This window comes from Lolium perenne, chromosome 4, assembly GCF_019359855.2.
Source record: "Lolium perenne isolate Kyuss_39 chromosome 4, Kyuss_2.0, whole genome shotgun sequence".
NCBI lineage: Eukaryota > Viridiplantae > Streptophyta > Magnoliopsida > Poales > Poaceae > Lolium > Lolium perenne.
Genome location: NC_067247.2, coordinates 245423710 through 245495798, shown reverse-complemented (window position 1 = coordinate 245495798; position 72089 = coordinate 245423710). Strand labels below are relative to the sequence as shown.

The following is a 72089-nucleotide window of genomic DNA, read 5'->3' as shown; positions in this document are numbered from 1 at the left end:
GGGCCGCTAACTAAAGCCATGATCCATGGTGGAAGTTTCAGTTTTGGACAAACATCCTCAATCTCATATGAGAAAATTAATTGTTGTTGAATGCTTATGCATAAAAGAGGAGTCCATTATCTGTTGTCTATGTTGTCCCGGTATGGATGTCTAAGTTGAGAATAATCAATAGCGAGAAATCCAATGCGAGCTTTCTCCTTAGACCTTTGTACAGGCGGCATAGAGGTACCCCTTTGTGACACTTGGTTAAAACATATGCATTGCGATGATAATCCAGGTAATTCGAGCTAATTAGGACAAGGTGCGGGCACTATTAGTATGCTATACATGAGGCTTGCAACTTGTAGGATATAATTTACATAACACATATGCTTTATTACTACCGTTGACAAAATTGTTTCTTGTTTTCAAAATCAAAGCTCTAGCACAAATATAGCAATCAATGCTTCCCTCTGCGAAGGGCCATTCTTTTACTTTTATTGTTGAGTCAGTTCACCTATTTCTCTCCACCTCAAGAAGCAAACACTTGTGTGAACTGTGCATTGATTCCTACATACTTGCATATTGAACTTGTTATATTACTTTACATTGACAATATCCATGAGATATACATGTTACAAGTTGAAAGCAACCGCTGAAACTTAATCTTCCTTTGTGTTGCTTCAATACCTCTACTATGAATTATTGCTTTATGAGTTAACTCTTATGCAAGAATTATTGATGCTTGTCTTGAAGTACTATTCATGAAAAGTCTTTGCTATATGATTCATTTGTTTACTCATGTCATTTACATTGTTTTGATCGCTGCATTCATTACATATGCTTACAATAGTATGATCAAGGTTATGATGGCATGTCACTCCAGAAATTATCTTTGTTATCGTTTACACTGCTGGACGAGCAGAAACTAAGCTTAGGGATGCTGATACGTCTCCGACGTATCGATAATTTCTTATGTTCCATGCCACATTATTGATGATATCTACATGTTTTATGCATACTTTATGTCATATTTATGCATTTTCCGGCACTAATCTATTAACGAGATGCCGAAGAGCCGATTCTTTGTTTTACTGTTTTGGTTTCAGAAATCCTAGTAAGGAAATATTCTTGGAATTGGACGAAATCAACGCCCAGGGGCCTATTTTCACACGAAGCTTCCAGAAGACCGAAGGGAAGACAAAGTGGGGCCACGGGGCGCCGCCACACTAGGGCGGCGCGGCCCAGGGGGGCCCGCGCGGCCCTAGCGTGTGGGGCCCCCGTGTGGCCCCCTGACCTGCCCTTCCGCCTACATATAGTCTTCGTCGCGAAACCCCCAGTACCAAGAGCCACGATACGAAAAACCTTCCAGAGACGCCGCCGCCGCCAATCCCATCTCGGGGGATTCAGGAGATCGCCTCCGGCACCCTGCCGGAGAGGGGAATCATCTCCCGGAGGACTCTTCACTGCCATGGTCGCCTCCGGAGTGATGAGTGAATAGTTCACCCCTGGACTATGGGTCCATAACAGTAGCTAGATGGTTGTCTTCTCCTCATTATGCTTCATTGTCGGGTCTTGTGAGCTGCCTAACATGATCAAGATCATCTATCTGTAATGCTATATGTTGTGTTTGTTGGGATCCGATGGATAGAGAATACTATGTTATGTTGATTATCAATCTATTACCTATGTGTTGTTTATGATCTTGCATGCTCTCCGTTATTAGTAGAGGCTCTGGCCAAGTTTTTACTCTTAACTCCAAGAGGGAGTATTTATGCTCGATAGTGGGTTCATGCCTCCATTAAATGCAGGACGATGTGAGAAAGTTCTAAGGTTGTGGATGTGCTTTGTTGCCACTAGGGATAAAACATTGATGCTATGTCCGAGGATGTAGTTATTGGTTACATTACGCACCATACTTAATGCAATTGTACATTGTTTGCAACTTAATCTTTGGAAGGGGTTCGGATGATAACCTGAAGGTGGACTTTTTAGGCATAGATGCATGCTGGATAGCGGTCTATGTACTTTGTCGTAATGCCCAATTAAATCTCACAATATTCATCATATCATGTATGTGCATTGTCATGCCCTCTCTATTTGTCAATTGCCCAACTGTAATTTGTTCACCCAACATGCTATTTATCTTATGGGAGAGACACCACTAGTGAACTGTGGACCTCGGTCCATTCTTAACATGGATACAATCTACTGCAATACTTGTTCTACTGTTTTCTGCAAACAATCATCATCCACACTATACATCTAATCCTTTGTTACAGCAAGCCGGTGAGATTGAAAATCTCACTGTTTCGTTGGGGCAAAGTACTTTGGTTGTGTTGTGCAGGTTCCACGTTGGCGCCAGAATCCCTGGTGTTGCGCTGCACTACATCTCGCCGCCATCAACCTTCAACGTGCTTCTTGGCTCCTACTGGTTCGATAAACCTTGGTTTCTTACTGAGGGAAAACTTGCCGCTGTACGCATCACACCTTCCTCTTGGGGTTCCCAACGGACGCGTGCTGTACGCATATCACACCTCGTCACCGCTGTAACATCTAGGGTTGAATCTTGATTGTTTGATAGGGGAAACTCTCCCGGTATCGATTTCTACTTGTTATTGATGCTATTGAGTGAAACCATTGAACCAAGGTTTATGTTCAGATTGTTATTCATCATCATATTACCTCTGATCATGTTCCATATGATGTCTCGTGAGTAGTTCGTTTAGTTCTTGAGGACATGGGTGAAGTCTAAATGTTAGTAGTGAATTATGTTGGGTAATATTCAATGGTTTGATATTTAAGTTGTGGTGTTATTCTTCTAGTGGTGTCATGTGAACGTCGACTACATGATACTTCACCTTTATGGGCCTAGGGGAGTACATCTTATATTCGTTTGCCAATTGTGGGGTTGCCGGAGTGACAGAAACCTGAACCCCCGTTGGTATATCGATGCAGGAGGGATAGCAGGATCTCAGAGTTTAAGGCTGTGGTTAGATTTATCTTAATTACTTTCTTGTATTTGCGGATGCTTGCAAGGGGTATAATCACAAGTATGTATTAGTCCTAGGAAGGGCGGTGCATTAGCATAGGTTCACCCACGCAACACTTATCAAAACAATGAAGATTAATCAGCTATATGAAGCGAAAGCACTAGACTAAATTCCCATGTGTCCTCAAGAACGTTTGGTCATTATAAGTAAACAAACCGGCTTGTCCTTTGTACTAAAAAGGATTGGGCCACTCGCTGCAATTATTTCTCTCGCATTTTACTTACTCGTACTTTATTTATGTGCTATATCAAAACCCCCTGAATACTTATCTGTGAGCATTTACAGTGAATCCTTCATCGAAACTGCTTGTCAACACATTCTGCTCCTCGTTGGGTTCGACACTCTTATTTATCGAAAGTACTACGATACACCCCCTATACTTGTGGGTCATCACCTCTGTACTCCATGGAGTTTTCCTTCTTCCTCTCTTTCGACTACGAGTGTTGTGCTGACCACCTGAGGCGTGACTGCGATGTATAGCAAGAGGGGTTCCTTCTCCTTAGGCGCCACCAAGATTGGTGGTGTCAAAATTGTGCGCTTGAGATCCTCGGAAGCTCTGTCTGCATCTTCGTTCCATTGAAACTTCTCTCCTTGCTTGATCAGAGCATAGAACGGCAACGCATTTTCTCCTAGTCTGGCGACGAATCTGCTTAAAGCTGCGACTCGCCCAGTCAACTGTTGTATTTCTTTCAACTTTGTTGGCTTCCTCATTGTTACGATAGCTTGAATTTTTTCTGGATTAGCTTTGATTCCTCTTGCTGAAACTAAGAACCCGAGAAGTTCTCCCGCGGGGACGCCGAAATAGCACTTTGTCGGGTTCAGCTTGAGGCGGAACTTGTCAAGGTTGTCGAAAGTTTCCTTTAAATCCTCGATCAATGTTGACCCCTTCTTTGTTGTTATGACGACATCGTCAATGTACACTTGTACGTTTTTTCCAATCTGTGTTGCAAGACACTTCTGCATCATCCGCTGATATGTTGCTCCCGCGTTTTTCAAACCAAAAGGCACTGTTTTGTAGCAAAACACGCCAAAGGTGTTATGAACACTGTTTTGACCTCATCATCTTCTTTTAGTCTTATCTGGTTATAACTAGAATATGCGTCCAGGAAGGAAAGACGTTCACATCCTACCGTGGAGTCGATAATTTGATCGATCCTTGGGAGGGGAAAGTGATCCTTTGGACAATGTTTATTGAGACTTGTGAAGTCGACGCACATGCGAAGAACTTTTGTGTTTTTCTTCGGGACCAAGACTGGGTTAGCTACCCATGTGGCCTCTGTATGTAGCTCTTTGATAAAACCAGCTTCTCTGAGTCGATCAATCTCTGACAGCATGGCTTTGCGGTTTGGTTCCGAAAAACGCCGCAAAGGTTGTTTAATTGGTCTCGCTATTGGATCCAAGTTTAGGTGGTGCTCGGCGAGTTCCCTGGGTACTCCTGGCATGTCAGCTGGACACCATGCGAAGATTTTCCAGTGCTCACGGAGGAACTCGACGAGTGCGCTTTCCTATGCGAGGTCCATGTCTGTTGCAATGGACGTCGTTTTCTTGGGATCTGTCGGGTGAATCTGCACTTCCTTAGAATCCTTGGCAGTGTTAAAGGTTGGCTCCCTGAGTGGCCTTCCTACATCTGGCAACACATCATAATCAGTTGTTAGCCTTGACGCCATATATTCTGCTTGCATCCCGAAGGTTTCTGACAGTCGATGAAAATCCTTGTCGCATTTATCAGCTAACACGAAACTGCCTTTGACTGTAATCGGTCCGTTAGGTCCGGGTAACCTCCACAATAGGTACGTGTAGTGTGGTACCGCCATAAACCTGGCATATGCTGGTCGTCCCAACAAGGCGTGATATTGCGACGGGAAATCCACAACTTCGAACTCCAGCCTTTCTATCCTGTAATTTTCTCGGGTTCCAAACTGAACGTCGAGGTTGATCCTCCCCAGCGGATAACTTGGCTTGTCTGGCGTGATACCATGGAAACGTGTGTCGGTTGGTTTTAGGTTTGCCAGGGATATGTTCATCTTCCTTAGTGTATCTGCATACATAAGGTTTAGACTGCTGCCTCCATCTATGAATACTCGAGATACATCGAATCCTGCGATCACCGCTGGTAAGATAAGTGCTGACTGCCCTGGTCGAGGAACTTGCTGCGGTTGATCTGCTGTTGTGAAGCCAATGTCCTGTCCCGACCAATTTAGGTACTCAATCGTTGGTGGAGGCATCTTCTCTGCCATGAACACTTGACGCGAGATTACTTTCTGAGCCCTGTTAGACGGCCTAGATTTCTGAATCATCGAGACCGCTCCGTTGGTGTCGATATAAGGAGGCGGGTTTGGAGCTACCGCTATTTTCAACTCGTGTCGATTTGCATCCGTAATTGTGGGAGGAGGCGGAAGGTGGATCTCACTCCTTGGCCCTTGGGGGTTTCTATTCATTGCTTGCGTGTTAGCTTGCCCTGCAAACCTCAACATTGCTTGAAAATTTCGACAATCCTTCTGCAAATGACCTGACTGCCTTTTTCCATTATTGTCGAGATAAAAATGCATCTGACACGGCCCGTTCATCATATCCTCGGGAGATACATATGGTCTCTGGAACCTTGGTCCACTATTTTGCCTGTTATTCCGGGAGTCATCTCTATTATCGCCTCGCTGCTCGCTACTCCTTTGATATTCATCTTTATTGTTTCCTCCAGTGCTTCCTCGAAAACCAGCCGATATTTGGCCAGGAGCATCATAACTCGAGAACTGCCGAGGAAATTGTCGTCTATTTTGAAAATTTCGACTGCGGTCCTCCTCCGGTGACCTATGTCGCTTGTTGTGAACAGCATCTTCTCCATCTGCCCACCTGTTCGCTATTTCCATTAATGCTGATACTGTCTTTGGGTTGGTTCTCCCCAAGTCTTCGACAAAATCTCCTCGTCGAATTCCTACCACGAACGCATCTATTGCTCTCTCGTCAGATATGTTCTCTGCCGAGTTTTTAATAATGTTCCACCTCTGGATGTACTTTCTCATTGACTCGTCATGCTTTTGCCTACACGACCTCAACTCTTCTAGTGATGCGGGTTTTTTGCAGGTGGATCGGAAATTCTTGACGAAGATGTCCTCAAAACTATCCCAACTGTCGATGGACCCCGGAGGCAACTTCTTTATCCATGATCGTGCGGCACCACTCAAGTGTACTTGGATGCTCTGCATGGCTGTTGCTCTGGTTCCACCTATCAGCTTCACCATCTCGAGATAACCAACTAGCCAATCATCGGGATCTTGCAGGCCATCGAATTTTTTGAAATTATCGGGTAATTTAAACCCTGAAGGAACTCGAGTTTTCCGGACCCTCCTTTTAAAGCACGGTAACCCACACATATCCTCTTCATCTATTTCTGGGGAATGCCGATGTTCCCTTCTATTTTGTCGTGCTCTGTCTACCCGTGCTTGAGTTGTTGTGTCTCTAGCCCCACTTGTTCTCTCGGGACCTGGTGCTACTGCAGTAGGTCGTGGACTATTTTGCCTTGCTGATCCTTCGGGAGGCGAATTCATAAACGCTGTTCCCATGGCTCCAACTCTTGCCATGGCCATATTGTACAATGCTTCTCTTGGATCTCCGGGAGGTGGCTTGGATGCGAGGATGAAGGCTTGCGTCGCCATGTACCCAACTTCTGGTGTCTTAGGGATAATGTTCCCCCTCGTGTCTATCGACATAAAGGACATGTCGAGGTTTTGAACCAGATTCTCCCTATCCGCCTCAGGTATATTTTGCAGCCGAGATCTCGCTCTATTTCGAGCTGCTCTGTGACTATCTCGTGAAGTGCCAGATTGTTGACTCAAGTTTGCTCTTCGCCTGCTTGACGCAGAAGCTGCTTCCTGCCTCCTATCCAGCTCGATTTTATGTTTCTCGAGCTCCCGCCTGGTACGTGCAAGCCTATATTGATACGCTTGTAACTCCTCAGGTGTCGCTGTTATGTTCATCGGCTTTGTACCATCAATAGCTCTTGCGACTCGATCCCATACTGCCTGCGGAAATCGCACCATCTCTCGTGTTCCCGGTTCGATATATTTTGTTCCTAAACCTCGCGTGAGATCTGCAGGATCGACATACGGATTTCCCGCATCGTCGAAGTTCTCTGATGTCTCCTCCTGTGGGCGACTTTGTTCTCCAATTGCATAGATCTGATGATATTTTGGATTCTGAACTTTGTCTGGTTTGGTGACACCATCATAGAGATTGGTGAAGACCTCTCCAACAATAGTGGATCTATCGATGAAATTGAAGTTGTCGATGTTGCTCGAGGCATCGCTTATATCGGAGTCCGCAGATGACTTGAAAGACATGTCGATGAAGATCTTGGCGAGTTTTTCACTTGCCATAGTGCTGATGAAGTGTGGCGGCGAAATCTCCTCGTCGCCTGACTCGATTAACGATGTTGAACCCAAAAAATCGGAGATCGGAATTTCGAGACGATACGATCCTTCCTTCTCGATGCGGAAGTGGAACTTTCCGAATGTCATCTCCATGGGCTCCTCCAGATACGCATATGCATCCAAACGGGAGGGTGGGTGAGGAACAAAATCGACTAGACCAGTTTCGATCTGTTTACCTCTGTTCATCACGTTGCTTGCAGCTGACGAAGTCGACGATCTTGAATGTGCCATCGAGATCAGCTCATTGGCACCTCTAATTCCCACAGACGGCGCCAATTGACAAGGGATTAACTTATCAATGCCTACGTATTGTAGACTAGGGTTTAGTTGGAAGTAGAGGGCAAGTAGATCTCGAAGGTTTCAGCCGAAAAGTACTCGACGATTATGAAAACTAGGGTTGCGTGAAACAATGAGTCGATCCTTTCTTTGTCCCTCGACTCCCCCTTATATAGGAGGCGGAGCCGAGGGATTCGTAAAACACAAGTTACAGAGTCCGGGAGGGTTTCTAACCCGCCCCGTAAAATTACAAGTCTATATTTCCTAATACAACTCTAACTTCCCTTAGTACTAACTTGGGCTTCCAAACTTCATATTCTTCGACTCATGGGCCTTCGGTAAACCCCGGGTACCATCTTTGGCAGGCCCATTGGGGATGCCTATGTCAGTGGGTGAACCTATGCTAATGCACCACCCTTCCTAGGACTAATACATACTTGTGATTAAACCCCTTGCAAGCATCCGCAAATACAAGAAAGTAATTAAGATAAATCTAACCACAGCCTTAAACTCTGAGATCCTGCTATTCCTCATGCATCGATATACCAACGGGGGTTCAGGTTGCTGTCACTCCGGCAACCCCACAATCAGCAAACGAATACAAGATGCATTCCCCTAGGCCCATAAAGGTGAAGTATCATGTAGTCGACGTTCACATGACACCACTAGAAGAATAACACCACAACTTAAATATCAAACCATTAAATATTACTCAACATAGTTCACTACTAACATTTAGACTTCACCCATGTCCTCAAGAACTAAACGAACTACTCACAAGACATCATATGGAACATGATCAGAGGTGATATGATGATGAATAACAATCTGAACATAAACCCTGGTTCAATGGTTTCACTCAATAGCATCAATAACAAGGAGTAATCAACACCGGGAGAGTTTCCCCTATGAAATAATCAAGATTCAACCCTAGATGTTACAGCGGAGACGAGGTGCAGCGGTGGAGATGATGATGTCGGTGGTGGAGATGATGATGATGATGATGATCCCAATGAAGTCCAGCTCAATGACGGTGACGATGGCGACGATTTCCCCCTCAGGGAGGGAATTTCCCCGTAGTATTTCAGCCTGCCGGAGAGCTCTTTTCTCTCTGGTGTTTTCCGCGTCGCAGAGGCGGCTGTGTCTCTTCTCGATGGGATCCCCCGCACCTTAGGGTTTCGGGTAGATGAAGTACTTGAAAGGAAGATGGCCGAGGGGGGTCGTGGGCCCCCTCCCCATGTGGCGGCGCGCCTGGCCTGGTGGCCGCGCTGGCCTATGGGGAGGGCCCATGGCGGCCCTCCTCGGCCTCCCCTTTTGGCTGGCTCCGTCTTCTGGAAAAATAAGAACTTCGGTATATTTTCCGTCAATTGTTGATCTTCAGAAATATTGTATCCTGACGGTGCTTTTTCCAGCAGAATCCTGACTCCGGTGAGTAATTCTCCAATAATCATGAAAAATGCAAAACAGGTGAAATAACATAAGTATCATCTCTAAATATCAAATATATCAATGAATAACAGTAAATTGTGATATAAAATAGTGATGCAAATCAACTCCCCCCAAGCTTAGACCTTGCTTGTCCCCAAGCGAAACTGAACTCAGTAAACAAGACCACATGTTTATGGAGTGAAGAGTCGATAAATGAAATACGGACAAGAAGCATCACATTAATTCACACAAGACATTCTAGTGAACAACTTCCTCATATAACTCAACTTGAAACAAGTAGAGGGAAATCACAAATAAAGGTGCATAGGAAATTGATAAGGGGTGGCCCGATCTTCTCAGTAAACAACTGTGGTGATGATGATCACGGGGTGATGGCAGCGGAGAAACACGAAAATGAAGTGGATGATAACTTGTATGACGCAACGAGATCTCTCGATTGGTCCCTGTCGCCAATGCAACAGCTCTCAACCCTGAAAGATATTCGCAACTCCACACACTTGCGCACGTAGCCGCCGACCACGAAGCGGTAAGTTGCAACCGTCTAATTCCCAATGGAACAGCAGATCACACAAGACTTTTTCAGGATCTACACAATATTCAAGCAATATGGTGTAGGGATTCAATAGTTTTGCTAGAGCAAACTACTAAGAACTAGGGTTTATCTTAAACGTGGTCTAAAGCAGCTAGGGGGGCATCCTGGGCACTTATATAGGCGTCCGGGACGAGTTCTGGTCGAAAAGATACAAAAATAACCGACCTAGAATAGATCTGGTCGAGACAGACTCGGACAAATCCGGTCTGGAATCCGGTCAACCGGTCCAGGGACCGGGTCGGCCGGTCTGGGGTCCGGTCAACTGGGCGGCAACCGGGTCGGCCGGTCTGGGGTCCGGTCAACCGGGCGGCAACCGGATAGTTGCGAGGTTTTCCGGTTTTCATCCGGTACGATAAATCCCGTCTGGTTGGCGCCGGTCGGCCGGTGCCGTGACCGGGTTGGCCGGTGCAGCGGCTGATCGGACCGGGTGCTGGACCGGCCTGGACGTCTTCTTCTCCTTTCGCGCATGCCTCCCACTCCTCCCTCGCGCGTCCATGAGATATCTTCATGTCCAGCTCCATGTCCAGCTTCACGTCCATCTTGACGTCCATCTTCACGTCCAGCTGCTCCTCTCCTCCTCGTGCGATGCTCGTCTCTTCTTGATACCTGATGATACATAAGTAATAGGACTTAGGCAGTATAAAGTTCTCATCAATCAAAGTACCGTTTAGAAACAAGTTCACCTGTTGTTTAAGTAGCTTCACACGAGCCCTTGTAATTGGTCCAATCCGAACTTCATTGGACTTGAGCTTCACAGCAGGTTCATCTTCATTTATCAATGACGGAGGTAATGGTGTAGTAGGGATGTCCTCATCATCTCCCCCCCTTCAAAAGCCGTCGACCCCGACGCTCCAAGGTCTTCTCCGTCATATGGTGTCAAATCAGCAACATTGAAAGAATTACTGACACCAAACTCATCAACTGGAAGATCTATCGAGTATGCATTATCATTGATCTTGGCAAGCACTTTGTAAGGACCAGCACCACGAGGCTTCAACTTAGACTTCCGCAGCTTCGGGAACCTATCCTTGCGAAAATGTACCCAGACCATATCACCAGGCTTGAACAACATCTCTTTGCGCTTCTTATTCATCCTTGCAGCATTGCTCTTGCCTTTCTTTTCTATCAACTCTTTAGTCTTCATATGTATTTTGCGCACAAAATCTGCCCTCTTGGATGCCTCCATATTAACTCTCTCATGTATAGGCAAAGGCAACAAGTCAAGTGGAGTAATGGGTTTAAAACCATACACCACCTCAAAAGGACATAGCTCCGTGGTAGAATGTACCGCCCTGTTGTAAGCAAATTCGACATGCGGCAAACACTCTTCCCACTCCTTCAGGTTCTTCTTGATCATGGATCTCAAGAGTTGTGACAAAGTTCGATTCACCACCTCAGTTTGACCATCAGTTTGGGGATGACAAGTAGTACTGAACAGTAGCTTTGTCCCAAGCTTTCCCCAAAGTGTCTTCCAGAAGTAGCTCATGAACTTCACATCACGATCAGAAACAATAGTCTTCGGGACTCCATGTAGTCGAACAATCTCCCTGAAAAACAGGTTAGCAATATGCGACGCATCGTTGCTTTTGTGGCAGGCAATAAAGTGTGACATTTTAGAAAATCTGTCCACTACCACAAATATAGAATCATGGCCTCTTTTAGTACGCGGCAAACCCAACACAAAATCCATACTAATATCTTCCCAAGGTGTAGTAGGTGCCGGTAATGGAGTATGCAAACCGTGAGGCTTCAGCTTGGACTTGGACTTATTGCAAGTAATGCATCTCTTCACATACCTGTCCACATCCCGCCTCATCTTTGGCCAATAAAAGTGATTAGCAAGCATGAGTAGCGTCTTCTCACGCCCAAAGTGACCCATCAAACCTCCAGCATGTGATTCCTGTAATAAGAGCAAACGCACAGACGATTCTGGAACACATAGTTTGTTAGCTCGAAACAAGAACCCATCATGTATGTGATATTTTTCCCATGTTTTACCAAGAGCACATAAGCGATATGGTTCAGCAAAATCATGATCAGTAGCATATAAATCACACAATACCTCAAAACCAGGAATTTTAACATCAAGTTGAGTTAATAGCATATTCTTCCTAGATAGAGCATCAACAACAATGTTATCTTTTCCCTTCTTATGCTTAATAATGTATGGAAAAGACTCAATGAACTCAACCCACTTAGCAAGACGCCTATGCAAAGTAGATTGGGCTTTCAGATATTTCAAAGCTTCATGATCAGAATGTATGATAAATTCCTTTGCCCACAAATAATGTTGCCAAACCTCAAGAACTCTAATTAAAGCATACAATTCTTTATCATATATTGGATAGTTCAACTTAGCACCAGAAAGTTTCTCAGAAAAATATGCAATTGGGCGACCCTCTTGCATCAACACACCACCAATTCCAATACCACTAGCATCACATTCAATCTCAAATTGCTTATTGAAATCAGGAAGTGCAAGCAACGGTGCAGAAGTTAACAATCGTTTCAGTTCATCAAAAGCATGATCTTGGGCAACGCCCCACTCAAATGCAACACCCTTTTTAGTCAATTCATTCAAAGGTGCAGCAATAGTAGAAAAATTGGGCACAAAACGGCGATAAAACCCAACTAGACCATGAAAACTTCTAACTTGACTCACATTCATGGGAGTAGGCCAATTTTGAATAGCTTCAATTTTAGACACATCTACTTCGACTCCATGCTTAGAGACAACATAACCTAGAAATATGACCTTATCTTTGCAAAATGTGCACTTCTCAAGATTACCATAGAGTTTACTATCACGCAACACTTGCCAAACATGTCGAATATGTATAATATGATCAGATTCAGTGCGGCTGTAAATTAATATATCATCAAAATACACAACCACAAACTTGCCAATAAATTCACGCAAAACATGGTTCATCAGTCTCATGAAAGTGCTAGGTGCATTAGTCAAACCAAAAGGCATTACTAACCACTCGTATAAACCAAATTTTGTTTTAAAGGCGGTTTTCCACTCATCCCCTTCTTTCATCCTAATTTGATGATAACCACCACGCAAATCAATTTTAGAGAAAACAGCAGCAGCACTCAATTCGTCTAGCATATCCTCTAATCGGGGAATAGGGTGACGATATCGAATAGTGATATTGTTTATAGCTCTACAACCTACGCACATACGCCATGTACCATCTTTCTTAGGAACAAGAATAACAGGGACAACACAAGGACTAAGGCTTATGCGGATATAACCTTTGTCGAGTAGCGCTTGTACTTGCTTCTGTATCTCCTTCGTCTCTTCGGGGTTCGTTCTATATGGTGCCCGATTGGGTAGCGAAGCTCCGGGAATCAAGTCGATTTGATGCTCAATACCTCGCAATGGTGGAAGTCCTGCGGGTACCTCATCCGGAAACACGTCGCCAAATTCCTGCAAAACATGAGAAACACCAAGAGGAAGAGGGGTCATGTCGTTAGAAACCAAAACCGTACCCCTGCGGCCAAGTGGAACCCAACCGCGAGGACGATTACCACGTGGCGCATCACGAGCATTGTGTGCGTCATCTTGAAGCTCAGGATCATCGTCATCTTCTTGTTGTTGTTGCACTGTCAAATTCTCAACAGCCAAGCGCAAATCAGCAAGACTGCGTTGTACATCTGTCATTTGATCTTGCATGGTAGTGACGGTCACATGAGTAGCATCTAGCTTTTGGGAGATCTCGTCAATCTTCCCATTAAGCACGTCGTCCTGAGCGCGGAATTCACGTCGCATATCATTACGAAGAGCCTCATACTCCCTCCATGTGATGATATCTGCGGCACTCTTGTTTTCCTGGTTAACAATTTTATGATCACTAGCAGACATCGTTAGTAGATTAGTGCACTAAATCAAGAATATATGGTGGTACTCTCACAACTCACTCAAAACTGATAAGAAAAGGAGATCTTACCGTTCCAAAGTAAATTAGTGTTGCTTACCACTTGTAGTAACAACTAGTGCACGGATGTAGCGAAGCGAATATCAAGGGTATAAGAACAAGTCACACGACAAAGCAGGGTATATGTGGGGCTGTAGGTAGGCTACCTATTTGCACCAATAACAAGCTCTAGCGCTGACCGTAGACAACCAATGATACTCACACAAGGCGATATAATAAGGCAATGCAACTATATGTGGGAAAGGTTGCAATGCACAAGAGAGATGCTAGCAAAGCTCAACGAGACAGGCACAAGATTGCTCAACTACGGGTGCAGTAAAGTAAACGTAGGCCTTCACTTGAATCAACTAGCACTTCACTTTTCTTTTTGGATTTTCTATTTGTATAACACACGCAGCGATGTAGCTCTTTTTGCTTCTTTTCAATTTTCTCTTTTTTTTTGATTTTCTGACACAACTCCTTGATAACACGGCCAACAGCAAAATGCGAAGCACCGATAACCTAATGAGCAGCCTGTCGAGCGGTAAAACTAGTCTCTTCTGGGGAAGTTCCTAGTCACTTGATATCGATAGGCTGTGTCTATGGTTGGGAACAAGCACACTGTACGCTATGTGGACTCGGAGTAACAAAAACTGACACCACAAGATATGGTAACACAAGATGATAGAGTAAACTCAAACCCTAAAAGACTAGATGGAAAGAAAAGATACGCAAAAACAACTACGAAAAGCAACTAAAACTTGAAATTAGTGCAATCTAAGGCTATGGCAAACCCTAACCCTAATTTTTTTTGATGGCTTTTTCTGGATAGGAAAACACTCACAACTCAACTATGGGGTGGATTGTGGATGGCTTACCGAGGAAAACCAGAAATCTGATACCAAGATGATAAGGGGTGGCCCGATCTTCTCAGTAAACAACGGTGGTGATGATGATCACGGGGTGATGGCAGCGGAGAAACACGAAGATGAAGTGGATGATAACTTGTATGACGCAACGAGATCTCTCGATTGGTCCCTGTCGCCAATGCAACAGCTCTCAACCCTGCAAGATATTCGCAGCTCCACACACTTGCGCACGTAGCCGCCGACCACGAAGCGGTAAGTTGCAACCGTCTAATTCCCAATGGAACAGCAGATCACACAAGACTTTTTTAGGATCTACACAATATTCAAGCAATATGGTGTAGGGATTCAATAGTTTTGCTAGAGCAAACTACTAAGAACTAGGGTTTATCTTAAACGTGGTCTAAAGCAGCTAGGGGGCGTCCTGGGCACTTATATAGGCGTCCGGAACGAGTTCTGGTCGAAAAGATACAAAAATAACCGACCCAGAATAGATCTGGTGGAGACAGACTCGGACAAATCCGGTCTGGAATCCGGTCAACCGGGCCAGGGACCGGGTCGGCCGGTCTGGGGTCCGGTCAACCGGGCGGCAACCGGATAGTTGCGAGGTTTTCCGGTTTTCATCCGGTACGATAAATCCCGTCCGGTTGGCGCCCGGTCGACCGGGTCTGTGGCCAAGGTTGGCGGTCGCGGCCGGTCGGACCGGGTGCTGGACCGGCCTGGACGTCTTCTTCTCCTTTCGCGCATGCCTCCCACTCCTCCCTCGCGCGTCCATGAGATATCTTCATGTCCAGCTCCATGTCCAGCTTCACGTCCATCTTGACGTCCGTCTTCACGTCCAGCTGCTCCTCTCCTCGTGCGATGCTCGTCTCTTCTTGATACCTGATGATACATAAGTAATAGGACTTAGGCAGTATAAAGTTCTCATCAATCAAAGTACCGTTTAGAAACAAGTTCACCTGTTGTTTAAGTAGCTTCGCACGAGCCCTTGTAATTGGTCCAATCCGAACTTCATTGGACTTGAGCTTCACAGCAGGTTCATCTTCATTTATCAATGACGGAGGTAATGGTGTAGTAGGGATGTCCTCATCAGAAATCATAATTGGTGATGGCAAACTTCGTTCTTGGTCAAAGAACAATTAACAGATTGTATTAATCTTTCGAGTAGAGCCTTTATATTAGAGCTTATATGGCAGATATTACATGCTCAATCATAACAATCTCCTCATAATCATTGATAACCTTCAAAGCCATATTCATTCAGATAAAACTTGTACTAAACAAGGAAGAATAAAAGACATGATTAAATAGATCACAATATAAATGGTTGGATCGCAACAACTCAGTTGCTTGCTTAAGATAGAGGGAAATAGGTTTGCTGACTCAACATAAAGTAAAAGACAGGCCCTTCGCAGAGGGAAGCAGGGATTAAATCATGTGCTAGAGCTTTTTAAGTTTTGAAATCATATAGAGAGCATAAAAGTAAAGTTTTGAGAGGTGTTTGTTGTTGTCAACGAATGGTAGTGGGCACTCTAACCCCCTTGCCAAACAGACTTCCAAAGAGCGGCTCCCATGAAGGACGGTATCTCTACCAGCAAGGTAGATCATCCCTCTTCTCTTTTGTTTACACATGTACTTTAGTTTATTTAGGGATGACACTCCTCTTTCACAAGCCATGGCTAACCGAATCCTCGGGTGCCTTCCAACAATTCACATACCATGGAGGAGTGTCTATTTGCAAAATTAAGTTGCTTACTGATGAATCAGGGCAAAACATGTGAAGAGAATTATTAATGAAAGTTAATTAATTGGGGCTGGGAACCCCGTTGCCGGCTCTTTTTGCAAAATTATTGGATAAGCGGATGTGCCACTAGTCCATTGATGAAAGTCTGTCAGGAGTAAATGACAAGGTTGAAAGATAAAACACCACATACTTCCTCATGAGCTATAAAACATTGACACAAATAAGGAGTAATAAAGTTTCGAATTGTTTAAAGGTAGCACATGAAGTATTTACTTGGAATGGCAGAGAAATACCACATAATAGGTAGTTATGGTGGACACACATGGCATAGGTTTGATTTAAGGTTTTGGATGCACGAGAAGTATTCCCTCTCAGTACAGGTCTTTGGCTAGCAAGGTTGGTTAGCAAGCATAAGAGTTGAGGGAAACAAACAAATATACATGTGATAGAAGCAATCATGCATCTTCCTTGTAAGCACAAATAATTTTAACTTCAGAATACTAAGCTCATTAGCTAACAAGAAAGAAAGATAATGAAATAATATATCTATATGTATTTCCCTCTTTTCTACTTAAACCTCAAAGTATTGTTGTTGTTGACCAATGCTAAGTTTGCCAAAACCAAATAGATTTACTTGATGCTCCCAAAGTGATACCAATACTAACAACAAGATCAATCATATAACAGAAATTGCAAACTAAAATAAGGTGTGCAAAATGTAAATGATAAAACTTCTCATTAATATTCCATAACGATAACTCACACCAAGGGATACATAGATAACCAACTAAAAGAGAGATACTTCCACACTGCAAACCATCTTATATGATAACTTCCCTACTCATGATATGACACTACTTGATAGTAAAAAGGTAAAAGATAGTGATGATGTGATACCGCGGCACTCCCCCAAGCTTGGAACAAACCAAGGCAGTGCCAATACCAATGATGAATTACTCCTTCGGTGGTGATGGTGAATTCTTCCCATCATCAGATTTCCAAGGAAGAGGCTCTCCATCAACAAACGACATCTTGGTCTCAGGAATCCTGAAACTGGCAGCATAGCTTATGTGTTTAAACCTATTTTCATACTCACAGTTTTGATTTTGAACATCATAAAGTTGAGCTTGGAGTTTGTTGGTAGTGTTGTGAAGCGAGAGGATATCGTCCCACAGCTTTGCAGTCTCCTTCTTGTGTTCATCAATAAGTTCAGACACAATTTTGTGGAAGATGTCCACTTCACGCTCAGCCATCTTCTTGTAGTTGAAGACCTCTTGTTCTAGTTTCTCCATCCTGTCCTCCAAACTTCCTTCTCCTTTAGGACCCTTGACATCTTCAATCTGCAACTCTCCATCTACGAGCAGCAATTCCTTGGGATGCATCTTCAGCTCGGGTTGACGACGTTCTTAAAGAAGTTGTCCTTCGGAGTTCCCGACGAAGACATGGTGGCTCTAGATCTGAAAACAGTATCTGGCAGAAAATAGCTCGAAACAAAACACGACGAGAAAACGATATACGGACCTCGGGGGGTCCGGGGGATTATATAGCAAAAACATTCACGATAGAAGGAAAGTACCAGGTCGAACCAGAGTGGGAGAGGGACTCCGAGGAGCTGTCCCCATAGGGCGGCGTGGCCAGGGTGGGGCCCACGCCACCACGTGGGGACGTGCCCTCGTGCGTCTCCTCCGCTCCGATTCGATCTCGTAATTTTTCATATTTTCTAAAAATAGCAAAAACATTGTTCGGAAAGTTAAACGCGAACTTTTTGTTACCAGAACTGTTATCTATTCGAAGTCGAACTCTGTAGAACTATCAATTTGATCTTTGATGAAAGCATCCGGAGTCACCACTCGAATAACATCAACATCTTCATTATAAGAATCTCCAGAAATATAATGCTTGAGTCTTTGTCCATTCACCACTTGTGTGGCATCACCTTTCAGAGAACCAATTTTTATTGCCCCTGAACGATACACCTCCACAATGACATATGGTCCTTCCCATTTTGAGAGTAATTTCCCTGCAAAAAATCTGAGACGAGACCGATATAATAGGACTTTATCTCCAACATTAAATTCTCTTTTGATAGTTCTTCTATCATGCCATTTCTTAACTTTCTCCTTAAAAAGTTTAGCATTTTCATAAGCTTCACTTCTCCACTCATCTAGAGAACTCAATTGTAGCAACCTTTTCTTACCGGCAAGTTTAGGATCTTTATTAAGTTCTCTTACAGCCCAATAAGCTTTGTGCTCTAGTTCTAAAGGTAAATGACAAGCTTTTCCATAAACCATTTTATAAGGAGACATACCCATAGGATTTTTATAAGCAGTTCTATAAGCCCATAGTGCTTCCTTTAACTTACTGGCCCAATTTTTTCTAGATTTATTAACAGTCTTTTGCAAGATAGATTTAATTTCTCTATTTGATAGTTCTACTTGCCCACTAGTTTGAGGATGATAAGCGGAAGCAATCCTATGATTAATACCATATTTAGCAAGAGTTTTTCTAAAACCACCATGAATAAAATGAGAACCTCCATCACTCATAAGATATCTAGGTACTCCAAACCTAGGAAAAATAACATCTAAAAGCATTTTTAAAGAGGTCTCACCATCAGCACTTTTTGTGGGTATGGCTTCCACCCATTTAGTAACATAATCAAAAGCGACAAGTATATGAGTGTTACCTTCTGAAGAAGGGAAAGGACTCATGAAGTCAAATCCCCAACAATCAAATGGTTCAATAACAAGAGTATAATTCATAGACTTTTGATTGTGTCTAGAGATATTACCAACCCTTTGACATTCATCACAAGATAAAATAAACTTCTTGCATCTTTAAAGAGAGTTGGCCAATAAAAACCTGACTGTAGAACCTTTTGCGCGGTTCTATCTCCGGCGTGATGTCCTCCATAAACACTACCATGACACTTACTCAATATCTCTTGTTGTTCATATTCGGGGACACATCTTCGCATAATACCATCCACTCCTTCTTTATATAAGTGTGGGTCATCCCAAAAATAATGCCTCAAGTCATAAAAGAATTTCCTCCTTTGCTGAGCTGAAAAGGTTGGAGGCAAGTACTTGGAAACAATAAAGTTAGCATAATCAGCATACCAAGGACTATTTCGTGAGCTCACCTTTATTACAGCCAATTGTTCATTTGGAAAACTATCATTAACAGGAACATGATCATAAGCAATATTTTCCAATCTAGACAAATTATCAGCAACAGGATTATCATCACCTTTCCTATCTACAATATGTAAATCAAATTCTTGCAAAAGAAGCACCCATCTAATAAGCCTTGGCTTGGGATCTTTCTTTTCCATAAGGTACCTAATTGCAGCATGATCAGTATGAATTGTGACTTTTGAATCAACAATATAAGGTCTAAACTTGTCACAAGCAAAAACTACAGCTAATAATTTTTTTTTTCAGTTGTAGCATAATTTCTTTGAGCAGCATCAAGAGTTTTACTAGCATAATGAATAACATTCAATTTTTTATCTACTCGCTGTCCAAGAACAGCACCTACACCAAAATCACTAGCATCACACATAATTTCAAAAGGTAAATTCCAATCAGGAGGTTCAAGTACAGGAGCAGTTGTCAAGGCTTTCTTAAAGTTTCAAAAAATTCCTTACAATCATCATCAAAAACAAAAAGGTACATCTTTTTGAAGAATATTAGTAAGAGGCTTTGAAATCTTAGAGAAATCTTTAATAAATATCCTATAAAACCCAGCATGACCAAGAACACTACGAATACCTTTAACATCCCTAGGATAGGGCATCTTCTCAATTGCTTCAACTTTAGCTCTATCAACTTCAATACCTCTCACAGAAATTTTATGTCCCAATACAATTCCTTCATTAACCATAAAGTGAAATTTCTACCAATTAAGAACAAGGTTAGTTTCTTCACATCTCTGCATAACTTTATCAAGGTTTCGCAAACAATTATCAAAAGAATTCCCATAGACAGAAAAATCATCCATGAATACCTCTACAATCTTTTCACAAAAGCCATGAAAAATAGCAGACATGCATCTTTGAAAAGTAGCAGGAGCATTACATAAACCAAAAGGCATACGCCTATAAGCATAAGTTCCATAGGGACAAGTGAAAGTGGTTTTCTCTTGATCTTTAGTTCTAACAGCAATTTGTGAAAACCCAGAATAACCATCAAGAAAACAGAAATGAGTATTTTTGGATAACCTTTCTAGCATTTGATCAATAAAAGGTAAAGAGTAATGATCTTGCTTAGTAACTTTATTAACTTTTCGATAATCAATGCACATTCTATACCCTACAACTACTCTTTAAGGGATGAGCTCATCATTATCATTAGGTACAACAGTTATCCTCCTTTCTTAGGAACACAATGCACGGGACTAACCCATCTACTATCAGCAATAGGATATATAATACCAGCTTCAAGAAGTTTTAATACCTCATTCCTTACCACATCCTTCATCTTAGGAATTAGACGACGCTGATGTTCAACAACAGGCTTTGCATCATCTTCCATGTTGATTGCATGTTGGCAAATAGAGGGAGAAATCCCCTTCAAGTCATCAAGAGTGTAGCCAATAGCTCCTCGGTGTTTCTTCAATATTTCCAATAACCTTTCTTCCTCAAAATCTGAAAGCTTAGCACTAATAATAACAGGATATGTTTTCTTATCATCAATATAAGCATACTTAAGATTATCAGGCAATGGTTTCAAATCAAAAACAGGATCTTCCTTTGGCGGTGGTGTTGTACCTAGATCTTCAACCGGTAAGTCATGTTTAAGAATAGGTTGACGAAGGAAAATTTCATCAAGCTCATTCCTTTCTTCCCTAAAGACTTCACTCTCATGATACTCCATATGTTGCTGCAAAGGATTAGTAGGAGCAAGAGCAATAGATGCAAGTTGTTCAACTCTAAAATCATTATTAGGCAATTCAGCTTCATGAGGAACTTTGGCAAATTTAGAGAAATTAAACTCATAAGATTCACCAGCAAATTTAGTCACAATTTTCTCTTTCTTTCAATCTATAATAGTCCACAAGTATTTAGAAAAGGTCTACCAAAAATGATAGAACAAGTCTTACTAGTAGCAGAACCAAGTACCAAAAAGTCAGCAGGATATTTAATCTTACCACATAGAACTTCCACATCTCGAACAATAACAATAGGAGAGATAGTTTCTCTATTAGCTAGCCGAATAACCACATCAATATCTTCAAGTTCACAAGAACCAATTTCATGCATGATTTCCTTGTAAAGCTCATAAGGAACGACACTAATACTTGCACCAATATCGCATAAACCATAATAACAATGATCACCAATTCTAACAGAGAGCAGAGGAACACTGGCTTTCCTAGATTTACTAGGATGTGAAACAATATTAGAAGCATCTTCGCAGAAAATGATGTGACCATCTTCTACATTTTCAGTCACAAGGTCTTTAACTATTGCAACAGCAGGTTCAACATTTATTTGTTACTCATGTTCTATAGGTTTCTTTGCACCTTTGTTAACCACACTAGTTATAACGGAATACTCCTTCATTCTAGCAGGAAAAGGGGTTTTTTCAATATAAGCTTCAGGAAGAATGCGATCAATAGTTTTAACTTCAATACATTTACCTATAGGCGAATCAATTTTATCTTTATAAGCTTCATGATACTTATTAAAATTCTTCCTAGGCAATTCAAAATGAGAGGCAAAAGCTTTATAAAAATTTGCAACCACTTGAGAGTCAAGACCATAAGTAGCACTCATATTACGAAATTTATCAGTATCCATAAAAGTTTCAATGCATTCATAATCATAATTTATACCTGACTTTCTATCTTTGTTGTTCTCCCATCCTTCAGTATTCTCTTGAATCCGATCAAAAAGGTCCCATTTAAACTCTTCTTTGTTGCGGGTGAATGATCCAGAACAAGTAGTATCTGATACGTCACCAACGTATCTATAATTTCTGATGTTCCATGCTTGTTTTATGACAATACCTACATGTTTTGTTCACACTATATCGTTTTGATGCATTTTCTGGAACTAACCTATTGACGAGATGCCGAAGTGCTAGTTCCTATTTTCTGCTGTTTTTGGTTTCAGAAATCCTAGTAAGGAAATATTCTCGGAATTGGACGAAATCAACGCCCAGCATCTTATAATTCCACGAAGCTTCCAGAACACCCGAGAGGGACCAGAGGAGGGCCACAGGGGGCCCACACATGTGGCTGGCGTGGCCAAGAGGGGGGCCGCGCCCCCCTATTGTGTGGCGGCTCCGTAACCCTTCCGACTCTGCCTCTTCGCCTATTTAAAGGTCCCTAACCTAAATCTTCGATACGAGAGCCACGGTACGAGAAACCTTCCAGAGCCGCCGCCATCGCGAAGCCAAGATCTGGGGGACAGGAGTCTCTGTTCCAGCACGCCGCCGGGACGGGGAAGTGCCCCCGGAAGGCATCTCCATCGACACCACCGCCATCTTCATCACCGCTGCTGTCTCCCATGAGGAGGGAGTAATTCACCCCCGAGGCTAAGGGCTGTACCGGTAGCTATGTGGTTAATCTCTCTCCTATGTACTTCAATACAATGATCTCATGAGCTGCCTTACATGATTGAGATTCATATGAGTTTTGTATCACTATTCATCTATGTGCTACTCTAGTGATGTTATTAAAGTACTCTATTCCTCCTCCATGATGTAATGGTGACAGTGTGTGCATCATGTAGTACTTGGCGTAGTTTATGATTGTGATCTCTTGTAGATTATGAAGTTAACTATTACTATGATGGTATTGATGTGATCTATTCCTCCTTTCATAGTATGATGGTGACAGTGTACATGCTATTTTAGTACTTGTATAGTTGTGTTGATCTATCATGCACTCTAAGGTTATTTAAATATGAACATCGAATGTTGTGGAGCTTGTTAACTCCGGCATTGAGGTGCTCTTGTAGCCCTACACAATTAGTGATGTTCATCATCCAACAAGAGAGTGTAGAGTATAGCATTTATCTATTCAGTTATGTGATCAGTGTTGAGAGTGTCCACTAGTGAAAGTATGATCCCTAGGCCTTGTTTCCAAATACTGCAATCATCGCTTGTTTACTGTTCTACTGCATCTGTACTGCCTGCAATATTATCATCATCAACCACACGCCTGTTTTGCTATGTTTGATGGATTTCTTTGTTCCATTAACTTTCAGTAGCTTTGTGCAATGTCCAGAAGTGTTAAGAATGATTATGTCACCTCTGAACATGTGAATTTTTATTATGAACTAACCCTCTAATGAGTTTGTTTCGAGTTTGGTGTGGAGGAAGTTTTCAAGGGTCAAGAGAGGAGGATGATACAATATGATCAAGAAGAGTGAAAAGTCTAAGCTTGGGTATGCCCCCGTGGTTCATCCCTGCATATTTCAAGAAGACTCAAGCATCTAAGCTTGGGGATGCCCAAGGCATCCCCTTCTTCATCGACAACATTATCAGGTTCCTCTAGTGAAACTATATTTTTATTCCATCACATCTTATGTGCTTTACTTGGAGCGTCTGTGTGTTTTTGTTTTTGTTTTGTCTGAATAAAGTTGGATCCTAGCATTCATTGTGTGGGAGAGAGACACGCTCCGCTGGTTCATATGAACACATGTGTTCTTAGCTTTTAATGTTCATGGCGAAGGTTGAAACTGCTTCGTTAATTGTTATATGGTTGGAAACGGGAAATGCTACATGTAGTAATTGGTATAATGTCTTGATTAATTTGATACTTGGCAATTGTTGTGCTCATAAGGATCATGTTTAAGCTCTTGCATCATATACTTTGCACCTATTAGTGAAGAAATACATAGAGCTTGTTGAAATTTGGTTTGCATGATTGGTCTCTCTAAAGTCTAGATATTTTCTAGTAAGGGTTTGAGCAACAAGGATGACAGTGTAGAGTCTTATAATACTTGCAATATGTTTTTATGTGAGTTTTGTTGTACCGGTTCATACTTGTGTTTGCTTCAAATAACCTTGCTAGCCTAAGCCTTGTATTGAGAGGGAATACTTCTCGTGCATCCAAATCCTTGAGCCAATAACTATGCCATTTGTGTCCACCATACCTACCTACTACATGGTATTTCTCTGTCATTCCAAAGTAAATTGCTTGAGTGCTACCTTTAAACAATTCAAAATTTATCACCTCTGATTTGTGTCAATGTTTTATAGCTCATGAGGAAGTATGTGGTGTTTATCTTTCAATCTTGTTGGGCAACTTTCACCAATGGACTAGTGGCTTCATCCGCTTATCCAATAATTTTGCAAAAAGAGCCGGCAATGGGATTCCCAGTCCCAAATTAATTAACCTTCATAATTTTACAAAAAAATAGACACTCCTCCATGGTATGTGATTGTTGGACGGCACCCGAGGATTCGGTTAGCCATGGCTTGAGAAAGCAAAGGTGGGGAGGAGTGTCATCTAAATAAAACTAAAATAAAAATGCACTCCTTCATGGTATGAGATTGTTGGCAGGCACCCGAGGATTCGGTTAGCCATGGTTTGTGAAAGCAAGGTTGGAAGGAGTGCCACCCAAAAATAAAAATGTTTCATGGGAGCCGCTCTTCGAAGGTTTGTCTGGCAAGGGGGTTAGAGTACCCATTACCATTCGTTGATAACAACAAACACCTCTCAAAACTTTACTTTTATGCTCTCTTTATGTTTTCAAAATAAAAGCTCTAGCACAAATATAGCAATCGATGCTTCCCTCTTCGAAGGGCCTTTCTTTTACTTTTATGTTGAGTCAGTTTACCTATTTCCTCCCATCTCAAGAAGCAAACACTTGTGTTAACTGTGCATTGATTCTTACATACTTGCATATTTGCATTCATCATATTGCTCTATATTGACAACTATCCATGAGATATACATGTTACAAGTTGAAAGCAACCTCTGAAACTTAATCTTCCTTTGTGTTGCTCCAATGCCTTTACTTTGAATCTATTGCTTTATGAGTGAACTCTTATGCAAGACTTATTGATGCTTGTCTTGAAAGTACTATTCATCAAAAGTCTTTGCTATATGATTCAGTTGTTTAATAATTATCTTTATCATTGCTTTGAATCGCTGCATTCATCTCATATGCTTTACAATAGTATGATTAAGATCATGTTGGTAGCATGTCACTTCAGAAATTATCTTTGTTATCGTTTACCTACTCGAGGACGAGTAGGAACTAAGCTTGGGGATGCTGATACGTCTCCAACGTATCTATAATTTCTGATGTTCCATGCTTGTTTTATGACAATACCTACATGTTTTGTTCACACTTTATATCGTTTTGATGCATTTTCTGGAACTAACCTATTGACGAGATGCCGAAGTGCCAGTTCCTGTTTTCTGCTGTTTTTGGTTTCAGAAATCCTAGTAAGGAAATATTCTCGGAATTGGACGAAATCAACGCCTAGCATCTTATAATTCCACGAAGCTTCCAGAACACCCGAGAGGGACCAGAGGAGGGCCACAGGGGGCCCACACATGTGGCTGGCGTGGCCAAGAGGGGGGCCACGCCCCCCTATTGTGTGGCGGCTCCGTAACCCTTCCGACTCCGCCTCTTCGCCTATTTAAAGGTCCCTGACCTAAATCTTCGATACGAGAGCCACGGTACGAGAAACCTTCCAGAGCCGCCGCCATCGCGAAGCCAAGATCTGGGGGACAGGAGTCTCTGTTCCGGCACGCTGCCGGGACGGGGAAGTGCCCCCGGAAGGCATCTCCATCGACACCACCGCCATCTTCATCACCGCTGCTGTCTCCCATGAGGAGGGAGTAATTCACCCCCGAGGCTAAGGGCTGTACCGGTAGCTATGTGGTTAATCTCTCTCCTATGTACTTCAATACAATGATCTCATGAGCTGCCTTACATGATTGAGATTCATATGAGTTTTGTATCACTATTCATCTATGTGCTACTCTAGTGATATTATTAAAGTACTCTATTCCTCCTCCATGATGTAGACAGTGTGTGCATCATGTAGTACTTGGCGTAGTTTATGATTGTGATCTCTTGTAGATTATGAAGTTAACTATTACTATGATGGTATTGATGTGATCTATTCCTCCTTTCATAGTATGATGGTGACAGTGTGCATGCTATGTTAGTACTTGTATAGTTGTGTTGATCTATCATGCACTCTAAGGTTATTTAAATATGAACATCGAATGTTGTGGAGCTTGTTAACTCCGGCATTGAGGTGCTCTTGTAGCCCTACACAATTAGTGGTGTTCATCATCCAACAAGAGAGTGTAGAGTATAGCATTTATCTATTCAGTTATGTGATCAATGTTGAGAGTGTCCACTAGTGAAAGTATGATCCCTAGGCCTTGTTTCCAAATACTGCAATCATCGCTTGTTTACTGTTCTCTTCGCATCTGTCTTTGCCTGCAATATTACCACCATCAACCACACGCCAGTTGTAGCAGCAAGCTATTTTCTGGTGCCGTTACTACTGCTCATATTCATTCATACCACTTGTATTTCACTATCTCTTCGCCGAACTAGTGCACCTATACATCTGACAAGTGTATTGGGTGTGTTGGGGACACAAGAGACTTCTTGCATTGTGATTGCAGGGTTGCTTGAGAGGGATATCTTTGACCTCTTCCTCCCTGAGTTCGATAAACCTTGGGTGATCCACTTAAGGGAAATCTTGCTGCTGTTCTACAAACCTCTGCTCTTGGAGGCCCAACACTGTCTACAGGAAAAGAAGCGTGAGTAGACATCAGTATCCAGCAAGGTTTTATCTTGAAAAGAAAGTCTTGCATAGAAATTATCAATGATGATATTACCAGGAAGCTCATGAATGGGGCATTTGAGCAATAAGGACATCAATCTCCCCCATGCTTGGGCAATACTCTCTCCATCATGAGGCCAGAAATTATATATGCGGTTTCGGTCTTTGTGAATTTCACTTGGAGGATAGAATTTAGAATAAAATAGAGGCACGATATCCTTCCAATCAAGAGAATGCCCATTCTTCAGCAGTTTATACCAATGCGCCATTTTACCAGACAGCGACATAGAGAATAGTTTCTTCCTAACTTCATCCATAGAAATACCTGCACACTTGAATAACCCGCATAATTCATGTAAAAACAGTAAATGATCTCCAGGATGGACAGTTCCATCCCCTTCATAGCGGTTATCCACAACACGTTCAATAATTTTCATAGGTATTTTATATGGAACCTCTTTCTCACCTGGCGCCTCATCCACTACCTTTGCAGTAGTAGTAGATTTCCCAAATAGGAATTCAAGAGAAGATCTCTCCATAATGAATTATAGCAGCAGGGCAGAAATAAAAACAGCACGTACAGTAAAAGTTTTCCTTACCAATTCCACTTACCAATAGCGCTTCACTCCTCGGCAACGGCGCCACAAAATAGTCTTGATGACCCACAAGTATAGGGGGTGTATCGTAGTACTTTCGATAAATAAGAGTGTCGAACCCAACGAGGAGCAGAAGGTGTGGACAAGCAGTTTCGATGAAGGATTCACTGTAAATGCTCACAGACAAGTATTCAGGGGGTTTTGATATAGCAGATAAATAAAATACAAGTAAGTAAAATGAGAGAGTAATAATTGCAGCGAGTGGCCCAATCCTTTTTAGCACAAGGACAAGCCGGTTTGTTTATAAGATGACCAAACGTTCTTGAAGACACACGGGAATTTAGTCTAGTGCTTTCGCTTCATATAGTTGATTAATCTTCATTGTTTTGATAAGTGTTGTGTGGGTGAACCTATGCTAATGCACCGCCCTTCCTAGGACTAATACATACTTGTGATTAAACCCCTTGCAAGCATCCGCAAATACAAGAAAGTAATTAAGATAAATCTAACCACAGCCTTAAACTCTGAGATCCTGCTATCCCTCATGCATCGATATACCAACGGGGGTTCAGGTTGCTGTCACTCCGGCAACCCCAAAATTAGCAAACGAATACAAGATGCATTCCCCTAGGCCCATAAAGGTGAAGTATCATGTAGTCGACGTTCACATGACACCACTAGAAGAATAACACCACAACTTAAATATCAAACCATTAAATATTACTCAACATAGTTCACCACTAACATTTAGACTTCACCCATGTCCTCAAGAACTAAACGAACTACTCACAAGACATCATATGGAACATGATCAGAGGTGATATGATGATGAATAACAATCTGAACATAAACCTTGGTTCAATGGTTTCACTCAATAGCATCAATAACAAGGAGTAATCAACACCGGGAGAGTTTCCCCTATGAAATAATCAAGATTCAACCCTAGATGTTACAGCGGAGACGAGGTGCAGCAGTGGAGATGACGATGTCGGTGGTGGAGATGATGATGATGATGATCCCAATGAAGTCCAGCTCGATGACGGTGACGATGGCGACGATTTCCCCCTCCGGGAGGGAATTTCCCAGGCGGATTTCAGCCTGCCGGAGAGGTCTTTTCTCTCTGGTGTTTTCCGCCCCGCAGAGGCGGCTGTGTCTCTTCTCGATGCTCCCCGGCACCTTAGGGTTTCGGGTAGATGAAGTACGCGAAAGGAAGATGGCCGAGGGGGGTCGTGGGCCCCCTCCCCACGTGGCGGCGCGCCTGGCCTGGTGGCCGCGCCGGCCTATGGGGAGGGCCCATGGCGGCCCTCCTCGGCCTCCCCTTTTGGCTGGCTCCGTCTTCTGGAAAAATAAGAACTTCGGTATATTTTCTGTCAATTGTTGATCTTTAGAAATATTGTATCCTGACGGTGCTTTTTCCAGCAGAATCCTGACTCCGGTGAGTAATTCTCCAATAATCATGAAACATGCAAAACATGTGAAATAACATAAGTATCATCTCTAAATATGAAATATGTAAATGAATAACAGTAAATTATGATATAAAATAGTGATGCAAAATGGACATATCAGGGAGAACATGATGTTTCTACATGTTGATGCTACACCCCGTGTGGGCATCCATTCTTTCATTGGCGATGCGCAAATGAAGAATCAAAGATCAGGATATATCTGAAAAGGGGTTAAGAGAAACTAACCCACATAACCAACCTTAATTCTTGGAGCACATATTGGGTGCAAATCCACGGGGAATCATGAGAATAAGGGTTGCAAAAACTTTCCAATCTCATGGCTAGCCTATTTATATCAGGGACACCCATGGTTAGGTGTGAAATCTCTCTTAACCATCTTCTTCACCGTCTTCACTTGACTCTTAAGCTTGCACCTTCTTTGCCTTGAGTGCAAGATTATTACTCTTCTTGTTCAACTGTCAAGTGTCTGGCATATTCTAGACGGTCTTAAACCATATTTTAATCGGTGGCAAGCAAGGATAAAACATCATTTGAGGTGAGGGTGGACGTAGTCAATCCTTTCTTAGACATGTAAGACCGTGCTTGGTTGGGCGTTGGAGATTGCTTCAAGTAACTCGACCACAACATAGGGATCCTCCACACTTTTTTTGGGTCTCCAAGCCCTTTTATCCCAACAACGATCTTATTGAGTCTTGAATACATATGTTGGGATGTATTTTCATATTCCATGGTGAATAAGTTCATCTTACTACTTAACCTCGGAAGTTTTGACCAGTAAATGCTTGAGTTTCCTTCATGGTTGACTTCGAGCTCATCCGAAATTTCTTTGGCGGTCTCACATAGAATGATTAAAGGGAAGATCTTAGGGTACATGACCCTTTCAAGCATGTTGACGGCTTGCGAATGGATTTGGTTGTCACTTTCTTCAACATATGTGAGGTTAGTTCCCAAAGTTGGAGGTGTACACTTTTAAGATGATACATGATTGAAATTTTCCAATGAGCATATTATTGCCATCTAACTCATAGTTGTCGGGCTGAGATTGTGAATATGCAAACTTGTGGATGGAGGTGGCAGTCAGTTGTGGGGAACACTTGAATAGTCCATGGCTTTTTCCACGACTCATTTTTGAGTTGCTCAAACTCTCAGTCACCCATCCGGGCTAGAAACTCCCCGACGACTTTGCTTTTAGTAGCCTTATCAAGTTTGTTTCCCATACTTACTCTTCATTCTTTAGGTGATAAATCATCAATAAAGATTTCTTGGTTCTGATCACCCATTGAAGGATCAAAGATGTCAACTAGAGATTTAGAGAGGATTAAAAATTAAGTAAAACCCAACTAGATGATAAAATCCTATAAGACAAATAAATAACTCTAGTTTTCCTTTTTCGACAAACAGTATATATTAATATCGTAAAGATACAAATTACACCCAGCCTCTGCAACAACACATTGACCTATTGACAATATGGATGCACAAAACTAAAAAAAAGAATTTAAATAAAAGAAAAGTCCCGCTATAGTGATTACTTTCTTGTAGTAGCAACACTAACACCACCAAGACAACACCAGAAGTCCAACCTCTCCAAGAGCCGTCGTCGCCCGATCAAAGATCTTAGGTTTTCGCCCTGGAGAAAGTCCTCAGTCGCAAAACAATGCCTTCAACAACGTCATTGCCATGCACAATCAATTAAGGCCAGACCTTGAATTTTCACCCTGAGAGGTAAGACTTTTAATTTCTCTTGTGCTGACGCCCCCATTTACGATGCTGATGCTCCAAGTCACAAATCACCAAGCCAATTCCTCGTCGCTATAAATATTGGAACCGCCATAGCTAGTCCTTAGATTCCGACCTCAATGACATTCCCCGTCTACCGACTTCACCATAGAACGCTAAAGGATGCTCCATGATGGTAACAACCAACAAAGCTTCGCAACGCTCCTTCTGGAACCAAACGGACAGAGAAAAAAACGGGTGCGCACAACCGAATCCCACCCAAATCCAACAATCTCCAAGCATAAATCGTCCAATGAAGTTCTTCGGTGAAGCCTTCCGAAACAAGCCACTACAGCCAGATCGATGGGGACTTGCATTGCATCCAACAAATCATCATCTTGGTGTGAGTTGGAACCCTAGGGCAACCACCTTTATTCAAAGTTGCACCAGTAGCCCCCATGCCACCTGTCGTCACCTTGTTGGATCTGCTGCTCCGATCCCCACCGGCGGAAGGCCAGCATCGCAGAAGAAGAAGGCAGAATAGGGGTGGTCATCGACGGATCCGACCGAACCACGCAGCAAGGAGAGAATGAGGAGTCGGCCAACACCTATATGAAATCTAAAGCCCCTAGCCGACCCCAGACCCGCCGGTCGTGCCGCGTGGACGACCTCCGCCACCACCCCAGCTAGGGGCACCGCCCTAGCCGTTGTTCGACGACGTGACGTCCTTCACTGCCCCAGCAGCTTCGGCGACGATCTTCGGCAACCATCCGCCAGGGCGCCTTCGGTGTCTAGGCCCACCGCGGCAAGGGGAGCCGGCGACGGTGAGGTTTCTGGCGGTGGTGTGTGGGTTACGCCCTGGTCTAGGCGGATGCTACTAGGCTCATCTCCCAACTCTAGTTTCCCTAATGTGATCCATTTTGGTGGTGCACCTTTTTCGTTTTCCGGATACTTATACTTAATCTAAATACGCTTACTATTCCAACAGATTGTATCATTGTGTCCGTCAATCGATTTGAATCACATGAAATTATTAAAAGATAAATGTGATCAAGCCAAATCTAAGGACAAGGAGTGACTCTAATTTTTTTTTATTGCAACTCCTTTGGAAATATTACCTGAGTGGTACTTCTTTCCCGTGTTTCAAATACTCCGTACGGTAGCCAATAAGTTATTGGACGTTCTCTGTGCATGTTAGACTGAACATGAAACAAAAACGCGTGTAAAACAATGAAATCTGCACGATATGTTCTAAGATATTTACTCTTAGTACAACGTTGTCGACATGTATTACAGGCTGAGTGATTTCTCCTTCTAAACCAGCAACTGGGATGTATCTTTTATCTTCAGTCAACAACAACTAAGCCGCTCGGTGGGCCATATGCTACCACCACCATATGTGAATCACTCGGGTTTACCGGATCTAGATACTGTCGATGGTACACCTATAAAGTATACCCACAATAGCCATGTTTCTCCGTCTGACTAGAACCTCCAAGGGTGCATATAGATAAGTATTTCATAGAAGACCTTGGCCAGGTTCCCAATCAAGTTGCCTTCAATAGTTAGTTTGTATGGCACACATTCCATAGAGTCCAGCATCGGGCTGCGAAGGTAAACTAAACTAGCCTACGAAAGGGGTTGAAGAGGCCTTGGGATAGCGCAAGAAAGTTACATACCCTGCAGGGTTCCAATCATAATGTAGAAGTTCTCTAACTCCAGCCCACATGACCCGGGCCATGAGGCATGAGAAGAAAATGTGATTACAATCTTCTAACTCATGGCAAAGGGAGCAGAGCCCATTGGAGGGCCCTACTTCCTAGCAACCTGCTCACCAAAGGGAAGTATGTCCCTGATGAGTTTCCAAAGAAAGATCTTAATCTTTGGTGGTACACGACATGGGCGTACCTAGCGGGGGGGGGGGGGGGTGACCCCTGAGAAAAAAAGCCTAGTAAGCCCAATCTCAGTTCCTTCACAGCGAGAGATGAGGTCACGAACTCACGAACCACGAAACCAGTCACGACTTTGATTCAGGACCATTCACACGATTCCCCGCTGCCCCGGTGCCATCGCCGCTCGCCCCTCTCCCGGAACTCCTTGACGCCCTCTGCCTCTCCGGCGGCCGCTGTCCGCCCAGCGCTTCCCAGACTCCATCTGCGGCCGCCCTCCCCGCCGGCCGCCGCTTTTCCCGCCGGCCGGTGCTCTCCCCGGCTAGTCCCTGCCTATTCCCGCCGGCCGCCACACGGCCCGGGTCACAGCGTTGCGCTCCAGCAGTCCAGCATCCGGCAGCATGTACGCGTCCGCTGCTCGCCATTAACCATTGACTGAGGCTATTTTCATTTGTTATAGTTAAGTATTTAAGACATAAAATTGCCCCTGCTATTTAGCTATTTTCTATGCTAATATTAAAATTAGTAGTTTGACACTTGTAGAAATGAAGTCACTTATATGTTTGAATATTTCAGTTGTGTAGAAATAAAGATGAATGGCCAAATTGAGTTACTTTTCGCGAAATAAGAATAAAAAAAGATTGCATCTTCTTCAACACTGATTGGTCGTAGATGATGAATAAACCAAAGATGGCGGGATTTTGTTGGCGTACCTTGATTCCGTACCTCCGGTCGGATCCAATATCGAGAGTGATATTGAAAATTTGTCTTATATATTGTTCATTACTTCATTTAGAAAACTTTTTCACAATCTGAGAGGCGCAAAATTTTTTTTTTGAGGTGTGCCCCCTTCAATTCGTCCGCCACTGGTAAACGAGTCAACCAAATTTCCTTGAAACATGTCACAATCACTCCCTGCGACAGAGCCAGATAGACCGATATAGCGGAGAACAACCTAGAAGGCTCTAAGCACCACGAGATCGAGTCCTCAAGGGTGGAAAGCGGCAGGGCATGTACCTCCCTATGCAGGTTGTCCTAACTCTAGTTTGCCTAATGTGATCCATTTTGTTAGTGTACCTTTGAAGTTCATTTTCCAGATACTTATACTTAATCTAAAAACGCTTACTATTCCAACAGATTGTGTCATTGTGTCAGTCAATTGATTTGAATCACATGAAACTATTAAAAGATAAATGTGACCAAGCCAAATCTAAGGACAAGGAGTGACTCTAAAATTTAAACTGAACATGAAACAAAAATCGCGTGTAAAACCAACAACGAAATCTGCAGGATGTGTTCCAAGATATGTACTCGTAGTACAACGTTGTCGACATGTATTACAACAGCTGACTGATTTCTTCTTCTAAACCAGCTACACCCATCTGCATTTCTAAGAATTTTTTTGCAGAGGGAGACTAGATAAGGAAGAAACCTTACAGGTAACCCAGAAAATTAAATGGACAGCTCGATCCTGCGTGCCCTTCCTGGCGCGCACGTTAAGCCGTTCGCCCTTCCAATAACGGCTTTAACTAATTCCTCCCTTCCCCCTCCAGCTAATCCATCCCACCATTCTTAATCCGTCCCGAGCTTCCCTTCCGATCCCCTCAAATCTCTCCTCCCTCCTCCTCATCGCATTCGCTGCCTCCCACTCCGACTCTGCTCTGCCCAATCGCATTCTCCCCGCCCCCCTCCGCAGAATAAGTAGCGGCGGTTTTCTTGTCCCAGGTTCTGCGGCTTTTGGAGCGAATCCATCTGATTCTGGTCAATGCTCCCGCTGCTTCTTGCCCAAGCCGCTTAGTCTGGGATCCATGCCGCGTTAGGGTAATTGGCCATCGGGATTCGCCGCTCTTCTCCTACAGTCGCGGTTTCTTGAGTAGGGCCAAATTTCTTGGTCGATCCATTTTCTTCTTGTGTCTCCGCATGCTCGATTTCGGGGCCGTTTCGCCGCTGCTGTAGATCAGCTCCGTCCAATCTCTTGGAGTTGAAGAATTTGGGGTGTGGGAAGTTTGGATGTTCAACCCCATGGAGTTGCACGCCGTGGCAGATGGTTCAGGCGTGCCCCTGGCCGTGCTCCTGAAGCGAGAGCTGTGCAACCAGAGGGTGGAGAAGCCGGACATCCTCTCCGGGGAGGCCAACAAGAGCAAGAAAGGGGAGGACTTCACGCTCCTCGTGCCCAAGTGCCGCCGCACGCCGGGCGAGGGTGCCGGTGACAGTGCAGGCGACGACGACACCATCTCCGTGTTTGCGGTAATGTCTCCATGCCTGTGCTCTCACTTCTGCAGTACCATTCATGTGTTTGCCATACTGTTCTCGTTCAGTTTGTCGACTATTTGTTTTGATATAATTGCCAGTGACATTGATTCTGTAAGCAGTTCAATCGTCATATACATCCTAACTAGAGCTAAACTGCCATGACTTTAAATCCATGAATCATGTGGCTTCTTCATCTTTCACAACCTAGAATGTGTTACTGTGAATATGTCCAAATCACAATCTCTCGACCCTTTAAAAAAAGCTTTGGTCCATGAAACTCTGTGCTTGCTGCGGCGTATTATTTATCTTCTGCATAGAGGTGCATGATTGATAGGCCTTATTTTGCGGTCTGTTTGCATCTAGGCACATGGGGACATATGTCAGCTTAATACTAATTGTTTTAAGTCTGTCATTTGGGTGGTCAGAGGATTATCGAGCCTAGGTATATTCAAATCAAACGTCCTAGCTGTGTTGGATCTTTCCCCCTTCCAGCAGTTGCAAAATGTGAATAGGGCCCTAGTAGTAAATTTTGTATATCAACTCAACATGGTCCTTTGACATACAATAATGGTAAGCTCAATTCACAATGGATTATTATTGTAACAATCCAGTGTTACATTATGCGTTTACTGTTAAGACAATAGCGCCGCCTACTTTTAAATGTTCCTTTCACCAACTGAAGTGGTGGCTAGTCTGACTTGAACTATTATTCTGCCTTCTTCCCTGAAGATTTTCGATGGCCACAATGGACCTGCAGCTGCCATATACACGAGAGAGAATCTCTCAAACAATGTGTTAGCTGCTATTCCTCCAAATCTTACAAGTGAGGAGTGGACAGCTGCACTGCCAAGGGCACTAGTGGCAGGGTTTGTTAAGACAGATAAGGACTTCCAAACAAAAGGTATAATTCTTTCATTAGCTATAAGTTTGTAAACACTACTACCAGGATGATATGTGCGCATCATCTTTATTACAGTTTTTATGCGGATTTTTTTAATAGCATGCCAGTTACACATATTTATCATCCATAGTATAGTAGTTCTCAATGTCTGTGTGTCTATAAAAAAAATACTGTATCAGTGTTTGCCACATATATTACATGCTACCCTCAGTATTGTTCTTTGGCGGTGTAAATTGTAAACTGGCTGTTATATTGTTTTCAGCTGCACGATCAGGGACCACAGTGACCTTTGTTATAATAGATGGATGGGTTGTCACAGTAGCATCAGTTGGTGATTCACGCTGTATTCTAGAATCTGCTGAAGGTTCAGTATACTCTTTATCTGCTGATCACCGCTTGGATGCCAATGAGGAGGAGTATGTGCATACATCCAGAATTCCATTTTTCTATAAACATCCAGGCTTCATTAGCTTTGTGATTAAAATATGGTCCATGGCTACAGGGTGGAGCGTGTAACTGCAAGCGGTGGTGAAGTTGGGAGAATAAATATTGCTGGAGGTGCTGGGGTATGTTCTTTTAGTTTGTGTATGTTTTTCAGCTACCAGATTAACAACCATCTACTACCAAGTTAATAGATACTTCTTTCTTCCAATTTGGTATACCCTACTGTAGATGTAGTTTCAGTGATTATTTTTAATTCAGTTTTTTTCCTCTTGAATCATTATTCAGATCGGTCCACTCAGATGCTGGCCAGGTGGATTGTGTTTATCAAGGTCAATTGGTGATACCGATGTTGGAGAATTTATAGTTCCTGTCCCACATGTGAAGCAAGTAAAGGTATGAAATCCACATACTTTTTTTCATATCAGAACCACTAGTGGAAAAGATTCTGCGTGTCATTAGATTATATTTGATGCCAATAATAAAACGGCTAATTTATAAACCATTAAACCTGCACTTCTTAATCATAATATATCTGAGATCTGATGCATCAAAACTTATTGCAGTTGTCTAATGCCGGAGGGCGGCTTGTCATTGCTAGTGATGGTGTGTGGGATGCACTGAGCTTTCAAGAAGCTTTGAACTACACAAGGGGGCTGCCAGCTGAAGCTGCTGCAAATCGAATTGTTAAGGTACTGAAACATTTGTACATCCCAGGTGTATCAGTTCCTGGTAGTGCATATCTTGGTATGCTTACGAGTCATGATCTTATGTAGGAAGCTGTGAGCTCAAAGGGACTAAAAGATGATACTACTTGCATAGTAGTCGACATATTACCTCCAGAAAAGCTAAGCCCACCGATAAAGAAGCATGGGAAAGGGGGCATCATAGCTTTATTCCGGCGGAGACCCTCTGATGAATTGTCTGAAGAACAGACAGACAATGGGTGTTTTGAACCCGATGTTGTGGAGGAACTCTACGAAGAGGGCTCTGCAATGCTTGCTCAGAGGTTAGCATTTCTGTAATACGCTGGGGACATTTGGAATTTGTCATTTAAAGGACATACTGGCAACATGTATCAGTATCCTGTATTATGGTTAGGCATATAAGTATCATAGACGTCCTTTAAGTGCCAGTGTCACTTGTCAGTTGCAAGCGCGTCATGGTACTTTCCTTGTTAGATGTAGGTGATATTTGTCACGTTATTCTGGTGAGATAAAGCATCTCTCTTCTTTCTGAACGATCGCACTTGTTGAAAATATATTTTTCCCGCATATTCAACAATGTTTTTGTCCTTATTCATTCTGAATCATATACTTTATGATTATTTTCGGCTATAAGATGTGTGCATGGGATATACATATATGCATATGATTGCACAAATCACAGACTAAACCATTTTTAACTGGTTCCCAGGTTGAATATGAATTATCCAGCTGGAAATATGTTCAAACTGCATGATTGTGCAGTCTGTCAATTGGAGATGAAGCCTGGTGAGGGTGTCTCTGTTCATGGCAACATGCCGAAGCATTCACGGGTTGACCCCTGGGGCGGTCCTTTTCTCTGTTCATCCTGCCAAGCGAAAAAGGTGGCAATGGAAGGGAAGCTGCATTCGACAAGTATGGATGTCTTTAACCACGTGCTTAAAATACTTTTACATGATGACAATAGGGGCTGAATCTTGATTGATTCTTATTTCCAGGTTCCCAATCTACAGTCCAACTTGTGCCCAAGTAGCCTTCATCGACGGTTTTGTATACTAAAGTTCATACAAGCTAATATCACTAACAACAGCACTGGCAAATGAAGCATATTTGTCAAGATCGTCTATCGTCATCCAACCACTGGTAAACAGACTAAGGAATTAAGGATCTACTAATTCATCTCAAATTGGAAGATGAATTGGATGCCGGTACAGATGATAAAGATTTGTGGCGTCATTCCTATAAAGCACCACATTTATTTTTTGAAGGTGCCTCTTTTTGTGAAGAAACCAGAATAGATCCCTAGGTTCAGATGAACCAGTGGTCTTAAGGTGTGTATATGCGTCCTTGACACTCATTAGCAAGTCTCCAAGAACTCAGACTGGGTTCATTTGTTAATACCGGTCATGGAGCCCTTTTTAGCTTGAACCTAGACTTTTCCCATTCTGTGTGATAAGTGACTATTTTCCGGACTCTGATTTTTCTCTTGTCAATTCTTCTAGTATGATCATTTTCCTTAGTGTGCGCCTTTTGTTCGTTGTTGCGCATAGCCACGAGGCCCAAAACTGACATTTTTTTTTTTATTCTTACCACAATTCTACAGTTGTATCACAGTGCTCACAATTTCTAACGAATATTTTTTTCCTTCTAATGGAAGTTTAACCTTCTTTTTGTACATCGGTTAGTATTTGGTTTATAATTCTAAAGTTTGCGCTTACATTTGGCGCTTATCATTCTTATCTTGGAAAGGAGATTCCTTAAGCTTCTTTTACATATAGCCTAATTGTGTTCTTCAAGCTGTGAATGAACATGCTCAAAAAAGAAAGGAAGAATGAAAGAAGCACTTGCCAGTTGGCACCTCAAAGGGATACCAGAATTATATTGAACAGTAGACACGGCATAATTATTTGAACAATAAATAAATGATGGGTTCTTTAACATCAGATCTATCAAATTTGTGTGCATTGCATACTGTTTATCTGAATCATTTGTAACTTCATTCCTTAGTATTTATGTAGCAGGAGCCATTCCTGATGTTTAAGGTCGAAAAAGAACTTATGTACCTTATTTCTTGAATTCAAAATGATAATTTCCTAAGTTTTGAATTAATCTGGATTTTTTTATCTTGTACCTAATGGTCTTTTTTTCTTGTAATGAACTTAATTTTATGGGGTTATAATGCCTTTGTAGACTTATTAAAAAGTTAGCATTTAAAAATTTGCTTTGTCCTAAGTTTCCAAGTGTGGTTACCTGTTTGGACCCATACCAATATCATAGTTTTTCTATTTTCCTTTTTGGTAAATCAGAGCTCCTGAATTAATTCGTCCATACTGAAGTTCTCTGAATGTCCCTTTTCACGAAGATACTAAGATATGCTGTCAAGAATCCCCGTCCAATTTAGTTTATTTTACCTTCAGCTGGTACAACAGTTTCTAGTGAATAGGGGACATGTTGCTATAGGCGTTTTCTTCGTATTGGAATAGCCTACAACTCCTGTGGGTCCATGCAGTAAATACAATGCAATAAAAGTTTCCTCCTTTTTCATGTTTTCGCATAAAATACTCTTAACATGCAAAATTTGTCTTTCATATACATCAAGCCCTTGGCTATAATGATATTCTTCCTACCCTAAGTTCCACAGTGAATTTGTACCTGTGTCACTTTTGCACTTTTTAATGATTGATATTTCTGTTGATCCTTTCTAAGAACGCAACCGCATAAAATGTGTTGATGCTTACTGAATAAACATCAAATTCGTTGGGTAGTAGATTATTTTGGATTTGGATCTTAGTGTTGCAGACCTACAGGGTAAGGATGATCTTTTGTTTTTTACCCAGTACTTATTTATCTTTTACAGAAGTATTTTCTGTTATTGCTGTGACATGTATTTTTCCACTTGTGTGAGCAAAGCTGTGTTTCTTCAGGGAAACCTGCTGTAAACCATGTTCAATGAATGTACCCATCATTCTGAAGTGACTGTCACTTATTTTGTCCTAATTTGCTGGATCTTGCCTCTTCTCAGCCTCCTTTCTTTGGTTAGACAGAAATGTCCATTATAATACTGATGGCATAGTAAGACCCCAATCCATTCATGTTAAATATAGAAAGGGTTTAAGTACCAATAAATTTCCGAAATCATACAAAACAAACGGTACACCCTACTGTGTGGTGTCTTTCAACAAATTCTAAGGTTCTGGAAAACCAATTTATTGACTTATTACACCATTTACAATTTTACGCTGCACACGTAAAGCAAGATACATCTGTACATATGACCAACTCTATGTTTGTGTCTGTGCCTTTCTAAACCAAAGGTTAAACATTTGCGGGAAGAATGATTTCTTCTTCTGTACCTTCTTTTCTGAAACAAATCCATCCCTGCTGTTATCTGACATGTGCAATTTTGATTCAGTAAGAACTTCCTTATCTCCCTGGTAAGAGGCCTTGTGTTCAGCACTCAAAGGATTAACTGCATGTTTTGCAGCTTCATGAGCTTTCCGAACCTGTGCTTGTTCAGATCTCCATTTTCTCAACTGCTGCTCGGCATTAAGTTTCCCCTCCTTTGCGCTGTCAGCCCTCTGTGACGCGATTTTGAGAGCATCCTTCTTTTGGCCCATCTCCCTGGACACTTCATGTAGTCTCTCCAGGCTTCTTGATTCCGATTCTTTTGCCAACTCTATTTGCGCCAACGCTGCCTCCACCCTCTTGTTGGCGAGCTCTTCAGCTTCATGAACCCTCTTGCTAAGTGCATAGTAGTCGCTTACTGGAATTGTCACTCCTCTAGGAGAATCTTCAACACTTCTTGCCTCCTCACTCTCTTGCAATGCTTGAGCTGCCACTAGTGCTAGCCTCTCAGATGCCTTAGACGCCTCAATTTCTTTCAAAGCTGCCCGTAACCTTATTTCTGCAGTTGTGGCAGCAGCCTTTGTTTGCTCGGCTTCTTCCTTGGTTTTTCTCAGTTCTTCTTGTGCTGATTGAGCTGCCACCTTAGCATCATCTGCTTCGTGGGCCGCTTGCTGCAACATCTTTGGAATCTCTACCATTTTTCTTCGGCATTCTGCTTCGTTGGTGTATAGCATTTCTATCTCCTGTTTTGTTCTGTTGAGCTCAGCTTCTAGAGAAGAAACTGTTATAGATGCCATACTCTCCCTCTGTTGCAATGCAACAAGTGAAGCTTTCTCCTTATCTAGCTCTGAATTGAGTGATTCTGCAGCAACTCGTACTAAGTTGGCTTCATTTTTGGTTTTCTCTATGTTTCCTCTAACATCCTCAAGCTCCTTTCTTGCTGATGCTAGAGCTTGCTGGATTGACCTACTGATTTCTTTAGCTTCATCAGAACCATTCTCGTGAACTGCTCCAACTTCTTCACTTGATTTGCTTTCCATATAGGCGGCCATATCAGCATTGAGGCTAAGTAGACTGCGGGTATTTTCAACAAGCTTGGATTCCACAGAAGTTTTGGATAGGAGTTGTTCATTGAGTTGCCGTAGTTCCTCTTGTGCCTGCTGTAACTCTCTCTCCCAGGCCAGGCAATCCTGCTCTTTTGCCAAAGCTGCTCCAAGTCTGTGTTCTTCTGCTTCATGATGTGCGGCATGGGCCGACTCGAGCATTTCTTTGGATGCGATTAGTTCTAAAGTGAGTTCCTCGACTCGCTTCTCAGTTTCCTTCGCAGCAGAAGCAATTTCATCTGCTCGTTTGATTGCAACGCCGCTTTCTCTTACTAAGGTAGTATACTGTTCACGTGTTGATCTTGATTCCTCCTTCACCAACTTCAGTTCCTCAACGGCCTTTTGATTTCTTTCTTTCGCAACTGCCAACTGGGTTTGGGCTATTACACTAGCTCCATCATCAATCCCATGTTCTATTTCTTGTGCCCTAAGCTGTGCAAGTTCAGAGTCCTGCTTTGATTGGTCCAGTTCAATCTCTGCTTTTTCCAGCTTGTGCTTCAGCTCCTCTATAAGTCTTTTAGTTCTCTCTAGCTCCTCAACCACTTGTGTCCTTGCCATCTCGGCATTTTCTGAATCCTCTTTGAGTTGTGGGATATCTTGCTGAACTTTCTGAAGTTCAAGTTGCACTGCCCTGCGTCTCTGCATATAAACAAAGTTCTTTAATGATAGTAGGTAGTAATCTGCACGATTAAAATTTGAGTGTGTTACGTAACATCATGAATGGAACATATTCTGTGTCCCTACTGTTTGTCCAAAAAGAGAGAGCACATTTCTGTTGTGGGATGCAAATACATATAAAGCAAAATAAATGTACACATTTTACCATGGTTCCATGTGCACTTTTCTTTTATGTTTTAATTCTTGTCCAGAACATCCATATGCAGTGCTAGTAAAGTAGCATTACCTCCAACGTATGAGTTCTGTATGCTTTCCAATCAACAATTCCTCCGAACTTGGTGACAGCCTCTCTAACAGACTCAAATGGTGCAGCAGTGTCAACAAGACCTCTGTATGGCCTTTCAGACTTACTTTCAGTTTCTGCTTTCTCATTTGGGATGGCAGCAATGTTCTTGTGATGATCTATGTTGTCCCCGTTAGATTTTGTTTCAGTTGTTACCAGAGTACTCTGACCGGATGAACCATTCTCAGATGTATTGTTTTCTTCAGTCTTATTTGCTGAAGTAGCAAGATCTATCTTGCCGTTCGATGAACCGCTGGATACTTGAACTTGATCCAACTGGGAGAACGTTTCTGGTGATGCAGGTACGGTATGACCTATATGATTCTTCAAGTCCTGGTGCTCTGTCAAGTTGTGAGGTAACTTTTCTTGAATTACCGAGGATTGGTCTTGACTCTCAGGAGGAACTGATGCCGGCTTTTCGGCTTGCTGTATGCTTGCATTGCTGTGATGCATGCTATCGAGGGCTTCCATAATAGCGGAGATATCGCTGACTCTGGAGAAGTCCCTCCGTTGTAGGTAAAGATGAATTCAGAGCAGATTCTCTCTTGGGTTCTTTTGTTCAGCAGGATTAGTCTATTCCACTCCCGATGCTTATGCCTTTCACAAGATTTTATCCTGTACAAATTTCGAACAGAAAGAGGGCCAGCTTAGAGAAGGTGAAGTCGTGAGCTTTATCATAAGTACAAATAGAATTAAGCAGAGTGAGTTTTTAATTTAAGACCAACCCATGAGGCACTTGCTCGGCTTTATGTTTGAGAGCCAAATAAGTAGAGGAGTTTAAGGGAATACGAATTTGCTGGCCTGCTGGGTGGTATTCAGATTAACCGAAAAGCACAGCACACATGCAATCCTCCACATTACGGAACAAGATAAGCTAGGACAACAAATTCAAGCTGGTTTGCATTTGCTCATATTCTGAAAGTCAGCCCGGTTTTCATGTCTTTGTCATGTCGCCATCGATGAACACCCTTGTGCAGTGGAGGCATGCCACCATAATAGCAAGCACAAGAGCCATGATCATTAAGCATTGACATGGATTGTCCTTTTTTTTTCGAAATGGGGCAGTGCCCGTCCTCTGCTCATGGATTGTCCTTTGCAAAGCAACTATAATTCAGCAACTGTGCCACCTAACCTTACGGACGATTTCCATATAGGCACGTAGCTATTGTTATTTTAGAAAGGAAAAGGCAACGAATTTACAATATTTTATCCTAAAATCATACTTCTTATGAAAGCTTAGGAAACATCATCACTAACCAAGGACCAGCTATCTCAAGTTCATGTCCTGGCATTGTCTTAATCGCCAATTAAACAATCAAGGACCACACAACCGGTGATATCCATGGAGTGTCTTCTGGGTTCCCAAAGAGAACAATTTTGTCTTTGCCAAAGTATATGTCTTGCTCGGACATAGGATGCAAGCTTACATCCCTGCAGATATCCATCAGTATATTACTAAATGGAAACTACCTCGCTCTGGCTGCTACTATATCAATTCCAAACCAAGAGAAGTTAGTCAGCCTTGTGCATGCCTGTTGATTTGATCAACGAAAGGGACACTCATTGACCCGAAAATTAAAACCCAGAAAAAAAAACCGCGTAGAACCCTCGGAATCCCCCACGAAGAACTTCCACAAGCCCGAATCCATGTCAGGGGAAAATCCGCCTGAACTCGCACAAGCTCCAGGTTTTGAACCGAGCTCCGGGCCTGAGCGGATGAATTTAGCAGCAGGAACAAAGGAAGGTACGATGAACTTTACCCGGCAGCGGGATGAATGGATGAACTCCTCGCGACCTCCTTTCTTCTTCTTCTTCTTCTTCTTCTTCTTCTTCTTCTTCTTCTTCTTCTTCTCCCTTTCCGTCGTCCCCCTTCTCTTTTCTTCTTTGAATTGCTCTGCTTTGCGCTGTGTGCTCTCTTTTTCTGGAGGGGAGACCCGAGACCGGGACCGGGTGGTGGCTTTGCTTGGAGCTGGGGTGCTACGGTGTAGCCCGCGTCACTGCGCACTCCTCGTCGCCGTCCCGCTTGGTCCTGGGGCTATAGTGATTACGTAGCAGCGGCGGATTAGGATGGGATTTGGTGGAGTTTTTGCGCGGGGCACCCTCTGCTTTGCTAAAACCTCCCATATTATTGCCGCCAAACGCCATTGGGAGAACCGAGATGCTAGCTAAGACTATTGTGGGCCGCCAAACGACAGCGACGGCGACAGCTTTAGCTCTTTTGTCCCGCCACCTTCTCCATGTAAAAGGGATGTTGCTCCAGGAATTAGTTCATCTAATAATTCGACAATTCCTCGTTCAAACAAGGAAAAAAAAACTAGTATATCTTCTACTTTCCTTAGATCCATACACTACTAGAAAAAAATGGCTAGGCATGGCGCACCGAAATTTGCCACCGTGCGCCACGTGTACCACGCCACGCCTAACAGGTCCCCGTGGTGCACGGGCATAGCGCAGATAGCCGTGGCGCACACAAAGCATAGCGCAGATAGCCGTGGCGCACACAAAGCATAGCGCAGATAGCCGTGGCGCACACAAAGCATAGCGCAGATAGCCGTGGCGCACACAAAGCATAGCGCAGATAGCCGTGGTGCACAGCTTTAGCTCTTTTGTCCCGCTTCCCATTTTCTCCATGTAAAAGGATGCTGCTCCAGGAATGTAATAATTAGACAATTCCTCGTTCAAACAAGGAAAAAAAAGTATTATCTTTTACTTCCTTATTAGATCCATACACTACTAGAAAAAAAAAGTTAGGCGTGGCGCACCGAATTTTGCTATCGTGTGCCACGTCTACCACGCCACGCTTAACAGGTACCCGTGGCGCACGGTTCGGTGCGCCACACATAGCGCAGATAGCCGTGGCGCACCACAAAATCCACCACAGGTAACTAGTCATGGTGCGCCATGGGTATTTTTTTCAATAAATAAATAAATTAAACCCAAGATCTAGATCTGGTCGCAGCTTCTACGCCGCTGAACGGTTTTGCCATCAGATGCTCATCGTCGTTAGGAGGTAGGAAGCCGCAGCATGGCCGGTCACCGGCGTTTATGGAAGCGGTGGAGCAGGGCATGGTCTGTCGAGCGCCGGCGTCCATGGCTGCTAAGTCTGGATGTTTCTTCGCCAACCTATAGTGGTTTAAGGTAGGATCACTTTCCTCTTCACTGCGGGGAATATGAGAAAACTCCGTACCTATCAGCTCCTTGGTTTTATGCCCCCTTATCTCAGTGATTACTTCTATAAATGTTGAAAGACTACCCGGGCAACCAGAGGGTCTGAGAGGGGCAAATGCTCGTTGGCCGTTGGATGCCAGGGATTCACTCCCGCTTTTCACCTCAGCCATTAGATGCTATCGCTTTTTTATCACCTTTTGCTTGTCCTTCCGAGTCCATGACAGACGGGACCTTATACGTGCGGGGGCCACCGGTCATAGGCAGCCACACATGCTCGTTCATGTCACCCTTCTCGTCTGGGGCAGTGAAAACCTAGACGGGGCCAGTCTCTTTTTTTTTTTTTTGAAGAAAGACGGGGCCAGTCTCTCCTCCCCCAATCCCCACCTCCTCTCCCGTCCCGTGCCGCCGCCTCCTCCCCCAACCCGTGCCGCCGCCTCTCCTCCTCCCAAGCAGGATGATCCGCGACGACCGGAGGCGGCGGTGGCGGCGGCGACCGGAGGCGCCGGGCGCGGCCAGGGACGGGCCGACGCGGGCGGATCCGCGGCAGCCGGAGGCGGCGGTGGCGGCGGCGACCGGAGGCGACGGTCGCGGACAGAGACGGGCCGGAGTGGGGGCGGCCGCCTCAAGAGGAAGGAGCTGGGAGACCGGCGGCCGCCGCGCATCGGCGACCTCGGCCTCCCCGCGCATCCTCCTGGCGGAGCCACCACCGTTGCTCGTCGTCTTCCGAGAGCTCGCCGGCGCAGTTGAGCGGCGAGCAGACGGGGCTGGCCGGCGGTGAGGAGGTGGCCGCCGGGCAACGCCGCTGCGGCGACGCCACGTCAAGAATGGCGGCAGGAGTTTCTCCCTATTTTGCTCAGAGGTAGGTTATGCCATGAGCAGCTAACCGCCTTCTCCGCCCTCCTCCCATCCACGAGTGGCCGTCGATCTGGAGCTACACACTGGTGAGCACTAGAAATCTGGACTCCATTTTGTGATCCCGTCCATCCCATCCATCCCTTTCTCTGAATAATTGTTTTTGCAGTTGAGGGCATTAGAGGTTGTTAGTGTGATGTATGGATCTGGAGGTTGTTGATGTACTTCAAGAATGTAGATGCACTACTAAAAGATTTAGCAAAAGGATCTGTTCTAACACTTATTGATCTATTGGTGCAGGTTTGTCGTTTCTCTGTTGGTTTGCTTGAGTTGTGTTTTGGTTCTGCGTGCTGGCGTTTCATAGGTGTGCAGCCAAAGCTGCAATCATGGTAAGAGCTTAATTAAGAGGTTCCACTAGCCTAATTATATTCTCTAGGCATCCTAAATTTTGGGCAGCTAGCACTAGCTCATGCAATTGCTGAATTGTTTGCTCCCTATTTTGCTCAGAGGTAGGTTATGCCAAATTTGTTTCTCAATTTATTTTTAATTTTTATCTTGTATTTGGTCAATAGCATGTTGTAGCACCTAACCTTGTTGAGTAAAAATCTGGAATCCGAGTGATATGCACAAACTAACTTTTATTCACTTCCATCTGCTTGTCAGACTGGAATTATTTTGCTTGGGAATTAGCAGAAGGGGACAACACGGGACAAGGGGCCTGGTGTCAGCATTCGTGTCCTGTTCTACCCCAACCCGGAGCATGGCGACGACGGTCTCTTCTGTGGCGCTTCCTATCCCCCATCAGCCTTGCGGCCAGGAGCAGCAGCTTGAGGTATGCCAGTTTACTCGACCTGTCAGCCGTGGAGATGACGAGGTCATGGCATATTTGTGACCTAAATAAAAATGTTGTTTGATCCTTGGTTAGTTTCAAGGTTTTCAAAGCATTTATAAAAGCACCCATCTTAATTATTTTGGCACTGCCAGCCTTGCGGCCAGGAGCAGCAGCTTGAGGTATGCCAGTTTACTCGACCTGTCAGCCGTGGAGATGACGAGGTCATGGCATATTTGTGACCTAAATAAAAATGTTGTTTGATCCTTGGTTAGTTTCAAGGTTTTCAAAGCATTTATAAAAGCACCCATCTTAATTATTTTGGCACTGCCTTGCTTGATAGTGCTTAATAGTATGTATAATACGTAATGAGAAACATATTAGCCTGGTACAGTGTTTGGCCTGATTTGAATCTGGTATGATCGATAGTCATCATGGCTCTAACCTAAGAAAAATACCAATGGGCTTGATTTTGTGACTCGTAAAGTTAAATGATGCTTATACATGTTATACGGGTATGGTGTTTTGCTTCATTAAGAGCTTCTCTGGTCAATAATACCACCATGTTTCTGTTGACCATATGCTTACATGAGGGCTGCCATGAAGCATCTCCATGTTGTACTCGTTCTGGTTGTAATTCTGAACTTTACTGCCTATAATATAATTTCTGTTGTGTTTTCATGGGTAGAGCAGGGCCAGAGTGCGTCACCGCCTTGACCAGATTTCTTCAACCTCCCTGTCAGGTTCCTACTGGAGATGCTTCACCGACTTAGAATCTTGCTATTGTTTCTTGTATGGGTTCTTACGGTCGGTTTGCAGGTTCGACATGCCAGTGCCGAGCAACACACCCGAGTTGAAGAAAGACCTTGAGATTTTGCAGGTATGGTGGCATCTGGGTGAATAGTTTGCAGTGGTAGTACTTTTGTGTGAGGCTGCATTATGCAACCGTGGAAAACAGAAATATTTAATTGAGCATGTAGGAAGAAGGTCCTAAATCCTGATGAGAAAGCATCAGCATTTTTATAGGCGTGTACTAGAATGTAGAGCATATATACTCATGGATTTGTCTTCTGCTTGTGTGTTATTCTCATAATAATAGCATGTTCCACCTGGACTAAATACAATTGTTTTCTTTACTTTGATCTCGGTAGCAGAGAAAATAGCAATTGAGGAAACATGAATGGTTTGGTGAACACTTAGTACCATCCATATTTTATTGTCGACATGTACCGTCTTTGGAGGCTTATATGATAGTACTACAATCTGGTCTAACTGTGTTAATTCTAAGAAGAACTGAATATTATCATATTGCTTATCAAACTGTATCTGTACATGCTCCATTTTTCTCTTTAGATGCAAAAATGCCTTTATGTCCATGCAGTTTATATCATAGCTTACAAGCTTGTGAGCTGAATATATTCAGCTCTAATGAGCACAAAGTGGCATGTGGTACTAATTTTATCTCTTCTAGATTTAGCTGGATTGTGTCTCAATGCTTATGTGATAAAGTGGGTGATTTTCCGAAGATAGGTTGGTTGCAGAATTGGATTATTAAAGTTTATAAATTAAAGTCCATGACTCCCTGATTACTATAAGAATTAGATTTAGTTGAAATAACGGGATTGTGGCTCATTTAGAGATTTTGTTGCATCATCATTATTTGTCTAATGTTATGTGGTGGATTCATGTATCGTGTTGCATAGTCAGGCCTAATATTGGATGATTTGGATGATGCAGTGTCGGGCGGGAGCAGGTGCTAGCGCGCCTCCACGAGATGGGCGGTGGCGTGGAGGATGACCGACGAGCGCGACGGAGGCGGACGCAGCTGACCTCCTTCTCTCCCTGTGGGAGCATCATCTTCTCTTTATTTTTACTGACTCCTTCTAATTCCTTCCTCCCAAATTTTATTTTATTTCACAGATAGAGTTTGGATGTCCAGGAGATTCACCGAGAGCGACAACAACCACCATTGGCCTTTGTGGACTCCGTCGCTGCCCCAGGTATGCTCATCCTCTTCTCTCTTTTCATGTTTATTCTCATGTACTCTGTCCAACTCCATATGCTATTTCTCAAATATGTGCGCCCTCTCGTCAGGCTATGGAATCCTCGAAGGTTGGGCAAGAACTGCAAATAAATAACCACAGTATATGGTTCTCATCCTCCCTCAACTCAGGTTTGTCTTTTTTTTGCATATTTTTTGATTTCAACATAAGCCAGGCATGTAAATTCCCCACATCGTAATAACGTAGCCCTTGAGTTCGCACAATATCTTGAAACTGTCAATTTTTTTTGCATCTGGATATGTGTTCTGCGATTCTTGTTGAACATGATCACGATGTTAAGAAACAACTACTCGTGTAATATAAAGAACTGAAGCTAACTGATAGATGGCTGACTTAAACACCTACTCGTGTACAGGTTACAGTTGCTGTATTGCAGTTACCTTCTTGGGCAGCTCTACCTCTGTCGTGAACTGTGATGGTTTTCCCTTGCTCCATTTGAGGTGAGAATGCTTCCATACAAAATACAACTACACGCTACATTTTATAATCAAGGGAGTTATAATGCTGTTGTTGTTTTTGTATATTTAAGTCAAACAATTCGATGCCATAGTGTGATTTTTCTTTGGCATTAATATGTTTTTGAATTTCTTGGCAAGCTTACTTCCTTTGTTACAGATCAGGCAATATAGCTATTGTGTTTTTTTTTTTGCTTTGGCATCTTGTGGATGCTATGCATTTGGGCTTATGCCATTAGCAGTTTTGGTTGATATCTTGGTTTGTTTTCTTCATGGGTGCGGGGTTCCAGAGTTAGAGCAGAGAGTTCAGCAGTGGTAGCGAATTGCACAGATGCCTTCAATTTTGCACTCCCTTCTTCCATACATTTATTTAGCCAATTGGATTCCCTCCGTTGGATGCTTTATCTGAAGAATTAAAGTGTTTATTCATGCCGAAAAGAAAGCATGTAACACAGTACATTGTTTGGTCCTATTTCACATTTTGAAATGTCGCTAGAGATTGGAAAACCATCCAACTACTGCCCCACAGGTATAGCAGTGTACAATGAATTAACCAGGTTGCTTGCCTAATAAATAGATATTTGTTAGCTGGGTTCTGAAATAAACATGAGTGATTGAGATAAATAAGAGTTGAAACAAATATTTGTTAACTGGGTTTCTTGTCTAATGATGCTCACATGTTGAAAATTATTGCTCTTCGTTACTAAAATTTGGATGCAGTATTCAAACAGAGAATTATGAGTGTTGCAGTGCAATATGGTGCCTGATCTGAAAAGTAATATTCTAAAAAACAGTTCCATAAAAATGGTGCAATATGTAGCAATGAAGAACTGATTTTATTTCCCCTTGAATGTCCTTTGAGCTTTTCCCTAAAATTGCTTACCTAGGCATTAAATAGTTTTCTGGAACATTACCTAGACATTAAATACTTTTCCCTAGACAATGTATCTTTTTTCTGGAACATTAGGATGCTCATGTGGCCTAAAATGCCACTATATGAGATAGTACTGCATGGCCTCATTATTTTATTTAGCTCATGTTACCAGCTTCTTATTTCGGGTACTCAAATTATTGTTTCTTTGTATGGGAGTATGCATTTAATTTACCTACTGATTTTAAAAGGTTGCTTTCAACCATGCACTTCTATGCTATTGTGAAATTGAGTAGGACTTAAACTGTAACTTTAGTTTTCATTCACTGTCGGTGCAATCTTATTGAACTGCTGGTTATAGTTTACTACAGGAAATCCAATACCCCTTCTAAAATTCATGCCACACTGTTGCAATGAGTTGGCGGTGGTTAATATATGAGCTCAATAGCACTATGGGCCTCAAGAATACCACACTTGAGGTTGCTAATATACCTGATTCAAATATCAGAAACCAGTCATTTGGATAGCAGAGCAGAATGAAAAATTGGCTTGCATTCCAGGTTCCAAGGTGCATTTCTTTCCTTCATTTTCCTTTTGGGAAATTAGGAATGACTCACTCTGATTCACTTTGGTCATGTTGTAGGCTCGCCGGGTTTTTTTTGCTGATAAAGAGTTGCCCTCATGTACCTGATCATCTAGGTACTTCTATCTATTGTCTGTTAAGTTGTATGTTATCTGGAATACCACCTCTTGAAGCCACCATCCTATCATGTACCCTTATCTTTGTTTTTCATGCTTTACTTCCCTTTGCATTTTGGGTAGGATTTGGCTCGAGATAGCAATTGCCTAAAAGATAAGTTAGCTTTGAGTTATTTATTCTGGTTTCTATGCACTATAGGTAAATATACATATGCCTAATGAGTTCTCCGCGGTCTGCCAGTCTGCAACACATAACTCATACATACTTATACACTGACATCCAAGCCTTTAGCTTTGTGCTGATCATAAGCCACTGCATTTCCAGTGGGCCATGCTGCTGAAGCTTTAGCCCTCAAAAGAAGATTTAAAGAGGCTGCACATGTTCAATGTCAGGTACATCTCTCAAATCTGCACTATACATTCTACACTTCTATACTTTCAATATGCCATTGGTTTAATGTTTTTCAGATTAAACCTGATGTGTTGGTTATTAAACTAAGCAGCAATATATCTACTACACATGTTGTTGGCAGTGTGATGTCATATTTTTTTCAAAAAGAATAGCAGCTGGAGGAGGGCTGCAGCAGGAGTGTGCGAATCTGCAAGGTCTTGTTGTAATGCAAAATTTTCTATTACTTTGAATGCCTATAAAGTTTGTTTGAATCCAGTATGTTCGTTTTGGCTTGCAAAATTCTGATGTTGATGCTTATGTTAGGCTGTGCACGAGCTCGAGGATGGCGCCGATGGGTCAGCCAACTCCCGCGGCAGATATTTCTTGGATGGGCTCTGTGGATTTTGTGTTCTGCTACTGCCAGGTTCAAATGGGAGTTGAGAGTACCATGTGCGGCGTCAACCATAGTGTGCACTTTTTCTTTGTTCTTAAGAAATCAAGTGAGGAACTAATCTTTTTTTTTTTGCTTCTTTCATAGTATTGAGTGTTACATTTTGTATTGTGCTGAAGTTGATCCAATTTCAGCACCGCTCCTCCAGTTCTTGATAGCAGGAGAGTTCTCTTCTCACCCTATGTGAAATGCTTTTATTTTCTGGCGAGATTGCAATGAAATATAAATTGGATACCTTGCTGACCACATCGCCTTCCGTTTGCCTGCTCTTCCATACGAACGCTAGCTCTGCGTGGTGGCCACCGCAAGGTTTTGAGGCTGGATTCTGTTCTTGAGCCTGAGTGATGGCTACTGATGGGAGAAATATAGATTTTTAAACAATACATCAACACATTATATGCCCAAAAAATGTCATTCTGGACCTCGTGCATTTACAAAGTATGCAATACAAATATTTGCGGTATACTTAGGAGGTTTGATTGATGGAGAATTCAGGTTGTTAGCATGCACTTACATGTGAACAGAATCATTAGACTGAAAATTTATTTACTTTCTTGCATTGTTAATTGTTGTGGTAAAGTGTATCCCCAAACTAAGGACTTAATTCCATGTTTACCTTCAGGCTAAATGTTGTCTTAATTATCTGAAATATCATATGATGTTTATGCTCAAGACAGAGATTATTACTGATCATTTTATCACCCATGTTTAGCCTACGTACAGGGACGACTTGCTTGTATATTGTATTGCTTCTTTTGATTATGTGGCTAGCATTAATCATATAGTGCATCTTTCAGTTATATGTTCCATGAGCAAGGTGCTATTGTCAGGTAGATGAAGGATTCATTCATGGGAACAATAATGGTTCTCAGATTTAGAGTCCGTGTTGTTGTCCATCGTGTATAGGTTTATATTTTTTATGGTATCATTTCTGGACCTTGTTTCTGAATGTACCATTCTAGACCTTCTTTCTTTGCAGGGGTTGGTTCTGTTCAATCCGGGGTTTCTTCATGATTGTGCTTGCTGGTCGCTTGCCCTGTCTGTTAGGTAGTTATTTTTGTTGGCCTGACTGTGTTACTTATATGCTATACTGATATTTCCCTCTTGCCTTCTTATCATGTTATCTCCATATATTTTGCCAGCTATTGATTTGCTAGCCAGTTGGTAGTTTTAGGGTGCTACATCCTGCGGCTGTTCTTGGTTGTTACTTTTGCCTTATCATATATAAAAATAAAAGGGAGTTACCCAACATACATTTTTTCTGATCTTGGCCTTTTGTTTGCATCTAGATTTTTCGAAATGTGTCAGCATGTACTAACTCATATTAATTTCTTTTCAGTTGTAGTGGTGCAAGCTCTGGCTCAGAGGAGGTGCTCTGATGGCCTGTGGCATATTTCACCGAGGAGGCTCATCAGCATGAGTTCCAGGAGGAATACAGTGCAAGTGAGCTTTACCTGGCAAGTTCATGAGCAAGAAAATATGGTTTGAGGTGATTTTACTGTTTCTCTAAAATTTCTCATTGGTATATCCATGAAGGACTAATCATAGCATACTGAATATTGAAATATATTTCACACACATTTTTAGCATCAAAGATCTTGAATTATTGTTATTCTCACATGTTATCACTTGTCAGAATATACCTTTCACGTTGAAGAGGCGGTGCCATCTGGTTGCCGGTAACTGCGTGTTGAATCTTCTGCTGGATGCCATATGTCCGATAAAATGCCTGGGAGAAGCACCACTAGCATGGTTGATCTATGTTCCTAATGCATGGGTGTCCAAGGCTATGTTCCTAACTTTGGCTCATTGGCAGCTTCACATATCGGCTTTACAATCAGGCTATTAACTGCTTACTTCTCCAAGTTCAGTCCATGGTGCAGAAACTGAAAAGTTATTTAGTTAGTTTTAATGGATAGAAACCATATGTCCAGTGCATTCTCTATAAAACTAGGTCAAGTAATAATGTCTCATGTTGCGTTGTTTCAGTTCCTGAGGGTCCTGGAGAGGGAGCTGGCTGTAACTGCGAAGACCAAAGAGGCTTTCTTTGCAGACTTCACCCAGGTGACTGACTTTTTGAACTCTATTTCTTTTGTGCCTTTTCTTTTTCATCATCTCTGGTTACTCACTACAACCATCTATGTTCTGTCACCAAGAGGACTACAACCGCCATGATAGTTTTGACGTGACAGTACTTTATGTGGCATGAATGCACCAATTTTGTCTTTCTTCTTTGCCTAGAAATGGCCAATTCTGTATGTAACATGTTCCTCTCTTTTGCTTGATACTTTAATAACCCCTCATTCTTGCTATTCTTTTCCCTCTGTATATGTATGCGACTTTCTGATAATTATTTTCTGGCTTGACATATTTTTCACTTCTAGAGCAATGCATTGCTTGCATCTTTATATGCTATAATATGTTGAGTAGATGTGGTCTTTTAAGTTGTTAAATCTCTCCATTATGACATGATATCTTCTTTTCTTTACAGGTCAAGACATCATTTCCAAATACAGAGCTGTCCATCCAAATTTGTGCATCTAGCCAAGCAATTCTTGATGTTGCTTTGAGCTAGCTGTATGGTTCAGAGATGGTTCTTCATTTCGGCTTCTCTTCATTTGTGGCTTGTACTGGCTGCTTCTTTCAGAGCTTATGTGTGAGTTTCCCTCTTTTCAAATTCCCCTCTGAACCTATTAATTTGTTTGATGGTAGATGCGAGCGCCATTTGGACACTCCAGTGTCCTGGTCAATGTAAATGCTTTGGGGGTGTTAACTTCTGTTTAATCCATTTATTCTCCGCATGAAGGCCTGCACAGATCTAGCCTCATTCTGTTCCCCGTCTACATTACTAATTTCATTAGGAAAGCATGGAGATGGAGGTTTGAGCATGTCAAGAATATCGCTGCTTATTTACTTTGTTTCACTGCGAAGCATATATTGCACTTGTGCCTTCTCTTCTATCTTACCGGGAAATGGATTGGATAGTTTCCTTTTATGAAAGAAATATTATTTTTGTTGAGAGCCTCCATGCATGGGACTGATCAAATTCCACTACTTGCAGGTTCCCTCCTTTCTTACTCCTCGGTCCATCGAGTATTCATAAGTCGTTGTTTGCAAGTTGCAGATCAACCAGAAAGCCTTTGCGCAACCCAACGATGGCTATAGTGCTGCTTTTCATCTTGTACATGAAGTTAGCCTGTTCTTCTGGATGTTCCCGCACTAGCTTCTGGCCATGCTACCTTATAATATGCAATTAGCAATATCCACCAAGTGATTGAGGTGCCACATGTTTGCTTTTGTATGCGTCTTAGGTTAATTATTTTATCTAAGAACTTCAAATCGAAGACTCCAAGTAGCATGTTTATGTAGCACCCAGACAATGCTTCTATCTAACAACTTCGAATCAAAATATCCAAATTGTTTCTTCTGTTGCATGAAGCTGGTAATGTAATTTGTGCATTTAAGCACCATATCTTTCATATATTATTTGTAATCTATCTGTATTATAGTAGTATTGTAAAAGCTACTAATTTGAAGCCAGGTGATAGCAGCTGATGTTTATTGATACTTCAATCACAGAGATAAATTAATTATTTCTGGATGTGGGTTAAAGATAAAGAAAAAAAACTAAAGAGTGGTAATGCCCACCTGTTGAGATCAAGTAACAATCCAACCGTAAAATTTAAAACCACTTAGTGTGCTTGCAGGAAGCAGGGTATAAGGATGTACAATTTTGAAGTTGATTGTTTAATTGTTCAAAATAGAGCTTCAAAGGGGCATATTCTCAGTGCCATTACCTTTTTAGATTGTTGTTTTGTAAGGGTGGAAAAGGAGGGGTGCAATAGTGCCATTAATATGTTTTCCTCTTCACAGATTTAGGCATTTCTTGGTTTGGAAGTACATGTTAGCAGTTCATGTATTGATTCTGAGAAGATGGCTTTATACGCGCCGACGCCTCCGCTCCCTCACCACGTCACGAAAACGACCCCTCCGTTTTCTACGTCTAATTTAAAAAAAACATCGGCCTAAATGTTTTTTTCCTTTATAGATCATTCCTCCCATCTACAATTTTTCGTCCCAAAACATGACAATGTGTAGCTTGCACACAGAAAACAAATGATGTGTGAATATCACACGTCTTATGTTGTGTTTTGTTCTACGTCTTTTTTTACCACACGTCACATATGGTGATACTTTCGGAGAAAGTAGTGTAGATTCAAAGATACAACATAGCCATGTCCATAATTTTCTTCACATGTTTTGGAAACTCAAATGTGCAAGTAAAACGAAATAAGAAATCGCAACCACTTTTCGGTCATGGCAACTGGATTGCCCAAAGGAAAGTGGAAGAGATATCGAGAGCACTACCCAAATGAAAGTACAAGGGCCGTCGAGGGCGTTTCCTCCAACGAAACACACTACATACTATTATACCTCACCATAGGACGCCCCGTCGGATACTATTCTACTCGATCCAAAAGCTCTACTCCAACCTTCGGTACTAAAATAAACCAAATCCTATGGGTAGCCTCCGCCATTTGCGCGATAGCACAACGGGTATTATTTGAAAGTTATTAAAACACCGTCCATAGGTACACTTAAACATTGCGATGAAACACAAATGTGCACGTGAGAAAATAAGAAATCGCGGCCACTTGGCCATAATATTTCTGTGATGGCAAGTGGATTACGCAAAAGAAAGTGAAAGAGATATTGAGGGCATTACCCACATGAGAGCACAAGGGATGGTTCAGATCATACGAGGGGCAGAAGGAGCCGTGGCATGGGAGCAAAGGGAGTAGCCAAAGGACGGTGCAGGGACCACCGAGAACATTTTCTCCAAATCACGCCATCAGATGATGTTATAGCTCGCCTGGATGGCTACCCAACCCGAATGCCCTCCCTTTACCACTACGGTGATGACATCGGCAAGAAGAGTAGAGCTCCGCTCCAAGCCTCTGATATTAAAATAAGCCAAAACTTATGGTTCAAATTCTTATTGAATTATGCTATTTGTGCGATAGCACAACGCGCTAATTCGGTACTAAAATAAGAGAAACCCTATGGTTAGCCTTCGTCATTGCGCGATAGCGCAACGGGTCATCTAGTGGCCCTAAACACGGTGATGTGATAGGCTGCCCTAATGCTATGAGCTTCTCTAGATATCTTTACTTCTAGTCTTCTTTTTGACTTCAGAGGTGCCCTGTGCATTTATGTTTTGCTTCCAAAAAGGGGCAAGCGAGATACCACTTTGTCTTACTTTATTATGACTATTGCAATCTTGCAAGTGTTTATGTTTCATGTTGCTTATCACTGCTATTGGTATCCATTCATGGTTTGCATTACTGCTGATTATGTTGTTTCACATGCTCCTTTTTATGAATTAGCTAAGTACTTGATCATCCTTGAGAATATATACATCTTACGGAACAAATAGGTTCGTAAAAGTCTTTTATCGCACTCAGTTGTCACTGAATTGCTTGAGGACAAGAAATAGGCTAAGCTTGGGGGGGGGGGAGTTGATACGTCCAAAACGTATCTACTTTCCCGAACCTTTTTGTTATTATTTGCCCTCAAACTTGTGTGTTTTGAATGCAACTAACACGGACTAACGCTGTTTTCAGCAGAATTGCCCTGGTGTCTTGTTTTTGTACAGAAAATCAACTTTCGGGAAAAATCCCAGAAATATACCCAAATGCCTTATTTTCCCGGGGAACTCACGGAGCCAGTAGGTGAAGAGCAGGGGGGCCAAGAGTTGAGAATACATGGCCCAGGCGCGGCCCAGGCATGGCCGCGCCTGGGGGTTGTATTCGCAGCTCCTTCGTCGTTTTGGCCTCCCCTTTCGACTATAAGATCCTCGTCACGAGAAAACCCCAGGGGTAAGAAGTTATTCCAGAGAAAAGTCTGTAGCGCCACCGCCTCGTGAAACCCTATTTCGGAGGCAGAAACTCCGTTCTGGCACCCTGCCGGGACGGGGAATTGGAGGAGATCATCGCCATCACCGATGCCTCTCCATCAACCATCCATGATTCCCCTATCCATGTGTGAGTAGTTCCCTCGCTGTAGGCTGAAGAGGATGGTCGGGATTGGATGAGTTCGTTCATGTAATAGCATTATAATTGTTAGGGGCATAGTGCATAGTATCCGTTGTGAGTATTTTATGCATTGTTGCAACGTGTTATACTTAATGCTTGTCACTTTGGGCCCGAGTGCCATGATCTCAGATCTGAACATATTGTGTTTTCATGACGATGTTTTATATATTGTTCTTGATCATATCTGCAAGTTGTATACACATGTCATTGTCCGGAACCCGAGGCCCCGAAGTGACAATAATCAAGACAATCGGAGGGGATGGCTTTGATGTGAGGATCACGTGTGTTCACGGAGTGTTAATGCTGTACTCTATTAAAAGCAGTACCTTAATTACCAGTAGTTTCCCTCGAGGCCCCGCTGCAATGGGCTGGTTGGACAAAAGATGTCACGCAAGTTTCTCATTGCGAGCATGTGCGACTAAATAGGAACACACGCCTATGGTTATTTTATTCTTGGATACTTGTATCACTTTATCTGCAAATTCCCATGTTAGCTATTATATGAGTCGTCTCATTCATGCAGCGGCCGGTTATCCATCCATGTGCCTACAGTATTTTAATCCTGATGTTTACCGCATCCATCACTGCTACTGTTTTTACTTTATTTCTGCTGTTACTTTATTACTGCCACTGCTATAAAACTGTTGCTACTGATAAACCTCTGCGAGCTAGTCTATTTCCAGGTGCAGCTGAATTGACAACTCAACTGTCAAGGCTTATATTTATTCTTTGGCTCCCCTTGTGTCGAATCAATAAATTGGGTAATACTTCCCTCGAAGACTGTTGTGATCCCCTATACTTGTGGGTCATCACCCCGCAATCCCCTGAAAACCTGAGATGTTAGACTAAGATAGGTGCATCCATGTACATATGCAAATACACCACTAGTGACTGATCTCAAGGCAACATATGGAGTTATTAAGACATAAGTCCAACCACCGCAATAAGTTTTAAGGTCCTCGATAAAGAACCCCCTATTGAAAGTCTAAGAATAGGGACATGGTTAGTGTTAAATCCAAACATATGTACTCTCTTCCTCACTATAAGGTGCAACCCTATGATCCCATATAGGTGAAATAACTCAGGAACATGGAAAAGTACTTGCAACGTTAAACCATGGACATGATCAGTGGCACATGGATTACAACACAATCTGGAAATATAACTTCACCACAAAACAATCTCAATAAGCCAAGTACAAGCATGCATAAAACAACACAAAGATGTTCTAGGGTTTTAGTCTACACAAATTGTGAGGGGGATGAAGTCAATCATTACAATGGAGATGGTGCCGATGTTGATGATGGTGATGGAGACAGTCCTCCCTACACCAAGGAGGTAATGTCGGTGGAGGCGATGTGCCTAGCAATGATTGGGACAACGGTTCCCCCCTTGAGTTCTCCTCTGGCGGTACTCTGCGCATCCTCTATTATTCTCTGCCTCGTAGCACCGCCTTCCCTCACGAGAAAGATTCCCCAAAGGTATTTATAGTAGGTTTCTCGGCAAAACAAAGCCAATGGTGGTGGAATCAACAACACCCGAGGCTTGGTGCTCCAGATCCACTAGCTGGCGCGACCTAACTTGTTGGGCCTACCATTTGCAGCTCACTAGGCCATTGTGACAAGGGATTAACTTGTCAATGCCTACGGGTTGTAGACTAGGGTTTAGTTGGAAGTAGAGGGCAAGTAGATCTCGAAGGTTTCAGCCGAAAAGTACTCGACGATATGAAAACTAGGGTTTGAGAGACAATGATTCGATGCTATCTTTGTCCCTCGACTCCCCCTTATATAGGAGGTGGAGCCGAGGGATTCGTATTGTACAAGTTACAGAGTCCGGGAGGGTTTTCCAACTCATCCCGCAAGATTACAAATATTATCTCCTAATACAACTCTAGCTTTCCTTACTAACAACTTGGGCTTCCGATTCTTCATATTCTTCGAGTCGTGGGCCTCCAATAAACCCCGGGTACTATCTTCGGCAGGCCCATTGGGGATGCCTATGTCAGTAGCCCCCGAGATTTTGCTTGAATCGTAGAGTCAGGGAAAATCTCCACTGTTTATTTTTACTCTACAACTTTAAACTTCTCTATATTTCTTCATATGAATTTCTATATTGTACAGGGATAATGGTAATTGGGGCTAGTTCATCTGACGGATCAGATACTAGTTAACTGCTCTAGTGGCAATCCGCAAAAACCTACTTCAAGATCACGTCCCTGGACATGATCTCGGGATACTGGTGTAAACTTCGGCAGGTGCCGCTTAAGGTCTTACCATTCTGTCGAGTCCCAGTCATATTTATCGGGTACCTAACGCGTCCGTTAGGATTTTTCTTCGTATCTGTTGATACGGATAAAAGTAGCAAACCGACGTCAGAGACGGCGCCACGCCACACAGAACGGATCTGGGGTCTTACCTTCGCAAAGTTTTGCGGCATTCAGAAATTGTTCGCAACTTTGGCGTTCTGAGAATATATTGTCGAGTGCTTATTCGGCTGTTGGAATGGCACATTTTATTGAGTCAACAGATGACTTATATTGATCTCCCGATGGGAGTATATGTAGAGTTACTTATAACTCGAAATATACTCTCCTGTTCTTCTATCTTTATCTTTTTTTTATAATTTCATCGGGCACGCGAACAGCGTTCCCGATGGGAGTAGCCCCCGAGGCTACAGCCAAGAACTTGTGCTTGGGTGTAGGCTCCACACCTTATGGCGCTATATTTTCTTTCTCTCCCGATATTTTCAAATCTCTCGGGTGCGCGAACAGCGCTCCCAATGGGAGTAGCCCCCGAGACTATGAGCAAATATTTGTATTTCATCATAGGCTCACACCATTTCTATTTTGTCTTTCTCGAACTTTTCATTTTTCCAAAGTAGCCCCCGAGCATTTGATCAAAAACTTGTATTTGATCAAAGGCTCTCCAATTATCTTTTGTTGTCACCTTTTTTATGAAATTGTTGAGTCGAAATTTTCTCTTTGCTAAGATGACATCATTGCTGACGATAGCCACGACCACTGTTCCTGGAAATCGCGAGAAGTTCTCTCTCGCTGCCTTGCGGGCCCAAATTACACATCGTATTGACACGTCGTACAAGTGGGGGACACACGTCCTCCGCTTTTCCTAGCGCACACACTGTAACTCTTCCAGGGTGAAATTACTTTTTTACCCCTGTTCCACGTGTACATCATCTGCCTCACGCTTTTTCCATCCAACAGTACGCCGCTTCGCCGCAACTCTATTTAAGGTCTCCATCTTCTTCCTCCAGCACTTTCGCTCGTGCCGCTCCTCTGCTCTCCTCTGCAAAAATCCCCTCTTGCGCCCCATAACTCCTTGAGCTCAGCCACTCTCACACTGTACTCCTGCGCCATTGTTGATGCCAGCGCGCAGATTGATCAGGCACAACACTCCTGAATCAAAGATGGCTTCCGCAAATCTAGGGAGCGCTGAGTGGGAGAGATCCAAAATCTCTACCCAAGACATCAACCTCCTGAAGAAACTGGGGATCAGCAAGAAGCCAAAGGCGCTGTGCTTCCCCAGCGAAGAGAGCTACCCAACCCCTCCAATGGAGTATCGGGTTAGTTTCGTCGATCATCTCATCTGCGGTCTCTCTGCCCCCATTCACCCTTTTCTTCAGGGGTTGCTTTTTGTTTATGGACTGCAACTTCATCACCTCACTCCCAACTCTATCCTCCATATTTCCATCTTCATCACCCTTTGCGAGGCCTTCCTTGGCGTCCAGCCTAACTGGGCGTTGTGGAAACGCATCTTTTTCTGTCGCCGTAATGGCTCTCCCAATGTCGCCTATAACATAGGCGGCGTTGTTATCTGCGTTCGCCCTGACGTCGAGTACTTCGATGTCAAATTCCCTGACTCAGTTCAAGGGTGGCGCAAAAAATGGCTGTACATCCACGAGGAGAATCATGGGTGTGCTCAAGACAACATCCCTCCTTTTGATGGTGCCGAGAAAATCTACCGCCGCCGCTCCTGGGATGCAGAGGCTACCGACGAAGAAAAAACAGCGACGGAGGCGCTGATGGCCCGCATCCACGAGCTCCAAAGCACCCGCGGTAAAGAACTGTCGGGTATCCAAATCACGGCGTATTTCCTTAGGATCAGAGTGCAGCCTCTGAAAGCTCGCAAAAATCCCCTCTGGAAGTATGCTGGCGATAATGATGTTGATCGGCTGTCGGTGGATTTGCCGGTCAAGGATTTAGAAAAACTTGTCCGGAAAATCTCCTCCCTCAGCAAGAAAGATGCTGTCCCCTCTTCTTGTCGCGTAAAACCATATAGCGCCACCAATGCGCTTCCCAAGGTAACTGTCGTTGCCTAATCGACGGTACCCCGGAGGAGGGATCCTCACGAGGGGGAGAAGAAGTAGGGGCCATAGGGCGGAGTGCACACGGGACGGTGGTACGCGATTTACCCAGCTTCGGAACACCTGCACGATGACAGGGCCTACTGCTGCTTGTCTGGAATTATCTGGGCGCTTTTGCGATGTTACAATGAGTTGAGGTTCTGCCTCTAGGGCTCCCGGGATCCGGCTTATAAAGGCGCACAGATCTAGGGTTTACATGGAGAGTCCTACCCGGATACAGGTTTCCTAACTACGGTACAATGTCTTGCCTTGTACGCCAAGGATCCGCCCTTCCATCTACGTCGTACCGGATCCGGGTCCCTTAATGGGCCTCCGTGGATCCGGGTTCCTCCTCAATGTCGGTTGGATCCGGCTCCCTGCTCCTGGGCCGGACATCTTCCGTCAGGATCAACAACAACTGGGCCGCCCGATGGGCCACATGCCTCACCACCATCTGTGGGCCACCCGGGCTTGCCGGATCTAGGCACTGTCGATGGTACACCCATGAAGTATACCCACAACAGTAGCCCCCAGAGTTCTCCGAGTTTCACCTGCGGTTTCCGCCTTGCTGGTCCATCATGATCTCCGGCAAATGTTGGTAACGCGGAGAAACTTGAAGAACTCCAACTTCACTTTTCCTTCTTTTTCCAACTTATAGCCGGAAAATGCTCCCATCCTGCGGGACTTCATCCATCGACGTTCCAAAGAACATTTCCGGGTTACTCCCTGCTCGCGAATGAGAGCCAACTTATCCTCACGCAATTACCCGGAATCTTAAAAGACTCAAACGGTTCCGCCAATTCTGGCGCCATTTTCGCGCGATTTGTGCGGTAACTTATCTCTAGCCATTTTTACCGCTTAGGGTTTAGGACACGTGTCACGCATCCAACGGTGCGACGCTTGCGTTCCGACCACAGGATGCGGAGCACGAATCTCGTCCCGCCGGCCTATAAATATCCGCCGTCGACTCCTTAACCCTCATTCACCCCCCTTCTCACCTCTCTGCCAAGCGCCGCCGCGAGCTCCCTCTCCGCCGTGCCGGAAACTCACCGGAACATCGCCGGAGTTGCTTCGCCACCGCGTCGAGTTCATCCTGTTCTTAACATCAGCGAGCCACCGCGCGGAAACCTCGTCGCCGGCGACTCCGACCGCCGTAAACGCCATTATGGTTAGTTCTCGAACTTTGCTCTCGCGCCGTAGTTGGTAGGGATGAACTTGGGGAAGACGATGTTTGGATCTGACTAAAGAACATTCTCCGCCATCGGTATTTTCTTCAGATGTCTTCAACGACTCCGCCTCCAGCCTCTGAACCGATCATGGCCACCCCGATCTCCTCCGCCCCTCCACCTTTCGTTCCAGTTAAGCTGGGTCCTTCGAAGGATTCCGGCAAGGAAACTGAAGGGACTTCCGCTAACCCGGAGAAGGCCTCCGGGGAGGATCAGGCGGAGCATAAGGCGGAAGAAGCCGCCGCCAAAAAATCAAAGGCTCGCCAACGAGACGTTGAAGCCAAAGGAAAATGGTGGCCTTGCACCACCACCAAGACGGAGCTGATGAACCTCGAGACGGAGGGCTTCCTGCAACCCGGAAGCTGGAGGTCGGTTCCTAATGAACTAGCCCCAGCTCCGGAGGACAATGAGATTGTGCTGACGAAGGCACTGGTGGAGCGGGGTTTTTCGTTTCCGCCTTCGGACTTCTTCCTGGAGATCCTGAAGGTTTACGGGCTCCAACCCCACAACATTTCTCCAAACAGCGTGCTTGCGATCAGCAATCACGTCACCCTGTGCGAGGGCCATCTCCGGGTAACTCCCGAGCTTCCTCTGTTTCAATATTACTTCACCGTCAAGAAGGAGAGGATCCGGAACTCCACCGAGCTCGCAACATGCGGATCCATCACCTTCATGATCCGCCCGGGCCGCGTCTACCCCCACACTGACCGCCACGAATCCGCGCGGTACTGGTCCGGAGGCTTCTTCTATTTGAAGGACGTTTCCGACCCGGCGAGCACAAGGAGGCTGCCGCCGTTCAAGAACTACCCCGCCACCGAGCTTCCGACATGGACGCACTGCCCCATCTCTCCGAGTCGCCCCAGCTCACTCGCGCTGTCAGGCGGATCTGCAAGCTCACGGAGGAGGGGCTGTCAGGGAAGGACTTGACCCTTTCCTGGTTCACCAAGCAGATCCAGCCGCTTCAACACAGGGACCGGCTGATGTTCCAGTACTCAGGGCGCGACGACCCAATGCGCGCCACAAAAGACAATCTTTCCGCCGACGCCATCGACAAGAGTGTTGGGGGGATAACCCCCGGTATGCCAAAGGCATGCCAAACCGGATGGTTTGAGCCATCGAGATACCGGTTTAGTATTCTTATCGGTAACAAAGGTAGGAGTTTGGGCTAAGTGAAGCCAAGCCGGCATCCCCAAGGGGGTATGCCAGAACCCGGTAAGGAAGATACCGGAGTGAAGGGCCTGTCGGCAGGACTGGTCAAAAATTCTCTTCAGAGCAAGAAGACAAGGATGAGCTAAGCAAAGTGTCTTTAATCAGAGCCCTGGCGCCAAAGAGAGAGGTGACGCTGAAAGAAGCCGGTGGACGTCAGCGTTCCTGATTAAAGAGGACCCCGGCGTCATCTATGATTAAAGTAGCTTTGTAAAGTAGTTTGTCCAGTCAAAGATGCCATTAGGGTTTCTTGCACTGTAAGCCACCCTCTCCCCTATATAAGGAGAGGGGGCAGCCCTCCTTAGCGACGCACGGAAGTAGCAAGGCACGAAGCACAAACCTGTAACCTGTGTGAATCAATGAAGATAGTGATCTAGAAGCGAGTTCTTCCTTGTGTCTTTCTTCTTCAACCTCTGGCCCTGGCCAAGTTCTTGAGGAAACCATCCGGAAGTTCGTCCCATCAGATCACAAACCCTCTCCCGAATCCTCTAGCGTCCATTCGGCCCCAATCTAAGCCATCCTATGGCATCTGTCTGTTCACCACGACGACAGTTGGCGCCCACCGTGGGGCCTGAAGTGGCGCTTGAAGGAGTTCACATTCGGGCGGGCGTCCTCGAGATCTCCGGTGAGCGTACGGTGTCCGCGCTCGTGCAGCGCATCTACGCCATGGACTTCATCAACGACAACGCGGGCTGCTTCGCCAACGGCGGCGTCTTCCCCAAGAACGGCCGCATCATCGAGTTTGGCAGCCACCGCGTCTACTTCGGCACCGTCCCTGTGCGCCAGCGCCTCTCGCCGGTGCTGGTGGCACCGGACCCGCCAAGATGGCTCTGTGCTGGCCGCGCCGCCGACAGCGTCGAGGTAATGGTGACCGGCGTGGTCGGTGCAGGAAAAGAAGCTGTGGGTGAAGGTGCTGGTCGTGCGGCTGCGACCCGTGCGGCCAAGCCACCGCTGGAGCGCGACGCAGGCGCAGCGGGAGCATCATCTGCACCACCGGAAACACCGCTTCAAGCGGCGATGAACGTCCTCGCCACCCCCATCGCGCAGAACATCGACCCGGCAGCGGCTCAGGCGGAGCTGGAGGCGCAGCGCCAGAAGGTGCTCGAGAGCGGCAAGGACATCATCCGGGCGCAGCGCGAGCTAAACCTAACCCTACGTGAGTATAACGCTGCCCATGGCTTTGCTTCTGTTAGCGCGCATGCTGCTAGGATACCGGAGAACCGGCTGAAAGCTCGCAACCTAGATCAGGATTTGCGCAAAGAAATTCATGCCGGCAAAAGTACCTCTGCATCTGTTAGCATCGTGGAAAAAACCTAAGTACAGTAGCCCGGATAAAACTATAAAAGCTGCTAAAGCTGCAGTAGAGTTATGCGAGTCGCTTTCCGGAGATGCTTTGGCAAAACAGCAAGAGCGTGTTAGAGAGCTGCTGGAAACTATTGAGCAGCAAAATGCTGAGCAGCTGGCTAAGCTAAACAAGGCCGCGGCCTCAAAATCCGCGCGTTCAACAAAGAATGCCGGAAGCAAGTCCCATGGGCAGGCATCGTCCCCCCATCCGGACAGAAGAAGAGAGAAAGAGATGAACGCACAGCAGATGACTGTGTACGATCCGGTTCTTGCCGGAAAACAACAAGCCGGGCAACATGATGCCGGTAGAAAAAGTCAAGGGGCAGAACGAGGCTACGCCAGAGGAGGCTATGCCGGAAACAATCATGCCGGTAGATACGAAACCGGGCAAAATTATCGAGCTGCAAGGGCAGCGTATGATGAGGAGGAAATAGATCCCCCGAGGTACCGGCAGGCAAGGGCCGCGGTACCGGAATGTTATGATGAAGCTGATTCGGCAAAACCGGCAGCATTCCGGAACCCATTGGGAGAACGCCTGGGAGAGAGATACTTACCGGAACGGGATGCGAGGCACCGTCTGGATAGAGTGTATTTGTCAGAAATGATTGAGGAGGAGGGTCCCCCAGGCGCAAAGTGCTTTGGCCCAAGGATCATGAAAGAAAAACCACCAGTGCGCAACTTTATGTTACCCCGTGACACAAAAACATACGATGGCACTACAAAGCCGGAAGACTGGCTCGCTGATTACGTGACCGCGGTATACGTCGCAGGCGGTGGAGGAACCGTAGCAGGAGGAAATCGGCGTTGGGCCGTGAGGATCATACCATCGTTTTTGGTTGGACCGGCAAGAATCTGGCTAAACAACTTGCCGGCAGGAAGCATAAATGGCTGGCTGGATTTTGAGGAGGCTTTTGTGAGCAATTTCAGCAGCACCTATCAAAGGCCAAACAGGCCGCAACAACTCGCTCTGTGCATACAGCGCGCAAACGAAACAGACCGGGATTATCTGGCCCGGTGGAACACTACAAGGAACTCCTGTGAAGGGGTAATCGAGGCACAGGCCATTGCTTGGTTTAGCAGTGGGTGCAGAAGAGGTTCACCGTTGTGGCAAAAGCTGCAGCGGAACATGCCGACAACATTGGCAGAGATGATACGTGTGGCGGATAGCTATGCGTTGGGAGACCCAACGCAGCCGGCAGTGCAACCTGAGCCGGAACAGCTGCGCCACGAACAACACCGGGATAACCGGAATAACAAAAGAAGAGAAGATTTTCCGGATCGAAGGTACGGTCCGCAGCAAGTTGCTGCTGTGCGGGGAAAACTACGAGGCCAGCGGCGATCGGAGGCAAAGAACCGGATCGCAGCCGTGGGCAGGTCCTAAGAAACAATGGGTGGAAAAGAAACCCTGGGTCCAGAAAAGAAACTGGCAAGAACCCGCAAAGTACACCATGGAAGCTGCCATGGACCAACCTTGCCGGTGGCACACACCAAATCCGGCACACCCGTCAAACCATCTGACGAAGGATTGTACCTGGACCAAGTACTTGATGCAAAAGGGAACGGTAAAAGATGCACAACCACCACAAGACATGCTGCGGCAACAACAGTTACCGCCACCACCGCCACTTACCGGGGCAAACGCCTTACCGGTGCAGCCAAACCGGCAGCAGTACCAGCAAGTTAACCGGGTGGAGCAAGATGATGATCAACCACCTCCACCGGCACCTTTAGGCCGGAATGTTTACGAGGGTCCGCATATGTGCTGTGTTGTCTTTGTCACTGAGCCAACAGACAGGCAAAGTATACACCGCCGCTCCATGGAGGTCAATGCCGTGATGCCGGCAGTCCCCAAGTACATGCTGTGGTCAGATCAGGAAATTACCTGGTCATTTAAGGATCACCCTAAGATCATGCCGAATCCGGGTGGATACGCTCTTGTTGTGGACCCAATCATGAAGGGGCCACAAACTCGAGTAAAGTTCAGCAAGGTGCTGATAGATAACGGCAGCAGCATAAACATCATGTACAAGCATACCATGCATACACTGGGCATAACAGAAAACATGCTTCAGCCAACACGTACAACGTTCCACGGAATCGTTCCGGGTTTGTCCTGTGCCCCGATAGGAAAAGTTCGGGTGGACGTAGCATTTGGAGGACGTGACAATTGCCGGGTTGAAAATGTTGAGTTTGAGGTGGTGGATCTAGACAGTCCTTACCATGCGTTGTTGGGAAGACCAGCATTGGCGGCTTTCATGGCTACCACTCATACGGCTTACCTCAAGATGAAGATGCCGGCACCTCGTGGACCCTTAACTGTGGTGGGGAACTATAAAGTCTCACTGGAAACTGCATCTGCCGGATCAAACTTAGCGGAATCGCTGGTGATCGCGGAGGAAAAGAAAAGGATGCAAACGGCGGTTGCGCTAGCTCAGTCCTCACAGTTGAGTTTAGCGGCAATGAGTGGAAACTTGGGCTCACCGGCATTCAAGCCGACAAATGAAACAAAGGACATTGTGCTGGATCCGGCTTACCTAGAGCGCACCGTTCGCATCGGTGCCGGACTCGATCAAGCATAGGAAAGCGCGCTCGTCAGCTTCCTCCGTGAGAATCGGAATATCTTTGCCTGGTCAACTGATGATTTGGTAGGTGTTCTGAGGGAGCTGGCTGAGCACTCTTTAAACGTCCGGAAGGATGCCAAGCCGGTGCGACAACCCTTGCGCCGGTTCGCTGAAGATAGAAGGAAAATCATAGGAGAAGAGGTAACCAAACTGCTTGTTGCCGGATTCATTGTGGAGGTCACGCACACAGAGTGGCTGGCCAATCCGGTAATGGTCGAGAAGAAAAAAGATGAGAACCTGGAGGCAAAAGCTCCGAAGGTGTGGCGCATGTGCATCGACTACACCAACCTAAACAAGGCTTGCCCAAGAGACCCTTTCCCTCTACCACGGATCGATCAAGTGATTGATTCAACTGCTGGGTGTGAGTTGTTGTCCTTCCTGGATGCGTATTCCGGTTTCCACCAAATTCCCTTGAAAAAGGAAGATCAAATAAAAACTGCGTTCATTACCCCGCATGGGGCTTATTGCTATATCACTATGCCTTTTGGTTTGCGCAACGCTGGTGCAACGTACCAGCGCTGTATGCAAAAATGCTTGTTCGATCAAATTGGAAAGAATGTGCAAGTCTATGTAGATGACATTGTGATAAAAACTAAGGTAAAGAACACCTTAATCGATGACATCCGGCAAACATTCGATAACCTAAGACGGTTCCGGATGAAACTTAATCCGGCAAAATGCACCTTCGGTGTCCCTGCCGGCAAGCTGCTCGGTTTCCTGGTATCAAGCCGGGGCATAGAAGTCAATCCGGTAAAAATCCGGGCAATAGAAAGAATGACTGTCCCTCGAGAGCTAAAAGATGTGCAAAAATTTACCGGAAGCTTGGCATCGCTAAGCCGGTTCGTAAGCAGGTTGGGAGAAAAAGCTCTGCCACTCTATGCTCTGATGAAAAAATCCGACAAGTTCGTCTGGACCCCTCAGGCAGACGCAGCGTTTAAAGAACTGAAAGCAATGCTGGCCACAGCACCTATACTGGCTTCACCTCTAGAAAGAGAGCCTATGCTATTATACATAGCCGCAACAAACCGGGTTGTGAGCGTAGTGGTTGTGGTTGAAAGAGAAGAGGAAGGAAAAACCGTCCAGAGGCCGGTATACTACCTGAGCGAGGTGCTCTCCCTCTCAAAACAAAATTACCCTCACTTCCAAAAAATGACTTATGGCGTGTATATGGCCGCCACAAAACTCAAGCATTACTTTGAGGAGCACCCCATGAAAGTGGTGAGTGAAGCACCGATCTCCGATATCATGTGCAACAAGGACGCTAGTGGAAGGATTGCAAAGTGGGCAATCCAGATATCACCGTACGTGCCGGTATACGAAAGAAGAGATGCCATAAAATCACAGGCTTTGGCTGACTTCCTCGTCGATTGGGCGGAGATGCAATACAAACCGCCAGATCAGAGGATAGAGTACTGGAAAATGCACTTTGATGGGTCCAAACTCAAAGAGGGCCTAGGTGCTGGTGTGGTGCTTACCTCGCCAAAAGGGGATCACCTCCGGTATGTTTTGCAAGTGCATTTCAGGGCATCGAATAATGTCGCTGAATATGAGGCCCTGATCCATGGATTAAATGTCGCAAAAGAAATCGGTGCGCACCGGATCATTTGCTACGGAGATTCAGATCTTGTGGTACAGCAGTGTTCCGGAGATTGGGATGCAAAAGATGCCAACATGGCCTCGTACCGGTTTCACGTGCAAAAGATTGCCGGATTCTTCGAAGGGTGTGAGTTTCACCATGTGCCGCGCGCGGAAAATGAAGCCGCGGATGCTTTGTCCAAGCTGGGCTCATCCAGGCAAGAAATTCCTCCCGGAATAGCTTTGGCTCACTTAAGAGCGCCATCGATCAAACCAAGCCCGGAATCGGAATCAATTTTTGTACCGGAATCGCATGTAGTACCCATGGATATTGATGAAGGAAACCCGGGGACTGCACCGGTAAACTCGGGGACTGCTGCGGCAAGCTCGGGGACTGCTGTACCCGTACCGGAAGAAATGATGCTGGTAGATAGCATGGAGATAGATGCACCGGTGTTTTTGGTTCGAGAGACACCGTCGTGGGTTAAACCTATTAAGGAATTCCTGATCAACGGCACCTTGCCGGATGACGAAAATGAGTCAAGGAGAATACAAAGAAGGTCCAAAGCATATACATTCATCAATGGTGAGGTGTACAAGAGAAGCGTTACCGGTGTCCTTCAAAGATGTGTGGAACCGGAAGAAGGGAAAGAAATGCTTGAGGAAATTCACCAAGGAGAATGTGGCCATCATGCTTCATCAAGGGCGCTGGTAGCAAAAGTATTCCGGCATGGATTTTATTGGCCCACTGCCTTGGAAAACGCTGAGGATTTGGTAAGAAAATGCAACGGGTGCCAGAGGTACGCCAAGCAAAATCATACCCCAGCATCTGGTTTGAAGACAATACCATTAACATGGCCGTTTGCCATTTGGTGCCTCGATATGGTTGGCCCATTCAAAACTGCAAGAAGCAGCATGACTCACATCTTGGTCATGGTGGATAAATTCACCAAATGGCTAGAAGTGAAACCTATCGCGAAGTGTGATGGGCATACAGCGGTAAAGTTCTTAAAAGATGTCATTTTGCGGTATGGATACCCGCACAGCATCATCACTGACAATGGAACCAACTTTGCTCAAGGTGAGTTCAAAAGGTTCTGTGAGGACAACAACATCCGGTTGGATTTGTGCTCAGTGGCACACCCACAAGGCAATGGCCAAGTGGAAAGGATGAATGCTTTGGTACTTTCCGGTATCAAACCAAGACTCATTGATGCTGTGGAAAAATCACCGGGATGTTGGCTCGATGAGCTACCATCAGTACTGTGGAGTATAAGAACAACTCCAAACCGGTCTACCGGATACACTCCGTTCTTCATGGTTTATGGAGCAGAAGCAGTCATACCAACTGACATCATTCATGATTCACCAAGGGTACAGCTCTATACTGAGCAAGAGGTCAAAGAGGCCAGAGAGAATGAT

At 44.2% G+C, this 72089-nt stretch overlaps 2 protein-coding genes and 3 long non-coding RNA genes across 6 annotated transcripts; 4 read left to right on the top strand and 1 right to left on the bottom strand.

Moving 5' to 3' along the window:
• Positions 1–34214: 34214 nt before the first annotated feature.
• Positions 34215–38728, top strand: LOC127332387 (probable protein phosphatase 2C 12). The gene is made up of 9 exons (XM_051358681.2): positions 34215–35001; positions 35737–35908; positions 36171–36324; positions 36411–36474; positions 36638–36745; positions 36916–37041; positions 37126–37358; positions 37766–37968; positions 38052–38728. Exons 1-9 carry the CDS (start codon positions 34765–34767, stop codon positions 38084–38086), a joined length of 1332 nt encoding a protein of 443 aa, XP_051214641.1. The 5' UTR covers positions 34215–34764; the 3' UTR covers positions 38087–38728.
• Positions 38729–40147: 1419 nt separating this feature from the next.
• Positions 40148–44524, bottom strand: LOC127332386 (protein WEAK CHLOROPLAST MOVEMENT UNDER BLUE LIGHT 1). 2 transcript variants are annotated; one of them, XM_051358679.2, is made up of 3 exons: positions 44223–44524; positions 42406–43108; positions 40148–42140 (listed from the first exon to the last, which is right to left on the bottom strand). In XM_051358679.2, the coding sequence occupies exons 2-3, from the start codon at positions 42931–42933 to the stop codon at positions 40335–40337; spliced, it is 2334 nt and encodes a 777-aa protein (XP_051214639.1). In that variant the 5' UTR covers positions 42934–43108; positions 44223–44524; the 3' UTR covers positions 40148–40334. The 2 variants fall into 2 exon arrangements, with proteins under 2 accessions (XP_051214639.1, XP_051214640.1); XM_051358680.2 differs by having other exon boundaries at positions 42406–43077.
• A 6324-nt stretch (positions 44525–50848) lies between these two features.
• LOC127332388 (uncharacterized) lies at positions 50849–51684 on the top strand. The gene is made up of 3 exons (XR_011743464.1): positions 50849–51268; positions 51344–51399; positions 51599–51684. It is a non-coding gene; the product is annotated as an uncharacterized lncRNA (long non-coding RNA).
• Positions 51685–51943: 259 nt separating this feature from the next.
• LOC139830620 (uncharacterized) lies at positions 51944–52484 on the top strand. The gene is made up of 2 exons (XR_011743462.1): positions 51944–52005; positions 52115–52484. It is a non-coding gene; the product is annotated as an uncharacterized lncRNA (long non-coding RNA).
• A 187-nt stretch (positions 52485–52671) lies between these two features.
• Positions 52672–55668, top strand: LOC127332391 (uncharacterized). Its single transcript, XR_007870449.1, has 5 exons — positions 52672–53288; positions 53581–53730; positions 53878–54305; positions 54733–54897; positions 55303–55668. It is a non-coding gene; the product is annotated as an uncharacterized lncRNA (long non-coding RNA).
• The last annotated feature ends 16421 nt before the right edge of the window (positions 55669–72089 follow it).

What these genes read in the sequence shown, in the direction of transcription:
- LOC127332387 (XM_051358681.2), top strand. Translation starts at nt 34,765, where the DNA reads ATGTTCAACCCCATGGAGTTGCACGCCGTGGCAGATGGTTCAGGCGTG. An exon ending in ATATTGCTGGAGGTGCTGGG is followed by an intron (nt 36,475 to 36,637) that starts GTATGTTCTTTT and finishes ATCATTATTCAG; the next exon opens with ATCGGTCCACTCAGATGCTG. An exon ending in CACATGTGAAGCAAGTAAAG is followed by an intron (nt 36,746 to 36,915) that starts GTATGAAATCCA and finishes AACTTATTGCAG; the next exon opens with TTGTCTAATGCCGGAGGGCG.
- LOC127332386 (XM_051358679.2), bottom strand. Translation starts at nt 42,933, where the DNA reads ATGGAAGCCCTCGATAGCATGCATCACAGCAATGCAAGCATACAGCAA. An exon ending in ACAGAACTCATACGTTGGAG is followed by an intron (nt 42,141 to 42,405) that starts GTAATGCTACTT and finishes GTTTATATGCAG; the next exon opens with AGACGCAGGGCAGTGCAACT.